This window comes from Arvicanthis niloticus, chromosome 14, assembly GCF_011762505.2.
Source record: "Arvicanthis niloticus isolate mArvNil1 chromosome 14, mArvNil1.pat.X, whole genome shotgun sequence".
NCBI lineage: Eukaryota > Metazoa > Chordata > Mammalia > Rodentia > Muridae > Arvicanthis > Arvicanthis niloticus.
In genome coordinates this window covers 20,420,970-20,493,058 of record NC_047671.1, presented here as the reverse complement: position 1 = coordinate 20,493,058, position 72,089 = coordinate 20,420,970, and the positions used below count along the sequence as shown (strand labels likewise).

The window sequence follows — 72,089 nt, the reverse complement described above, 5'->3', positions numbered from 1 at the left end:
AGGATTTGCCGCATTTTTTTCAAGTATTCTCTTAGCTTTGTCTTCTCAGTTATAATATATGGAAACAGTGTTGTGAACTTCATGGGGCTGTTGAGGATTTAATGAGTTCATACTTTTATAATTTTTGAAACTGACACATAGCAAGCTCCCTTTAATGATGGTTGTGTGTTTTGTCCCAGTTAGCATTAACTGTCAACCGGACACAGTCTAGACTCACCTGACTAAGGAATCTGAGTTAAATAATTGTCTTTATCAGGTTAGTCTGTGGGTATGTCTATGAGGGATTACCTTGATTGCTGATTGATACAGGGATGCTTAGCCCACTATGGGCAGTACCACTCTCTAGGCAGGTTTAAGGGAGTCAAATAAGCATAAGCCTGACTAGGCAAGCCATCAAGCAGTGTTCATTTCTTAATGGTTTCTGCTATGATTTCCTGCCTTAATGTGCCTCAATATGATCTGTGTAATATGACAGTGTAAGCAAAATAAATCTGTCCTTCCCCTAAGTCAATTATGGTGTGATATCTATCTATCTATCTATCTATCTATCTATCTATCTATCTATCTATCTCAATGAATAAATCAGCACTTCTTGTGAACTAGGTTTTGTTATCAGTCCTGGTCACTAGGAGTAGAATAACTTTATTATTGGGCTGAATATTATAGTCACTGGGGCTATCATACCTCAAGATTAATCCAGTGGATAGAGGAAAGACTTGGCTGGAAGAGTGGCAGATAAGCATATATATGAAAGATGAATGGTGAATGGGAAGTGGAGGGAGGAAGTCATTTTAGGAAGAAAGTATTGGTGCAAAAACCCTGATGTGGCATGGAACTCAAAGGATGAGAGAGAGAGAGAGAGAGAGAGAGAGAGAGAGAGAGAGAGAGAGAGAGAGAGAGAGAGAGCGCAAAGTGATATGGTGGACAGGGCCCTGGGTAGATAGCTATTCTGATTTTCTCAAAAAGACCAAGGGCACAGGAACTGCAAAGCAGGATGACATACCATTGTGCACACAATGTCCCCAGGTTGCACACAAACCACAGTCAGTCATCACTAAGACAGCTGGCCTAAGATTCAAAGTGGTAAAGTCAGCTGTCCTTTTCTCTAGAGAAACGACAACCTGAAAGAAAAGAATTATGACAATGATCATTAGTATGGACTCTGAGGGACAAAGGAAAGGTCTGGAAAAGCTTCACAACTAGCTTGCAGATAACCAATCATGAATTCATGAATTCATTCAGGACCAATCAACATGCCTTACCTCTATCCAGATTTGAATCACTGTGTGAAAGACATCAACTTCCACGGGTGTTTGCCCAGCCTCTCTTTAAGTATGTTCTGTGTATTCTTAAAACAGTGGGGAACAAAAGAATAATTTTCTAGCTAACTGATGCTTAACCTAGGTTTTAATTCTACCCAGGTGTCAATGTTCTAGCTTATGACCTTCTAAAGAATTCAATTTATTTTTTTCTACTTTGATAGCTACTTTTCTGTGTCAACTTGCCTGGACCATGAGGTGCTGAGATGCAGGTTCAGCTTTTACTCTAGGTGTGCCTACGTGTTTATGAATAAGATTAATATTTGAAATAATGGACTAAACAAAGCAATTATCTCTTGCTAATGGAGATAGATCTCTTATAATCAATGAAAGACCTAGCTAGCTTTTTAAAAAGACAGGTATTCCCTCTTGTAAAGGGAAATTATATTTGATACAGGCTTAAAAAATGGAATTTTCATGCATAAAGACTTAAATGAAGTAATGGTTTGTCTTCGGCAGACAGACCTACCTTGGGGCTAGAACAACACGATTGTTCTGCTGGACTCTCAGGTCTTATTTCAGTTAGGTTTCTATTGTTGGGCCAGAACAACATGGCCAAGGCAACTTATAAAAGAATGCATTTAATCTGCAACCTCATGGTTCCAGAGGATGAGAATCCGTGACCATGATGGCAGGAAGCATGGCAACAGGCGGACAGGTATGGCTCTGGAGCAGTGGCTGATAGTTTAATTCACAGGTATGGGGTGGGGGGTGGGGAGAGAGAGAGGGAGAAAGAGAGAGAGAGAGAGAGAGAGAGAGAGAGAGAGAGAGAGAGAGAGAGAGAGAGAACTGGAGTGATGAGGGCTTTAGAGAGCCCCGTAACACACCTCCTCCAACAAAGCCACACCTTTTAATCTTTCCCAAAGAGTTCTGTCAACTGCAAGTGACCATCATTCAAATAGATGAGCCTATGGAGGCTATTCTTATTCAAATCACCACACGCCTTTGTATTCAGATAGAGCCATAGCATTGGCTCTCTAGCTTGCGGAATGTACTGTGGGACACATCAGGTTCTAGAACTGTATGAGCCACCAGGTTTAGATCTATCTATCCATGCATCCTATTAGTTTTGGCTCTCTGGGGAAACACAACTTAGTTATCATATGCTTGTAGCTAAAACCTATCTATACACAACATCTAGTGTTAGTTGTCAATGTGACAAAGTCTGGGATGATCTTGGAGCTGGGCCTTTGAGGATAATCCCTCACCTATAGGGGATTATCTTGATATTGCTTGCTGTGGAAAGACCCATCTTAAGGTGGGCAGGATCTGAGCTTTAAAAATGGAGAAAGCAAACTGAGCACATTCATGCATCCATTTGTTTCCTCGCTGCTTCTTTACTGTGGATGCAATATGACTGCCTGCTTTGTGCTCCTGCTGCTGTGGCTTCCCCTGCAGTGATGGGCTGTACCCTTGAACTGTGAACTCAAATGAACCCTTTCTTCTCCAACTCTAGTTGTTTTCATCAGGATGTTTCACTACAGTCACAGAATAGAAACCATGATACCACACTTTAATATGACAACGAATACAAAAACGTGATTTAATTAAGTAAAAATAAATATTTAAATAATTCATTAGAAGACTAAGACAAACTTTGGAGACCAAAATCCATATACTTCTGAATTTCCATTGCAGACTTCAAATATGGGACATGTGATTGGTTTGGGCCAAAGTGAAGACCATTCCCAGTAGGCAAGTTTCCCCAGCTTTTCACACAACCTTCAAGTGGAAGGGAGTGGCAAGGAGAAAAGCAGAAGGAACAAAGCATGTTGGCTTTAGAGACTTGTAGTCCTGGAGATAGGGTCGCTACTCTGGTGTCAGCCCTACATTTTTAGGTTCTTTTTTAGCCATCTGCTTCAGTGAGCTGGCTGATCTTGAGGTGAGCTACACTGGCTGAAAAAGAACTGAGAGGTTCCTGGGGTATCCGACCCTCTTTACTCCCCTGTCAGAAGCCAGGCCCTCAGATGGGTGGCCGAGGGCTGGAATGGAGAGTGAGAGTCAGTGAATGTCTTAGATCCCTGGTTTTATTTTCTGAGCATTTTGTGCTATGCAAAGCTCAAGCCACACATCCCTTCTCCCTCAAATGTTTTCCTTTCAATACTATCAGATTAAGTAAAAGTGTTACATAAACACATTTTATTGTAATTTTATAGGTAAGGGATTTTATAGGTATTTAATATAATATAATAAAGTACACAAGAACCAAAAAATTAATTCAAAATAATTATTATTCAAAAAATAATTTAAAATAATTCAATGCCTTTCTCTTTTACAAGCACCAATGCCCATATTAGACACTACAACTCCATAAAAGTAGCCTTGATTACCAAAATCTGTTCATTGTTCACATATAATTTGCATGCAATAAAATTCATTTGTTTTAAGTGTACAATGAAATGAATTCTGATAAATGCGCCTGTGAGGTTGCTCTCTCTACTGTAGTATGTACTATGTAGTTTCCATCACTCTAAAGTTGCCTTTGGGCCTTTCATGTCATTTGCCACTCTGTGGTTTTAGCCTCTAGAGAATAGCATTCTTCTTTCTGTCACTAGCATTTCGTCTTCACTGAAGTTTCAAACACATAACATAATACATTATGAAGTTGATTCTTGCTTCTTTCATGTAACATAATGCATTTGGGTTCTATGTATCCCCAAAAGTTGCCCCAGTCTCATACAAATATCTTTATCTCTATATTTTGATACCTAAGTGACAGTCAGCTACAGAACTCTTATTCACATGTGTGTATTTATATAGTCATTCTTTGTATATGTGTGTATGTATGTGTGTGAGTATGTGCATATGTGTGTATGTGTGAGCATGTGCATGTGTGTACATGTGTATATGTGTATGTGCATATGTGCATGTGGGTGTACATATTTGCATGTACATGTACGTGTGTACTTGTGTACATGTGTACATGTGTGTGTGTGTATGCCTTGAATGTATGTGTCATGCTTTTCTGCAACAGTTTTACTCAAGTGCAATGTCTTTGGAATCCTACAATGTCACTTAAATGGATCTGGCTTCTTCCTTTTCAGTCCCTTGTAGTACTCTACCATAGTATGTATCCCAAATGTACCCAGCCATTGCCGTGATAAACAATGGGCCCCTGACTGCCATGCATATGTTTCCTGGTGTTCAGCTTAGGCTTTCTTTCAGCAGACATTTCGAATTGGAATGTCTGGGTCAAAGCATAAGCTAATTTTTAGTGTGAAGTGACATTGCCAAACCAAATGGCTTTGTTATAAGCTTTGTAAATATGTCATTAACTTGCTGTCAGCTAAGTAAATAAAATGTGTAATAGGTGGTTCTGTGAAATTTCCATGTTACATCTATTCACTAAATGTTTATGAAACGTTGACTCTCGGCCAGAAACTGTTCTTAGGGCTGAGATGTGTTGATCTATTTCTGGACTCTCTTTTCGCATAGAATCTTGCTTTCTGAAAACACTGGACAGGACCTGGCATAGCGCACTCAGACAGAGCAGGGAGCTGTGTCCCTCTTTCTTGCCTCTCACTGACCCATGTGGCTGTTCTCTTATAACCCAAAATGCTTCCATCCTAACTACTAATTCAACATTTGGTGCACACTCAACCACCTTTGCTTAATTGTTACTCTGGGCTTAACAACAGGATGGCTATGGCTGGGCTGGGCTGGGCTATGCTTGCCAACATTTTGCATCTTGGGACTGGTGGGCAGGGCTTTTGACATAATTTTTCTCTTTTTACTGTGACAAAAACCCCTCTCTTCCTGCCTCTGAATGTGACTTCATTAGATGCTTGGTTTGTACAATCGTGTGATGTTGGTCCTCTATGTCTGTCTTATTTCATTGACTACTGTGCTGTTTGCTTGGTAGGTAGGGAGTCATAGTCAGACAGAACTGTGAGCTCCCATAGAAAATACTTTCCTTTTGGCTAGGCCCCATGAGGCCTGATTGGAGAGCCAGGTTTGTTAAGGGCCCACTTTGTGGACAGACCTCTCTCCTTTCCCCCGCTTCAGTTGAGCCCCTTAAGATCCCAAGAACAAGAAAACTTGGGGATTAGTGTTTCAGATAAGGAAACAGACAAGAAAGGCTGAGGGCCAGTCTCTGCTGTTTCCATGGCAAGACTGATGGGAATTGAGACCCAGGTAAGGTTCTCATCACCAAAATTTGTTTTTTAAACAAAGCTGCATTCTTCCTTTACACAGAAGTCTAAATCTTCTAGTATAGAGCTATGTGTGGTCTCTGCCTCCAGCTATGCCTTTGAAAGTAGAAACATTAATTTCTAAAACTGTAGTGGTCCTGGGCACTAATCTTCACCCATTACAGTGCTCTGTCTGGAAGTCGTCACCCCCCCCCCTCTCGTGTGTGTGTGTGTGTGTGTGTGTGTGTGTGTGAGAGAGAGAGAGAGAGAGAGAGAGAGAGAGAGAGAGAGAGAGAGAGAATGTGTGTGTGTGTGTTTCTTTCTGTCTTTCAATACAGCTGAGAAATGTCCTTTACCTACTTTTGGCAGACTGTCCTGAACTGGTTGGTGTCACATGCTTCCTAAAGAAAATTCCAGCTTTGGGAGACCATGTTGGTAGGTTTGAATGGTGCTCCTCTAAACACAGGTAAGGGGAAACCTAGTAACTCTTCATAGGACCAGCTCTGTTCCTTACTAGAACCCCTACCCTCCATGTCTTGTTTTGGCCCTTTCCTGACTGTTGAGTTCTTCATCTTTCAGAAGTCTCCTACAGCCTTCCAATCACCGCCCTTGCAGACTTGTAAGGACTCCGTGTGCATGAGCAATAGCAAACTTGAGGGCTCATTTGATTTCCTCTTTATTTCTTCATGATCTCTCCCATTAAGTGTTCTATTATCCCGTCAGAAGCAAAAGTACACCCCAGCAGTCCTCGTGCAGCCAAGGATCCTATGGGCCCATTCATTTAGCATATTGTCGTTTTCAGACTTTATGTCTTGTCAAAGAAAGACACAGAAATAAAACAAAAGAACAGAAGTCTCCAAATGAATGGGCTTGCTTTGTGGAGGAGAAAGTTGAAGTATTAAAATCACTCATCAGATGTTCTGAAAAATCATTTCAGCTGCTCCAAAAAAGAGGGAAAAAAAAAAGAAAAAGAAAGAAAGAAACAAAATTTTATTTTGAAGGCTGTGTTCCAAGAACTTCCCCTTTGATTTTTTTATAAAACCATCTGTCATGTTTGTTTCATTCCAGCCTTGAAGTAAATAGATTTAGAGAGAGTACAGCGGCCATTGAAACCTTCTGCAGAAGGACAGAGACAGCCTGCTCTGTCAATGCCCTTCTGGTATACTTTAATCAAAAGGCTTTGAAATTAAGAAAAAAAAATAACCAAAGACATTTTGCTTGGGTTGGAATATGGTGTGCCTAACACAGAATGTTATTCTGACCTGTTGTTGAATGTCTCAAAACTTTTGCTCTGAGCAGTAAGGGAGGCTTGTCATTGGCACAAGGGAATGGGTTTCTCCCTTTTCATCTTTTGATTTAATCACCTGAACAGGGCTTCATTTCTTTAATAGCGGCCAGCCTCAGGGACATCATTCTTTACTTCAAATAAAGGATCAGGGCTTTCCCATTCATCTTGACTATTTAACCTCCTGGGAAAAAATTCACTCACTCTACTGCAAGAAGCTTGTCCCACTACTAGGAGCCGTCAACCTCCGCTGTAAGCATCTCCAAGGTGTTTGGGTGAGTCCTCTGATAAGATCCTTGGACTGGATGCTTTTATCCTTCAATGCCACATGGAAAGAGGACCTATGAACTGTGCCCCCATGAGACAGACAAGCTGTTCTCTGGAACAGGGACATTTTCACAGATCGATAACTGGTGCGGAGCAGGGGAGAAACCAAGAGTGTGAGAAACTCATTATAATATGAAAATATTCTAAATAAATAAATGGCAAGTACTAACATGCTCAAAATAATAGTGTGGAAGTGAGTGACAGAGTGTGAGCTTGCAAACACAGATCCATTGCTCGCAGAAGTTCCGCAGTGATTAACAGCGATGATGCTTACAACCTATTGTTTTGAGAACTAGTTTGGAACTGACGGGTGCGCCACTAAGATTATCTGTAGCTAGAACACAGACTGGCAAACTGTCTAGAATGGGCAATGGCCTGATTTACCTGAACATGTCAGAGATTGATGTAGGTATAGAGGAAAAATTAATATAGGTCTGACTAAACTGATGTTTTAAAGAAATAGTAGGCTGTTTGGGATAACTTTAGAATATTCCAGCCTAAGTGTTGGAGGAGGGGCAGGTAAGGAGTCAGATAAAACAAGATAGGCTAAGTAGTGACAATCAGCTGGTCCAAGGGACAGGTGTGTGACAACACAGAACATATTTGAGATATGTTTGTCTGTCTGTCTGTTTTTTCTCTCTTTCCCTATATATCTCTATCTCGATATAGATAGATGTTAGTATCTTTTTCTCTATGTGTGTCTCTGTCTCTTTCTCTGTCTTTCTTTCTCTCTGTGTGTCTCTTGTCTCTGTTTGTCTCTCTCCCTCTGTGTGTGTGTTTGTGTGTGTGCGTCTGTGTGTAAGCACACATGCTGGAGGTGGGCTGTGTGGGTTGAATATCCAGATACACATGTGTGCCTGCCTGTGTGCCTGCCTGTCATGGCCAGAGGGCAATCTGGTACCCTCCCTGATCACTCTCCACCATGTTTTATGAAGCAGGTTTCTCATTGAACCTTGAGCTCATACATGTGACTAGACTGCCTTCTTCTGTCTCTGGTCAGAAGCACCAGGTCCACACTGCCACACCTGGCTTTTGATGTGAGTGAGATGGGGGTTCAAACTCAGGTCCTCACGAGTGTGCAGCAAGCCCTTCACTCAGTGAGCCAGCTCCCCAGAAGAAAGCGTGTGCATATTTAGGACTTAAAGAGGGAGTGACTGTAATAATTGAGGGGATGGGGGGACACACTGAAATATTTTCACAGAGAATTTGAGATAGAAAAGCACTACTTGTTGGTAGATATCTCTCATTTTACAAATTTCCCCCAAATGTCAATATGGCAAGATAGGGACATGTGTCCCTTAAAAGCCTTCATGCTCCAACTGAGGGAGATGAGAAAAGCAAAAGAGAGCCAGTGTCTACTTTGAGCCTTAGAGGACATGGAACTTTGCATTGTTCTCTTCAATAAACGGATTTCCTTAAACTGGCAATGTTATTTCTCAAATGACTTCAGACCTATCACAGACTCTAGCGTTGAGAACTGTCCTCAGCAGCCCTTTAGTACCAGTGGGTACTGGGTGAATGAAAAACTTCAAAGAAATTGCAGATCTGGGAGAAACATTTTGGATTCACGGGAGTGCCTGGATGCCTTACTCATAAATAAATCTGCCAGAATAATGTTAAAAGCTGCCAGATGCTATTGTTTTTATTGATAAATAAGAGGTGCATAATAAGGAATATGTTTTAACCATGGTTTCGTTCCATCTCAGAGTGCCCTGTGCAATGATATGTAATTTAGAGCAGAGTGGGCAGGGTAAGCCCACATTTTCAAGTTAAATCGAAAGGCTGACTTACATCACAGATGACCCGCTAAGATTTATTTTGCTAAAACAGCCTTCTTTAAGACTTCCGATTTTTCAAAAATACTTTCGATTCAGAGATGTTGTTGGAAAAATATTTGCTTCCAAATCAGTGTGTGTTGGAAACCAGAAGGCCGTAGGCCTGGCTTTGTATTAGCAGGGAGAGGCATTACTCCATTCTAGCATTCCGACAGCCTTCCCCACTGTGGAGGGGGCTCAGAAAATCTGGTGGAAAAAACCTGTTGCTGGGTAATCTTACTATAGTTCTTGAAAATACCAAAGCTTGTGTTTTTAGTAGTGGACAGATTGATCGCTCAAACTGTGGCTTATAATACTCTAACGAGCATCTTGATAATTTTACCTTGTGCCTTAGATAATAGGTTTAAAAAATAGGACCCTAGTACTTGGTGGGAGGCACAGTTTTGGGAGCAAAGGGCTACATCTTCAACGTCTTCATCAGCTCACCTTATAATAACCTCGGGAGCTAGAACCTCGGGAACCTTTAGTGCTTGACCATAAGCTGAATGGCCCATGATCTGCTTACTTTCTCTTGTAGGGGAAGCAGATGAGGAGAATGTGTGTACTGATCACTCTCAGAACAAGATTTAGATCCAGGGATTTTCACGTGGAAATGTTGGGCTCTTTCCCTGAAAATCTCAGGAGAAAGAAAAGCAGAATGTTCTACAGTAGTCTCAACATGTGTTCGAGGGAAGACCACGCACAGAGCATGCACACTCCACTCTGTGTGCCGTTCAGCAGTCAGCAAGGCATGTAGGGCTCTCTGCAGACCCTCTTTTCAGAAGGAACATTTATACCACTTCTGAAAGGAGATGCAGGCACAAGGGGATGTGATGGAGGGAGAGGCACTTAAATTAATTTCTTGACTCAGTTTCAGCCACTTGGGGGAAATTTGTACATCTAGACTAGAACTAAAAGTCTTTGTTTTGGAAAATTGTCTGCAGAAGTAAATAAGACAGAAGGTTCAATTTTTTTTTTTTTTTTTTTTTTTTTTTTTTTTTTTTTTTTTTTTTTTTTTTTTTTTTTTTTAGGCCAGCCTCCTTGCTGCATTCTGAGAAGTGAGACTTCTCTTTCTTACCCCTTCGGACCCTGCAGCTCCTGTTCCCTATTGTTCCTTCTGACTCCTGAAAATTTCCCTCCCCCTCCTTTCCTCTGTCTTCTTCCCTTTCATTCTCCCCTTCCCCTCTCCCTTCTCCTGATTTCCTTTCTCAGTCATATTTATTCTTCTTCTAAAAACTAAATTCCTTCAAAGCATCTGAAATCATGTGTAATAACAATATTACCCTCCATGGGACATGAACAGACCTTAATTATTTGAAACAGAAAGGTAAGCAACATCTTAGAATTTCCAGTGTCAGAAATACTAGTGAGGTGCTATATTTTGGAACAGAAGAATTCGTCTCCGGGACAGGGAAACCTGTTGCATTTAATACCTTTGAGTATTAAGTGTAGTTACCTGAATCTCTTCTATGTATGTGTCAGGGGAAAGGGCAGGAGAAAGCAAACAGAAAGAAGCAGATGTGGCAAGAGGATGTCTTTAAATACCTGGAAAGTCTTAATGGTTGCTCTTATTTTGGAAATATTTTGTAATTTGGTAGCGAAGATCAGAAGTTTCATTGCAAGCATCTGAAGTTCATCAAAGTTCTTGTGTGTTTAGCTATGCCATTTGGGCTCTTCTATAGATATGCTCAGTGGAGAGAGAGAGAGAGAGAGAAGAGAGAGAGAGAGAGAGAGAGAGAGAGAGAGAGAGAGAGAGAGAGAGAGAGGAGAGAGAGAGAGAGAGAGACTGCTGCACCTCAAGGCTATGGTGAGGAAGTCTTCCCAGCCTACAGTATATCCCAAAGAGTCAAGAGGACATTTGGCTTTCTGGGGAAACACCAATGAAAGAGCCAAGAGTTCCTTCTCTGAGCTCCTGTCCTCTGCCTACCAAAATTATGCCTTTGATACAGTCAATAGATTTAAAAAGGTTCCTAAGCCAGGCTGGGACAGACCATGATATTGACTGAGAGGCACACGTGTAATCATGCATGGGATAGATTTTAAAACAGCAGAGTGGAAATGTGCCAGAAACATTAGATTCTTCTAAGCATTTGGAGTCTGAGGGCTGCAGAATCAGTGATAGCCAGGGAAAAGGTGGGACAAGAGAGAAGGAGAGAGTGAGGAAGGGAGGGACAGCAATGGGAAAAAGGATGCTGGCTTTGGAGCAGTAGCAAGCTCTGTATAACATGAAATTTCTGTATCTCCAACTGATAACCATTTCAACTGAGTCTCTCTGAGGATACAAACCAATCCATAGGACAGGCTTCATGCCCAGTAGACAACCAACAAAACCTGAACTCAGTGGAATTTGAGGAAAGTTTTTTGTCTGGTAATGTTTTGTCTGGTTTAACAACAACAACAAAAACCTTACAAGTTCTTCGCATATATATTATGGTTTCTGGTTTTGTGATTTTTTGTGGGGTTACTGTGTATATGAACATGTGTGTCTCTGCATTCAGATAGGAGTTCCTTGTGCTTTTTCTTGGCTTCTCTTTCTTCTGTTTCTTTTTGTTCTATTCCAGTTTGTTTGCTTTTGTTGTGTCTTATCTTATTTTCTAATAATTCTTTAGATGTCTCTTTTCCAATAAGGGGTGGTGAAGTAGATCCAGCGGGGAGGGGAGATGGAGAGGATTTGGGAGGAGTTGGGGGAGGGGAAACTGTAATCAGAATATAATGTATGGAAAATCCATTTTCAGTAAGCAAACAAACAAACCACGAGACATCTGAAATCAAAGGAAGTTGCATCAGACTTGTTCTGGTGCAACAGATGAGGTGAGGGGTGACCCTTATAAGTTTTATGGTTTCTGGTCTCTGAATGAGTTACCACCTATTCAGCAGGAATATTTAGTCTTAAGTGCTTATGCGTGCGTTCGTGCATACTTTTCAGTTAAAACATTTCCCTTTTCTTTCCTCTTTCATTCATTTGCACTGAGACATCTACATCCAGCTTGTGACAATTGCTGGGTGCTGAGTCTACCTTCTCAGTGTGCTTTTCTCAAAGAGAGTGCAGAGCCCCTAGTGAGCTTGTGGGGAACAAGGAGAAAGTAAATCCGCACATAGGAGGAACAGTTGAGATCTCAGAGTACTTGCTCCTTTATATGGACCAGGAAAAGAAATGTCTTACTCTCTTCCAAGAAGCTCGAGAAAGATAAGCGCCAATCTCATGCCACTGTAACAACGCTCGCTTACAATCTGGATCTGTGCTTTAATACCTGTTTCTCTTGCACTCGATGACTCTGACTGCTGCAGGTTATTAGCAGGATCCCCGCATGAGGAACAGAACCATTTCCCCTCAAACCCAAATCCCTTCTTCTTGTACATTAAACTAAGCTCCTCTGTGCTACAGGGTGATAGATAGTCCATGTGAGAAGATTGTGATTACTTCAGGAAACCGGTGAGGCCATAAAGGAGGAAGGAGTAGGAAAGCACCCACTGACATTGTGGAGCAAAAGATATTTTGAGCATCTTCAAAGTCCTTCTGGAGGGCAGAGTGCTTTGAGGTCAAACCAGTTCTTGCTGGAAGGTTTTTGTTGTTGTTGTTGGTGGTGGTGGTAGTGGTTGATTGGTTGGTTTGTTTTGTTTTTCCTGCTTGCTTCCCTTGGGAGTCTTGGGAATCCCTAGCAGATGAAAAGTCTTTGTGAGTGCTTGTTGAGTCAGGATGCTCATGGAGAGTACACAAGAAATGTGATGGGTGCTTGTTCAATATGGTGATCTTGTTGTCATGACAGCTGAAATTCTCATCCACTCTCATCTGGATCTGTAATAAATAAAAGTATCTGAAACCAAGGTAAGCTTTTGTTTCATATTTGATCTTTAGAGATTAACATTTCCACATTAAATTTTATAGGATGCAATAGGCTTTCAAAAGAACTGTCACTCTCTAAACACTAATTTTATTTGTCATTAATATTTTTGGTCGTTTAATGATCTTGTATTCATAGTTTTTTAAATTATTGCATCAAAATAGAAACATAAATATCAGCTTTTGTTCTCTATTAAAGGATTGAGATAGCTATCCTGAGACATATGAAAGACAACACAACCAGCTAGCAGATGGAATCATACAAATTTTAAATAGCATTGTAATACTTGTTAAGCATTTTATAAGAGGAAATGACAATGTGAACTGGAAAAAAAGTTAAAACATTAAGAGATAATTCCATAATTTCAGAGCTGGAGGAAGAAAGAGAATTCTGAGCAGATGAAGGCTTTACCTCCTGCTACTGCATTGAGATGAGCAGAGAGCACTTAGATTGCATATATACACATATATTGGTTTGAATGTGCTTGGCCCAGGGAATGGTACTATTAGGACATGTGGTCTTGTTGGAGGAAGTGTGTCACTGTCAGGATGGGCTTTGAGATGCTACTCCTAGACATATGGAAGCCACTCTATCTCTGTCTGCCTTTGAATCAACATATAGAACTTTTGGTTCCTCCCCAAGCCCCATAAATGTCCCACATAAGCATTGCCTTGGTTATGGTGTCTCTTCACAGCAATGGGAACCCAATCTAAGACTACATATCTCCATCTCCATCTCCATCTCCATCTCCATCTCCATCTCCATCTCCATCTCCATCTCCATCTCCATCTCCATCTCCATCTCCATCTCCATCTCATCTCCATCTCCATCTCCATCACCATCTCCATCATCTCAGTCTCCGTCTCCATCTCCGTCTCCGTCTCCGTCTCCGTCTCCATCACCATCTCCATCTCCGTCTCCGTCTACGTCTCCGTCTCCATCTCCGTGTGGCAGACATAGAGCCTATGCTTTAAAGATTGGTGATCTATATCACATCCCTTCCTCAAAAGCCTCAGGTACCATTGAGGAAGGTGGATGAGGGAGATTGTAAGAACTGGAAGCAACAGATGACTACAACAAAGCTGCTTTCTGAATAGCTTAAGGCATATCTGAACTCATAGCCATTGTAACAGCACACAAGAAAATACAAGCTCAAGCTCAAACCAGGAAAATACCAGCATGTAATGGTCAGGAGATCATGAAGTTTCAGCCATGGCTGAGGAGCTACTGGTAATTATTAGTCGCTGGGGGAGAGAGAGTTTTCTTTAAGAGTGTCTGAATATTTAAGAATATATGGACAGCATAAAGTAGACTTCCTGTGTTAAAAAAAAAAAAAAAAAAAACAAGAACACAAAATTAGGTGCCTATGAAAAGGGGTTGGTCTCAGAAGAGTTTGGAGAGAGTAAATAGAATCAAAACACAGCCTATAGAATTCTCAAGACATTAATCAAAATATTTTAAGTGCAATAAGAAGTGCAGCTATAAGGGTAGCAGGTTTTGTATACTTTTCCCTTTATATTTATTCTTGTGAAAACTTAGGCCACGGGAAATGTGAGTTTTGAGTCTGTGAGGTCTGCAGCCACGCATTCTTTTCTGGAAATGTATCTGTCTGGCATATCAAGTTGTTTAAATGTGCCTAACTCTCTCTGGAGGACGTCCGGAACAGATGTTCATGCCTCTGTTGAACTCGAAGCAGCCAGCCACTTCTGTATGTCCTGTTGACCTGATATGCATCTGTACACCAGTTGTAGTTCCATATACGACTTCACAGTTAAGGTATGGGGAACTCTCTGGCCATTGTTTCCATCTCAGTATTATTACCTTAGACGCAGCTACATGAGCAAATGACTGCTTGGAACTTGGCAGCTGACAAAACTCAAGACTGTATTTTTAAGCATTTGGAGTAAATAGAAGAAAAAGGACAGGATTAAATGAAAAGCTTTTTCTTAAGCCATAACTGAGCTCTCTGAGGATACCAAAACAATATCTGGTCCTGTTTAAAACTGAACACTGGGACTTAGGCTGGAGCCGTTTGCAAGACAAGCATTGTTCTTAGAGAGGAGGAGGAAGCCTGGATTTCTCCTGGACTTCCTCCCTCTGCTACACAGTAGTTAGCAGTTGCTCCTGGGGGAAGAGACACAACTCAGTCACTCTTTCCACAGTACTTTCTGCATTTCCTTTTTGAGCCCAAAGTAAGGCTTACGCATAGATTTTGGGGCTTCCAAGTTTGGGGTTTGTCTCACTGAGATGGAGAAGCTACTTAATCACACACTTTTAAAGCAGCAGAGTTTGGAGATGTCTTTACACTTATTAGCACACCTTAACAGAATTGATCCTAAGGAGAGCAAACATGAGAATATAATCAATAGGTAAAAATACATTCGTTATTTCTGCAGTGGTTTGAGATCTGTCACATGAGGCCAATCTATGTGAATAGTTGAGTATGATAATTATGCCTTAAAATCATTCAATGTTTCTTGTTTAACAACTTTAGTATTTGCTTAGTAAATGATGAAGCTTACAGGAATCCAGTAAAATGAGATATTACCCAGGAGCTGGAGATTTACCTAATGTAGCTGTCTTCATTTCAAAATTATGAGCACTGTTTACCTGCAAATCTGTTTATCCAAGTGTATATCTATGCTTATTTAAAATAGAAAGCAACAGGAAACATTTCCTTGATGACAACCACATTACAACTTTGCAGGGAGAAGGTTTGCCAGTTTTCACAATCCTTGACTCAAAAAATGAGTTACCCACTTCAACGACTGGCCGTTTCAATTTTGTTCTTCAATGTGCATAGCTGCTCAATTTTATAGAGGTTAACCCTAAGAGATATAATAATAATAATAATTACAATAATAATAAATTATTAATTATATTTAATAATAATAATAACTATTGTTATTATTATTATAGCAACAAAGATAATAATAACCCTCCAACTCCCTGCTTCCTGCGTGGCTAAATAGGAAAATCTTCCAGCCCCGATGAGCAACCCATCAACTAGACATGACAAGCCACAAAAAGACTATAGAAAAGATGAGAAACATCTACACTGTTAGTTACAGGGATATTATCCATAGAGCATGTAATCCAATCCAAACCTTCCCTCAACAGTTACACATTGCGCCAGAATTTTTAGGATATTTTCTATTTTCAACCTGTGATCCCATGTAATACATAGTCTTGGCATTTCTTATCACTGCCAACCATGCATTTCTCATTTTTTTTTTAAAAAAAATGTTTGTTGCAAATTTCAATACTGCACATCCTTTTTGCCTTAGACCAAATGCCTATCACACATTCTCATCATTTTAATTAACTTGGGCCAATCCAGGGCAAATGTTTGATTTTTACTCAAAAGGTGCATGCAAATCACGAATTCACTGCTATTCAGGTTGAACATTTCCCATGGCCCTCTTTCAGCGTGTGGAACGAGGCAGCCTATGGGGCTTGGGACTGCACATCATTAGAGAAGGGACCTGCTGATTCAAAAATAGAAAGAGAAGTCCATGTCCACCCAGTGAGTAAACTTCAGGCATCTGCAATTTTATAAGAGCCTTAGTCTAAAGAAACAAAAGGCGAGGCCCAGAACAGCCGGCTCTTCATTTTATTCCAGCATCAAGCGAACAAAGCAGTAACTGGCCACAGATGTCCGACCCCAAGCCCAAGGAAACCATACATGGCGTTGGCAATCAGGAGTTCCCAGCCCCTTTGCTCCTCTAGTGTTCTCCTTCTGCATGGCCTTGAGCAAGGAAACTCTTCCTCTCGCTGGCCTATAAAATGGAGGGATCGCCGAGGCCCATGTCTGCTACACATTTCTCGCAGCTTGTTTGGCCAATTAGAGATTTCAAGGAGGAAGTTCTTCAGTGGCAGAGTTTGTTCTCATGGACCAAGAGTTTTGGAAAACACTGATAACTGGAAGTCATCAAAGAGAAATCTGTAATAAACATGAAGCAAGCTCCCTCAGATCCCTTCGAGAATTTTTTGCTGTTCTTAGCGACGTACAGACATTTCTGAAACGTGTTGCTTTGTGGAGAAAGAGTCCTGCATCGATGAGTAAGGGGTCGGGATGGCTTGCTCGTCTGTTAGGATTATTCTACAATTCAAAATCCTTATAGGCAAAGTAATTGAACTTTCTTCTTTTTAATTTTGCCACCGAATCTAGGCGGAGAGGTATGGAGGTTTGGGGGCGCTCTCTGTGTAGAGCAGGATAGTTAGAAATTACAGAGCGATGAGCGGGGAGATGTGCGGGTAATACCCGTTGAAAAGAAGATCGGTGGTTGAGGATTAAAAAGAAGAAGGTCAGGTCCAAACTTCCTTGGCTTCCATTATCATCTCCATCAGTGGTACCCAGAGGGAAATGTCCACTATTAGAGCCAGAAGTGCAGCTTCACGGTATAGCACTGTATAGCTTATACAAGGTGTGGTACTCCATTTCCACTGTTGGAGAAGCTAGGCAGAAAGGGAGGGAGGGAGGGAAGGATGGAAGGAGGGACAGAAAAAAAGAAAGAAAAAAAAGTCTTTTAATTATCATAGATACTCACATTGCTGTCTAATGCTTTGACACTAGCTGGCTCGGCCTTCCTCTTAGTACCCCAGTCAGTATAATTCATCTGGTGATTTTTTTTTTGTCCAATTATTATCCATACCATTTCCATGGAATAAAAGCTATTATTATTTCTGATTTTCAAGCGAGAAATAAACAGGTTCAGTGAATTTAAGGGACTTGTCCAGCGTCATGGCCACATTCGTTCCTCTGAAATCCCAGAAAATGAGTAGGGAGGACTGACCACTCAAGTGCTGTTATGGGGCAAGACAGATGCTGCTTATGAATAACTGCTAAATATGACATACTGCGTCTGTAGAGGATACGGGAAGTTTTCCAAACAGATATGAACTCATCACCACTGAAGTTGGGGTATGGAACTTCTCTGTCACCCTGAAAGGCTTCCTTGAGCCCATTGAGGTCTTCTTTCTAGCTGTAACTCTTTGGAGACTTACCCCTGTGAAGAGTGTACCAGCAGTCTCTTTCCTCCTGTTGCCGAGTAGTGTCTATTACATAGAGCGAACATTATTTATATGGGCATCTGGGTGGCTTCCAGGCTATGTCTGTTATACCTAAAGTTCTACCAGCATTAGTGTTCAAGTCTTAGATGGACATAGGCTTTTGCATTAATTTGACTAGTGACCTAACACCAGAGTAAATAGGTCACATGGGAGGTGCACACTTTTGAAAACAAAAACCTGGCACTCTGCTTTCCAAGTAGCACTAACACTTAGCTCCTATTCTTTCCAACATTGGTATAGTCTTTTTAGTTCTAATATGTAGTGATTTCTAATTGTGGTTTACCCTACTTTCAGAGAAAATAACCTAATTACATTGTTTATTTCCTACTATACACCCTCTGTAGAAAAGAACCTGCCCAAATCTCTTCCCCACTAAAAACAAGTGGGGTTTTTTTTTTTTTTTTTTTTTTTTTGACTATTAGCTTTTGCTGTTGTTCATAATTTCTAGAAACAGGCTATGCAGATTATCAGTGTTTTTCCATTTGTCTGGGCTTTGTTTCCATGCCTTTAGCAGTAATTTTGAAAGGACATATATTTTAAATTCTGATGTTGTTCAAAATATTTTCTTTTTGAGTGTTGCATTTAAGAAATAGTCACAGGTAAAAAAAAAGTTTTCTTCCCTTTTCTGGTTAGAAGCTTTTCAATTTGAGGTCTCGGTGTGAAGCTTTTGCTTAGTGATCCATTTCTGGGACAATAAAAGTATATTATATAATGTACTGATCAAAGCTGATCTTCTCATTACACATAGTATTCATGGTGTTTACCAATAGTATCCAATAATGTTTATTTCTTGGGAAGATTATTCTTCATCCAGTGAATTGCCTTTATTACTTTTAACATCACGCATGTTTTTATTAATATGGGTCAAGTGATATAGTCCATTTTATCTTTCATTATTTTCACCTTTTTTGATGCTAAAAATAATAATCAAGTATGCACCAATAATAATCAATGTATGACCTGGGCACCCACCCTTCTGAGCTTTGAAAATAATTTAAAGGCACTTCCCCCCAAAAGAAACAGCTTCTAGGATTGATGTACAGGCCCTAAGACATCGAATATTGAGAGAGATAAATTGTGGGTGCTGAACTCTTATAGTTGTTTTATACCATACAAATGGTATGGGTCATGTGCCTGTGGGTCCTAAACTTGTTAATTCTCAATGTGATTGGCTTTTCTACATAAATTAGTATATGTCTATAAATAACTAGAATTTAACCTCTTTCCAACATTGGTTTCTCTTATTTATTTTTCTTTCTTTGCTGCATTGGTTGAGGTTTCTAATAAAAAATTAAAAGGAAAACACGAAATGAGACTTCTTCTTCCTGTTGGTTGTGTTTGCATTTTCTGTTCTGGAGGGACAGAGGCTGTCTCTTTTGCTTTGTATTCCTAATCTTTGATGCCATGTTTAGTGTAGAGCATACATTCAGACAAGGTGGGCACAAAATAAATGACGTATAAGATCTACTCAAGTCTAGTGGCTTACTGGAGGAGAAAAAGGTATCAGAGTACAAAACTGTACTGTACAAAATTAAAGATGTTTTATGGGAAAGGATGTGCAGAACCAATGAATGCAGAGGACTGAGCTTGCAACAGGGATAGAGGAAAGGAGAGAGGACTCACCAAAGGTTGTCTGGGTAAGTGATGCTGAGTTGGATCTGGAGAAATAGAGTTTTACTTAGAAGGACCTATCCAGACAGGGAACTCATAGAGTACATAAGAAACACATAAGACATACAATGTAAAGAAATGGTTGCCTTTCCTATTTCTTTTTCATCTCCCCCTTTTTCCAGCCTAGTAATCCCAGTGAAACCATTGATCCTGCTTCCTGGGAAAATAATCTCGGATTCACTCACCATGGTAGTTTCTGACTTTGGAGAACAACTAGCTAATCTTACAAGGGAGGTCTCAAACTGAACCCAGTTCTAGGTGTGACTTCTAGTCAGGCATATAGGCTCACATTGCTGTTTCTTTCTCTGTAATTGCTGGAGCCAAACCGACGTGACCCACTTAGCTGCACCTGCCTCTACTGATAGAGTTTTGATGTTTTAAGGAAACTCAACCTGGCGGTAAACTTTATAGCACTTTCGCTATATTTAATTTGGAACCCCAGGAAGAATACCTTGCTTTCTGACACCACTTGTTGGCTAATACAGCCCTCATCTATTTATTTATTTTGCTCATTCACTTGTTCTGATTTCCTGAGATAAAAGAGACATTTTACTTCAGTGGTAATGCCAGAAGATGCTTGGATGAAGCAGCAGCTCTGGGGCCCATTGGGATTTTTCTGCCGTTCTTTTTAGCATTTCTTAGGGAACTTTAGATGAGCATATAGTAGTTTTGCTCTAAATAATAGAAAACTGGTGTTGGATTGTTGGCAAAAAAAATAATTGCAAGAGATTAGCATCTAGGATTTGTCTCAATAATATTTGGTGTCTCAGGGGCAACATGTCAACCCTACAAACTGTTTTTGGAAAAACATGCATTTAAATTCTTTTCAAAGCTCAGCAGGGTGCGTGCCCAGGTCCTACATAAACATGTTTGATTATTATTTTTTTATTTCTAGTTGACTTTTATCTCTCCGTGTAGCTTACAACCCAGCAGGTAGTTCTTTAAATAGACACAAAACTTTCCCACATATTCAGGCATGTGTGTGTGTGCTTGCACACAGGCGCTCAACAAACAGCAGAAAGCTCTCTTTATCCACCACCATAAGCTAATGTTTCTTAGAAGATCATGTGCCTCTCTGTCCTCTCTCTCTTCAGCAGATAACCTGGTAGGTTCTGGGGAGAAGGAGCTTTTTGCAAGAGCCTCTGGTGTGATGTCTTCTCAGGAGAGGTTTTGTTTGTTTGTTTGAAATGAGGTTAATTCCCTAAACATCAGCTATAACTTTCTCATGGAAACATGGTTCACACTGTATTGAGGGGAAGAGAAAGGCCACTGTCTGACTGTGTGTGACCTTTGCAACGCTTGGCTTACAGGAGACATTTAAGCCATCAGCTGTGCTCCCTGGCCTGCTGGGACTTAGGAAGGAATCAGAAAGATAAAGTCCATCCTGATACCCCAAAGTCAAGATCAGAGAGGGCTTTTAGATCCCTTAGCAGGGATGCATTTGGACTTACTGCTTGTACCCCCCTTTCCTTCCCGTGTTATGGTCTTCCTCTAAGCATAGTTCACACAAATCCATTTTCTGTCTTTAGTCTTTATCAGCGGTACCCGATAACCCTCTCAGTAGCCATATTGCTCTGTAGAGGTATGTTTCAAACCTCGGACACGCAAACTGTCCTTCTCGCTCTACCAGGTGAATCACACACACACACACACACAGAGGCACACAAGCACACACATGTAACAACAGTATACTGTGTGTATATACACATAGCAACAGTACACACACACACACACACACACACACACACACACACACACACACACGTATATGTGGGTGTATGCATTGCTGCTGCTGCAAGTTTACTGACACACAGACCTGAACTGAAACTGTGTGTGAGTGTGTTGGGGGAGTGGGGAAGGGTCTACTTAGCCTATTGCTTAGAACTTATGTTTTTTGGGGTGGATAGTGGCTTTTCTGTTTTGTTGTTGATCTTTTGTTTTTAGCAGATAAAAAAGATGAAGATGATATGAGGTACTAAAAAGTAGAACAATTATTAAGGTGAAAAAGAAAAAAAACCAGGCTTTCACATGAGTTTTGGGCATTCTTTATGCCATGTCATGGCAGAGACCAGCAGAGGGACTACTGAGAAGATCCACTTACCATATCCACATTAGCATCGTTTATCTAGTTGTAGACCAAGGTACCAAATCTGAGAAAAATATGCTGGGATTTTAGTCAGTTTCAAACTCATTGCATTTGGTAAACTGTGTATTCATCTGGGCCTTGTTCCTGTTCTTCCTACCATCATAAATGCTTGTGCTTCACTACTGCATGCCTTTCATACTGTAGACTCCTGTGTGCCCTCCAGACACATATTCTCTTCAGTCAGCCTTGTCTGAGAAGACAATGTCCCAAAGTGCTACACTATAGATTGTTCCCTGACTCTAATGAACCCAGAGTGCATTAACTCAAGGAGAAAACACTTAAATCTGCTTCCTCCTGGGCACTCTACTATGTTACTACATTCTCTGTTGAGCAGCCCCAGATGCTGTGCTCCATACAACTTCCATTCTCATGCCAATTAAAGTGATGTGGACATGTGTGTGTATGTGTGTGTGTGTTACTAATATGGCTCTAAGTATGAAGTTTCTGACTATAGCACCCACAGCACCAATAATTAATTAATTCAGTAGGCTACACTAAAAACACATGACAAATAGTGACTTTCACAAACCCCAACCACCACAGCTGCGTTAAACTGATGATGACCCTAGGAATCTGGTATTTTGTTATCATATAGGATACAGCCCAATATCAACACTCCGAAGGAAAAACATGTGTGAGAGAGGCGTTGGAGTCTCTGCCAAGCATGGGGATAAAGGCTAAATCAGCAGCTGGTGATTTAAGGCGGAGATACAGAAAACATGGGGTCAGTGACTCCCGACTCTTCTTCTTGCAATCTTCTTGAGATAGGCAGAGAAAAGTGACAGAAGAGTTTTCATGACACTGAAAGCTACTCCTTCTGCACAGTGAATCACGGAACTATGCATTTTATGATCCTGTGAATATAAAGCTCTAACTGGGGACACTGTGTGTAGTTTCTGAATTGTTTCATAATCTGGTTAAGCTCAACTCCATTTAAATCAAGTCCTCAGTGTAGATCAGACTATGTCATAAGAAAGATATGGGGGCTGAAAATACTCCCTCCCAGAACCAAAGACTGTCTAACAAAAAAACTCCAACACAAAGCATGAGAAGCACCCTTTTGAGTCTTTGGTGAGTGTTGTCTAAAAGACTTCTAAAGCATTAAAGATCATTGTTGTTGCCCTTGGTTGACTCGAGATGTGTAAGATAAATCTTTATTGCTGAAGACACCATGCACTTCAGATACAGGCCCCAGAGGCCTCTGAGCTGGAACTGACCTGAAAGCCTTCTTCAGGAGAGATAGATTTCATGGGACCATAAGATAACATACACACTTCCTAAGGAGGGAAGCAAGAAACAGTTCTATCCAGCTCCTTTGCCTATGAACTACAAAACATACATACAAGTAGCATTATACAGACCAAGCAGATTGCATTAATGCACATTAATGTATGTAACAACAATTAATTTTTAAAAGTCTGTAAATTTTAAAGAGAGTAAGGAAGGGTGTATGCAAGGGCTTGGTGAAAGGGAAGGGAAGGGAGAGATGATATAGTAATATTATAACTTCAAAAATTAAAAGACAAGAGTTTAACAGCAATGATAAAAACCCCTTTCAATTGTGAATATTTCCCATATTTTCTGCATTCTCCATCCATTTGTTGATAGACATCTAGCCTGGTTCAATTTCTGGGTGATTGTGAATAGTGTCATAATAAATGTGGATATACAATTAAAGACAAACAAACCAACAAAGAAACAACAATAAAACAAAAACAAAGAGATGATTTAACTATTCTTTTCTGAAACAACCAGCAAATCTTCAGAAGCAAAAGGTGGACAGGCCTACCTATAAAACGACTACATTAGGGAAACTGCATTAGGGAATTAGACTGTTCCGGAGCCACAGCAAAGGGGATGTTTGAGATGAGCCCTGAGCATCAAGTAGAATTTAACCAAGTAGAGCTGCGGATAAGGGTGTTGGGCAAGGTTAAGAAAGAATGCTTGAGGATGATGTCATGATCCGAAGAAGGCAGTGGTCATAAAATTTCATTATGTGCTTGAGAGATACTAACTAGTCTGGTACAGCTTGTAAAGCACATTGGGAAATAGGCTACAATCAGTTCTAGGTTCTCTTGGGCTTGTGAGGATCCCAGAATGGCATGCCAGTGAGCTTCACTTACTTCTTGATTGAGAAATGTATACACTAACTGGGTATTTATGGAAGGCATGCTGTATAAACCATGGCGTAGTGGTCATAGTGGTTAATGTGAGAAATGAACCATCATCTCCCATGGAGTGTCTATTCTAGGAAGATAAATAAATTGAAAGATAATTTTAAAGATACATAGTTTCTTGGAAGCAAATGAGCAGTCATGATGGGGTGGTTAAGAGTGACCGTCATCGGGAAGTGACACTTTTTCTGAGATGTGACACCTAGATATTAGTTATGCAAGAAAACAAGGGAAGTTAGTACCATGTAAACAAGAAAAAAACCAGACAAACGTGACTTTAGAAAGAGGAATGAGTATGGTAAGTCCAAGGAGCAAAGATCTGCACGGTCCATGTTACAGAACACGAAACAGCATTGGAATGAGTTATGTGCACTGCTGGGTATGGGCAGAAGGCAGTGCTCTTGGCTTATATTTGAAGTTAATGTTTATGGAATGAAGCTTGAATTCTGTGTTGAGAAGAGGGATAAGAAAAGCAAAGAAGACCCCAAGGGTTTTAAACTGAGCAAATGGTTGTGTCACTTGTGCAACTGGAAAGAAGAGACAGTGAGTTATAGGGTACATTTAGGGTATCTTTTTCAGATAGATTACTAAATTGGAGTTGCTTGTTGATCATCTGCATGGCGATCTCAGAAGAGTGGCTTTCAGGAGAGCTGTTACTCTGACAACAGACAAATTTAAAAGTTAGAAATGTAGTTAGCTCAGAGGAAGAAGAAATAGAAAATAAGGTTTCCTTTGTAAAAAAAAAAAAAATACTGTTTTTCTCTGTTTTTGACTAGAGGATTGTTTACTGACATCTTTATAGGAAGGACTGCTTAACACCCAGACAAATGTCCCAAGCTTCACCATTATTTTGTTAAGAAAAATACTAATGAATGAGTTGGAGAGATGATCAGGAGCTAAGACTGGCTGCTCTTCCAGAAGACCTGAATTCGATTCCCAGCACCCACATGGTAGCTCACAATCTCCTGTAATTTCAGTTCCCCAGGATCAAGTGCCACCTTGTGGCCTCTATGGGTACTAGGCAAGCACATAGTGGGCAGACATATATGCAGGGACTCAAGCATGCAGGTAAAACAATAATAAAAAAAATCTTTAAAACTCTAAAAATAATGGAAACATTGACTGTTTTGTACATATCCAAGATGGTGTGCATTCCAATGCATTACTTCTGCGGATTTTCTTACTTTAGTGAGAGGAAGGATTATCTGTTAGGCCAGTGAGGTCTCGTTATAGACTTGGGACATTTAAAAAATTTAAAAGCCAAATGGTGCTACCTACACACTTGCTTAACATTAGAACATTGTGTCAATACAGGTAGAACAATCCATGGTCCATCAATGGCTCGAAGGAAAGGACTTGCTCTTTGAACTGGAAGCAGAATCAGCTCAAAACTACTTCTAAGATGACGGCCACAATGATGAATTCTAATCGAAAGAAAATTATGCTCTGCACTAAATTGTGCATTTTTTTTGTGGGTTGTGCTGCATCAAGTATTGAGGAAAATCCTATTGATAATTTATGATATGTTTCAAGCTTACTAGAATAAAGACTATGAATATGCTAGGCCAACCCTTGTAACATTTGTAAAATCCAAAATTAAAATTTTCCTTTTTGTGGCCTCTGGTTGTCTAATTATTGGTCCCGTGAACTCATGTGGAGAAAACAATGGATGAGCATTGCCAAGATGCTCTCGGGGACAGATAATGCCATGTAAAGGCTCTGTAAAGCTGAGACTATCATAGGAACTCTCTGGCCATTCTCAATAATAATTATACCAGCAATAATAAGCTTTCTCATCAAGCATTTATTGGTTCTTCAATCTCCAAGTGAAATCTTTCAAAGGATTCTTTATGCAGCTGAGATGCTGTCTTGCAAGATGTGCAAATGAGGATGAAATAAGGCCTGGGAACGCGGTCAGGGAGACTGAGATGGAATAAGCAGACCAAAAAATATTGAAGCAGAATGTAATGCATGAGCTGAGCTACATCTGGTGGGTGTGCATGCCGTTGCTCTGCACTAGAAACCATTATAAACCATTTGAGGTGATCAAAAAATTGCTGCCCAGGTGCAGCAGTTTATATTTTGAAAATGAAATAAATCTAGTGGATACTGGGGACGAAGAACTTGCAAAATCTTATTAGAAAAATAAATCTGTTTTGAGTTAGAGGAGTGAAAAAAAAATCCTAACAAATTACGGTAGTAGAAGCATTGCAAAACTCAATACATTCATGTTTATTCAATAATCACACACATGTTCCATTAAGAAATGCAAGAAAAGAGTGCAATAAATATTGACTTTCACAGCAAAATGTAGAAGTATATGTGCAAAGAATAATGAATCTTTTTCCTGGCAGTTTGAGAAAAACAGAAACTTTGAGCCATTTGCACAGGTTGAAAAATAAGGAAGCTGTCCTCTTGATTATAGCAAAGGGAATATTTCAACTTAGTTTGTAGACATTTTTCATCGGAGTTTTAGAAAACCTAGTTTGTGTTTGGTTCTTTCTTCAGCATAGGAAATCATGGGTTAAGAACAGGGCTCAGATCTCTTTCTGTTTTTAAGGTGTGTGTGTATGTGGGGGAGATACTTCTGTAAATACTTCGCATGGTTAGACTGTAAGTAGGAACTCGGATATTTTCTAAATATTTCATCCTATCTGGCAATATTTCTAACCAGGAGAAATCATATTAAAGGCAACCTTAGAGGCTTACTTGGATGAGAGTAAAGCCATGAAGAATCATTTGGGAAGTTCTAATAGTCTGCTGAACAGAGTAACAATCTTAGAGGGCATGAGTCAAGAGTCTTTAAAGCAATTGTTCTAAACCTTCCTGATGCTGCAACAATTTAATACAGCTTTTCATGTTGTGGTGAGCCCTCAACCATAAAATCATTTTGTTGGTACTTCAGGGTTGTAATTTACTACTGTTATTAATCATAGTGTTAGTATCTATTTTTTTTTTCTGGTGGTTTTTGAAGACCGCCAGGGTTATTTGACACCCACCCCAGAAGGATCCTGAGCCACAGGTTGAAAACCCAGTGCTTTAAGATGTTTATGGCCATAATTTCATTAGTTACCAGGGATTCTAAGAAATAAACAGAGACAGGTAGCAGCTTTTATGGAATGGTATTTTTACTATATTATTTATAACTGTCAAAACTTGAGATTGATCCAAGTTTGCCCTCAATATTATATGATCATCCAGTGATACTTGGTAGACTGTTTTTGAGAACCACAGGCAAGTTTAGCATCTCCTTGTCCGGCTCTACAGGCTGCATACCTTTACTCAATCATGGAATGACTGTATTGCTAAATATAAGAGGCTTAAAATGTTCTCCATAGTGTTGTGGTCAGTTTGTTTGTATGCAATTGTATAGAAAAAAAAGAGTGGAAAAATATGTAAATAATGTAAACTGCTTCATGATACACTTGTGCATGGATTAAATGTTTCTATAATGATTTTCTGTGTTTTCAAACAGGATATGTCAGTAATTACTTTTGCACTTAGAAAGAAAATGCCAAATGATTGTTAGTAAGGTGGGGAAAGACGATCTAAAGGGAAGGTTCTACCACATTGACTGGGAAAATTAGATTTTTTTTTCTTTTTACATCAGCGAAGGAAGTGCATGACGCTTCACTGACGTCTCCACCTGGACAGCAGAAGAGTCTTTGAATGAAGGATCTGGGTCAGTAGCTCTAAAATGATGTGTGCCAGTTGGATCTAAAAGGGCACCCATTAGTTCAACAGGAAGGAGCTAATCTCTGGAAGGAACCAGTCTGCTGTGGGATTCCTGGTGGGACAACTGAATGGCTGCCTTAACCTCTAACCCCCTGCCGTGCAAAGCTTCCATGAGCCTCCCCTACTGATTTCTGAAGAGTTCCCAGAGTTACCATCAGCTTGGTGGGGCATAGCACAGTAAGAGAAATGGGCCCTGAGTTTCTCAGGGCCTCTAACAAATATGGACACAATCACTTGTCCTCAACATTATAAGATCATATAATGATGCTTGGGAAATTGCTTTGAGATCCACAAGGCAAGCGGGACATTCCATTACCAGTCTTTAATCAGTATTTCTATTCACTCACGTAAGAACCATTGAAAGCCATTGATCCTGAACTTTATGTAGTCGTCAGTAAGTAAGGCTGGAAAAGTTTAGGTGCCAAAATCTCAGCAAACTACTGGAATAAACAACTTTAATAGCATTGGGCTGGAAACCTAATGCAAACTGATGTTAATATGAACAGAAAGAAAAGTTACAGAGAACATGAACATGTGGAAGAAATGAGTCGGGAGAAGTACTGCTGATTTCATTATCATTTCCTAAGCCCTTCAGTGGAGCAGATGTATGAGAGGTGATGTCTGCCACTGTGGTCCAGGTCCGGGACTCTGGAGGCTCCTGCTTCAGCTTCCTCATTTGAGGAATTTGGGTGAGGTATTTGGGTTACAGGTGTGCACTACCACACACGGTTTGAGAGAGTGAATTCTGCCAAGGTTATCATAACTTTTTCTTGGAATGAGCTCAGTCTGAGTTAACCTTTAAAGAATGTCTGGGATTAAAAGTGAAAAAAAAACATGGTGATACCATGTGGGTGTGTTGGTGTGCTGGGAACCCAGCTCACTAAGAAAATAATGCTATTGAGAAAATGGAGAGAGCTTAAGGATAGAAGGATAAAACAAGGGAAGGAAAAATGGGGTAAAAATCTCCAGGTGATATTATGCCATGCCAGGAGCATCTACCAGTGTCACCTGTATGTCAACCTCATCACTCCATGACACACCAAACTTTAATGTAGTGTTTTGTTTTTTTTTTTTTTTTTTTTTAGTTGGGGAGGGAAAACCACATCTTGGAGGGATATGAAATGCAAACACATGGTTAGATGGTAGGCATCAGCTTTTTCAATAAAGCTGTCCTTCACATTTCACAAGATTCTGTCTGTCTGTCTGTCTCTTTGTCTCTCTGTGTGTGTGTGTCTGTCTCTGTCTCTCTTCTTCCTCTTCCCTCTCTCTCTTCTCAAATACTCCAGCATGCTTCTATGTAAGAAACATATATGTGAGGGTTTTAGAAAGATGTGCTTTTCTAGGTAGCCTTTTGTGGGTTGGATCCCGGGGGTGAACTGTGTGGTCCTGGATAATAATGACTTGGCTTTCTAAAGTCTCTTAGCACACAGTCTCTCTCTCTCTCACTCCCCCTCTCTCTCCCTCTCTTTTTTTCTCTCTCTCTCCCTCTCCCTCTCCTTCCCTTCCCCTTCTGTCCCCTCTCCCACCCCATACCAGGCAGTCTCCTTACTGAGAGTACCTTGAGAATTGAAGCAGAGTTTTATTTCTTAAGGCTTCATGAATTTCATAGCTTTAGAACATCATTAGGAGGATGCTGAAGAAATTAATACAAGTGCATTTGAGAACAAGTAAGAGGCAGGCATGGAGGAAAGTGGAGAATATCTGAAGAGGGAACACTCATTTTCACTGAATAGCCTTTCCTCTATTCTGAATGACGGATGCCCACTATCTGTTCAATACTACGTGATGGATAACTATGGAATAGATTTACTTTAGTAAGAGGAGGTAACATGTCATTATACATTGTCATCTAGAAGGGTTACCAACCTGGGTCCCCTGGGTCAGATGTAGCCTGTTGTTTACTTCTTAAATGAAGTTTCCTGGGACTTCTGTCACACTTACTACAAGTTGTCCCTGGCTCTCTCAGATCTAGTTGCAAAGTCGGAGTCTCAGAGCTGAATAACAGCAGCAGATTTTCTTTCCAAGTCAGCTATTTACTATCTGGCCCTATGAGGAAGCAGTTAGTACCCTCTGGGTGTCATACAATGCTCTGTAGTATCAGGTTATTATATTTGGAAAAATTAGCTTTTTATTTGGGTTTTATTTAAATTCTCTCCTAAAATGAGGGACCTCTTTCTCCTAAATGTCCTGCACTCAGCTAATTCTTGTATGTTTTCATTCTAATGAACGTGGGGATGTTCATATAATTAGATTTGCTATGTTGAATGAATAGAATTAAAATTTTCGATTGTAATTCTGTGTGGCTGTTGTTGTTTATAAACATATTTTAGTCTTTCTGCTTATGGATCAGAAGTCCGGGATCATGGCCAGACAGCATTGTGAGTTGTTTTAACGACTCCTTACTCCCTGTGCACTGTTGATACAGCCACATTTTCCATATCTGTAAAGCAGATTAACAGTGACCAGGAGATCATTTGTGCTTGCTCCCTAGAAGTGTTGCATCGATTCCCAGAGTAGAAGCACTCAGTCATTTGATAACTTTCTCATATGACTTGCAAGAAAAGTTTTCTCATATTATAAAGATGAAAACATGTGGCTGTAAGAATGTCCTCCAGTCAATTCTTAATAAAATGCTTGATAAGAAGAAATATAATTGTTCATGCATATTGAACCCTATATGTAGGGAAAATTTACAAGATACCGCTTTTGTGGCAGACTGGCATCAGCAGCGATGTAGATGTCAACAGCACTGTCCTTTCTGATGCTTGTCACCTGAGCTCTGTCCCCCATACATGTACCTTACTTAGACAGCAGCTCTTCTTTAGAGTGGGGATCCCATGAGCAGAGCTGGGCTTCTCAGATCTCACCAGGAGGCACCACTGAGAAAAATAGGACTAAACATCCTGAAAATCGCTCTATGGAAAGTTCTGGCATTATATGTAGATCAGCTTTGTTACCTTTGAAAGTGCCTACAATTTTACGTGAGTATTGCAGTCAGAGTGGAAGATGCAGCTACAGTATGTCCACTGAGAGGCAGATGCCAAACTATGATGTCAATGTGCAGCACTTAACCATAACGTGTAGTGAGCCAATAGCAGGAAGAGGATTGAAGAACAGAAGGGATTATTGACTTGACTAAGCTAATACCTAGATCTTAAAGTGAGTAACATAGGTGATTTCCCATGGTTCACCACTGTTACTTACGTCTCCCTTCAAACTGTAAATACTACCAAGCAAAAGTAGTTTTCTGTGAAGATTGTGAATTATCACCTTTTTCTTGTGGCTATATGTTGGATAATATTTCCTTCATAAGAAGAAGGTTATATCTTGCTGTTATAATCAACATCAAGAAAATCAGAGTCAATTTCAGTTCTTCAATTGGCTACTGGGTACCTATGATTAAAGCTACGAGTACTTGGTGCATAAACGTGGACATAAGGATTCCACCAAACAGGGGCTCTGTCCATTTGGGTCTCCTTTGCTCTTTTGTCTTCTTTAAAATCACTAGGTGACCAGTCCATTCTGAGGGTTTTTGATGGTACTCCTTTTACATGAGACACAACATTGTTTTAAAAACATTATATTGCATGTGCCCCATCACAGTGCTTAAAATATAGTACCTATTGCATCTTTAGCATCAAGGCTACAGAATGCCAGGCTGTATCTGCACTTAGATAATGAGTCCATACTCTGTTTAGACTGTGCCTGGCACAGTAGGGAGACTGTAGATAATGATAATGTACTCTACATTTCAAAAAGCTCAAAGAATTATTCATAATGCTTTCACCATAAAGAAATGATAAATGCTTGAGGAGGGGGATGTGTTTATCATGATTTAAATATTATACAATATATATACGTGTGTCAAAACATCACATGATATGCCATAAGTATGTATGATTTTGTTTGTATGTATCATTTAAAAGAAATTAAACAACCACAAAAGGAATCTTGAAGTTGTCATTATAGTCACTTAACACAATTTGTTTAAAAGAAAAACACAGCTAAGTTACATTTCCAGTGTCACTTTATATAAAAAAGATTCAAAGTATCAAATATAATGTTTATTGTTTTCTTATACAAAAGGGAAAACCGCAATTTTTAAAAATTACATCTTTAATAATAAAAGGCACATGATCATTACTAGAAGGAGATGAATTACTTTCATGGGGTTTTGAATACTAGCATTTTGTCCTGTTACTTCTCTGTTAGATTCTTTCATTAATTTGGGGGGCCTAATTAAGCCAAATTATAGTTTATTCCCTAATGAAATCTATAGATTCTTAACGCTCACCCCCCATCTTTTCACATCCTTCTGAAGTTAACATTAGTGATGAAATTCAGCTCAGCTTTTTTCCATTCAGCCTGTCTTTTACATGTTTCACTTCTCTCCTGAATCCCACATTTCTCTGTCTTTGTTGCTCCTACCCTCCTACCCTTCTCCTCCTCTTCCTCTGCCTCCTCCTCTTCCTTCTCCTCTTCCTCCTCTTCCTCCTTTTCCTCCTCCTGTGAAGAATATATCTACTTCTTCCTTCTCCTGCCATTATGCCTTTAGACCACCCTGTGTTTGTCAGTTTCTTCTGTGCGTTGTACATGGGCAGGCCTGAGGTTGGTGTGTATCTCTCCAAACCTGAACCTGCACAAAAGCTGTAGTTTTACAGTAGAGTTTGAAAGCTGGATAACTGAGGTGGTATGGTCTTGTTCTCTGGAGACCACAACATTTTATCCTTAAAGATAAAGTTCTGTCAGCTCTAATGCAAGCATTTGTCCTGTCCCTTTCCTGGGTTCTTCTTGTCAGTATGTTTGACCCAGAATGGAGCCCTCCCTCGTGAATATGGCCATGGATATGCCTATGTTCCTTCTGATCACAGTGATAGACTCGACTCGGCTCCGGACTTCCACTAGGGTGTTCAGCTCGCCCACCCCATGGATGCGGGATCAGGTTCTGGAACTTCTTCATTGTGACACCAGCTCTTCCTTGTCTTTTGATTCATCCCCCTTTCAACGCAGCTCAATATGCAGCCTGCACTCCTTACTGCTCCAAGCTGAGTTACTGCTATGAACTGCTGAAGTCCCTGACCTCATCTCCTCTTTGCCATACCTTCTGCAGTGTGTACCATTTCTTTGTAGAACCATGACTTTTGTTTTGAGGCAGGGTCTCAGTACACAATATTCAGCCCTGGCTGGCTTTGTACATGGTACTTACTACAGACTTGCCTTAAGTTTCCAGAACTCCACATGTATCTGTTTCCCAAATGCTGGCATTAGAGGCATGCACCATCATGCCTGGACCTTAGGAGCGTGATTCTTAATACTCAATATCCCTTCTCCATTAGAGTATAAAATCAGAACTATACCTCCTCTTCTTAGTTATGCTAGACAAATTCAAGGCTGTCAACACATATTCCTTACATAAACTAATTTGTGAGCCACTTATCTAGCTATCAATCAGATATATTTTGCTTAAATATTTATTCATTGCTGGCTCTGCAGCCCACATTGGTCATGACAACAAATTTCAGAAAGTCTCCCATTCGTCACATTTTTTTTTCTAGTTCCAAATTTCTAGTGATTACATTATACTATCCAAATAACTAAACGATTTAAAAATGGCTTCTGGTACATGAGGCTAAACTAGCCTTGCACAGGACCTTGAAGGGTTAGGTTCCTTGGCTGTCTGGGCAGGTTTCTTTGTTTTTTTAAGAAAAGCTTCATATTTTGTTCATCAGGGTTATCTACAAAAACACATACATCTACGTATATATCCTGAAGTATAAGTCATGGCTCACATGATTCCAGAGGCCGAGAAGTTCCACGGTCTGTCACCTGCAAGCTGGAGGTCCAGAAAAGCTGGGAAGCACTTCAGCTGGAGTCTGGTGGTGTGAGATCTAGAGAGAACACTAAACCCAGGGGGAGGGAAGGAAAGAAGGAGATGCATTGTCTCAGCTCAAGCAGGAAAGCGGTTAAAAAGGAAAGATGGACTCTCCCTTCTTCAGCCTTGGTTTCTACTTAGCCTTTCAGTATTGAACCAGAGAAGTGCCAAATGACTAAGTAGTTGTTTGAATTATAATTTTAAAGTTGAAATAAAAATTAAACATACTTATGGGGTGCCATGTGGTTTTTAAAAGCGCACACATAATATATAATATACACTATACACAGTATATTATACAGTATAGATAATATTACTTTGATTTGTTCCAATCAAAGTAAGTTTATCTTTGCTTTCAAATGTTTTTCATTTCTTTGTGGACAAAGCCTTCAGAATCCCTTCTTGCATTACAGCCTTCTGGAATTCAGAATACACTCTCATTATCTATAGTCACCTCACTGTGCGATGGAACATGACAAAGTTCCCTTATGAAAGGACATTAACTATGCAATTTGTTTCTCCGTACATACTCTGTAATCAAGACCAAAAGAGAACAAATGCCAGCATTAGGCGTCATGGCTGCCTTGCAGTCTGAGTGTCCCATAATGTGATATCTCAGCAATGGCTGTTCTGGGCTGGGGAGATGCTCACAGGGTAAGAGTGCCTACCACACAAGCATGAGGATCTGAGTTCGGATCTCAGCACAGGCATACAGAACACATTCAGGGAGTCCCCAGGCTGTAGAGAAGGAGAGAAACAGAATAATCACTGGCACTTGGCCACTAACCTAGCTCTAAGTTCAGTGACAGAGCTAGTCTCAAGGAAAAGAGGTACAGAGGTAAGGATACCAAACATACTCTTCTAGACTCCACACACATGCACATCTGCATACCACATAGTGTACACACACACATACACACACACACACACACACACACCTCTTTTAACCAAAACTGCAGTCATCGTGTACAACAGTGGGAAAGCCATGTTCCGTGAGGCAACAGTCAAAAAAAAAAAAAAAAAAAAAAACGAAATGAAGATTCAGAGTTGCATGGCCCATGGCCCATCTTGGTGCACTAGGAAAATTCTTTCCTAAATGGGTGTTAAAGTGACACATGGAATTTCCTAGGCAAAGTGAGATTTCGTTTACTCTCTCCCGTCATGCCACTTGTACATTTATATCTTAATGTCAAACTAAGCTTTTTGTGGAAATAAGCAAAAGCATTGTTTTCAATAATACATCGTTCCTTCTGTGCATCCTTTCTTGTCTGCTGAGAATGGCAGCTGTGCGCATGCATCCCAGCACATGCGCACTATCCAAGGCTGTTACGACTTGAATATGAAATGACCCCACCCCCTCAGGCTCCTGTTTCGAATGTTTGGTTTCACAATAGCAGATGAAACTGTTCTGAGCCATTATGGAAGCTGTAGGAAGTGGAGTATAAGAGGAGGAAGTAGGTATCTGGGGGTAATTTTCGGAGTACGTTATCCTTGTCCATTTCCTGTTTTGTTCTGTTTCCCAGCTTGGTTTAGCACGTTGCACTTGACTCGCCCATAGTAGAATGAACCCTTGACAGTCAAGAGAGAAAAAAGTCTCTTTCAGTGCTAAGTTGTCCATGCCAGTACCTGGTTTTAAGTGAAACCACAGGCTGTGTGTTTAAACAATCAGTTTGCCCAGTGTGGGGATGTTGTGGAACATTTGAGACTTTGGTTTCTCCAGTTTGGGGATGTTGTGGAACATTTGAGAGTCTGGTTTTTTCGTGGAAAAGTGGGTCCTAAAAATGGGCCATGATGTTTGCCTCTGGTTCAGGCTGGCTCGAGTCATGCTGCAAACGCCTGTGATACGGGCAGACCTACTCCAAGTCCCACAGCTTCTCTTCTATGATGAACTGACTTCTCCGATACTGTGAGCCAAAATAAACTCCTCCTTACATTAGACGTTACTAAGTGTTACTAAAAGTAGCCAACAAGATGGACAAGATGGTGCCCACAGTTGGTAGCTGCTTTAATTGGTAGATATAGATTTAATTATCAGTTCTCTTGAAAAAGCTAGTTCAATACTGGAATTTTTATGAAGGACAATGAGTGAATTGGTTCTAAGTGAGGAGGAGGAGGAGAAGGAGGAGGAAGAGGGCAGAAAGAAAAGGAAGAAGAGAAGGAAGAGAAAGAGAAGGAAGATTTCCTGGAGTTGTGGACAAAAGTGGTATTATTTTCCAGGTACTAGAAGGTCATCACTCATATTAGAAATATTCTTCCAAATTGGTTTTTAAATTAAATATTCTGACTTTCTGAGTTATTATTGCCCGTTTTGGCTTGGCTTGCAGTAGTCATAAATAATCACCTATATTGGCTTCATCTTATCTTTTCTGGAAGCCTGTGCAAGCTCCGGCATCTAGAGGTTTAATTATACCGTTTCTCTCCTCACTGTTCTTTTCCTAGACAGGCCCCTGCAATCAAGCGGATCCTTGGCACCTCTTCAGTGGAAGCTCCTCTGACACCCATCAAGTTGTTCTTCATTAATGCCTTGGTAAGTCTTCAGAATCAAAGAATAACTTAAAAATAGACATGCTTTTCAGAGACCAGAGCCAAAGGGAGCCCTACATTAAAGGGTATTTAATATGCCAGAGATAGGAACCAGAGAAAACCGAGTACGAAATATGTAGGAGACACAAACTCCCTGGAGGAGTGGGTGGGTTGGACAGAAATTTATATAAATTAGTTTATCCACTATATTTCTTGTAATATTTTCACTACTTTCAGAGTTGTGAACTTTTTTGACAAAACGATTTTTTAATTAAAAAAATTGTGTGAGTGAATGCATAAATGAGTAGGGCTAGGGTAGGGGGTGTGTGCAACTGAGTGCAGGTGCCTGAAGAGGCCAGTATCTTAGGATCCTCGGGATCCAGAGTTACGGACACTTATAAGCCCATCCATTTGGGGGCTGGGAGCTGCTCTTGGTCACTCTGCAGGAGCAGGGTGTTCTCTTAACTGCTGAGCCATCTCTCCAGCCCTCAAAACAGCAAAGCTTGAGAATATTTCCTTGGACTAGTTAGATCCCAAGTTAATGCTAAAATAAAAGCAATGTTCATGTAAGATCTTAATTATTGTACACCACAGTTAAAGATCCAGGAAGCCAAGACATAGATTGGGTCCCCAGGAGGAAATTACTGATAACATTTGACACAAATAATGCTGGAAAAAGTGATGTTGGATGTGATTTTAGTTTGAGCTCACACAGAGGAAATAAATCATTTTAGCTAATAAGAAAACAATCACCACCCAGATCCAAGCCAGGCTGAGTAAGCCAGAAAGTCATTGAAAACTTATTGGGATTCAGTAAATGGATGGACCTTCTTTATCTTGTTAAGAGCATGAGAGCACAAGATATAGTTATTATTTTGTAGAAGAATTCTCTCACACAAGGATTTACTTCTGTTACTGTTTTAGTTCTCTGGATTTTTTTTTTTAATGAATACGTTTCTATTTTAAAAATAAAGAAAAGCCACTTCATGGAATTGTATGCATTATTTCTAACAAACTTTCAGACCTGTAACCATCTCTACCCATTCTTCTTAAATTCCTGGACTAGGGGGTAGTGTGGATTATTTCTTCTCTCTACAGCCATCTGTATCGCTCACATCTTGTTCCTGCCATGTTCTTGCTATGCCATCAATGTTATCTCTGTTCTCTGTCTTCAAGATGTGCTTCCTGCTATGGCTTAACTAAGAAATGATGCCATAGACTCATTACTGAATACTTGGTAGTCGCTCAGCTGTTGGCCCTAATTTGGGAGAAACTGGCTATCTTACGAGGTATGCCCTCACTGGAAGAGGTGGGTCATTGGGAGTCTTACTCATCTGTTTGTACCTGATCCCAGGCTCTTGGCATCTCTGTTTCTTGTCAGCCAGAACTCCAACAGTCCAATCATCCACAAGCTGTTTCCTGTGTGTCATTCCAACTCACCACAGGCTCAATCAATGGGTCCATTGACTATGAAGGAAAATCTCTAAAACCTGGAGCCAAAATATGTCTTTCCTTCCTTTAAGCTGTTATACTGCATGTTCTGTCATAGTAATGTGAAGAGTAAGTAGTACTCTCCCATTGATTTTCTCCATCAGCTGTTGGTTATCACTGTAAACCTTATCCACTTGAAATCACTTTCCTGGCCCAGTGAGATAACTTCGACAATGCTGCGTAAGGTATGAAGGACCACCCTTCCTCACTTACCCATTGGACACTATAACACTCAGTTCTTCTCTTCTACTTGTTCATCTTAGATGGTATCTATCTTAACTGAGTCTTCAGCTATCATCTGTGATCACAGATTGATAAATGTCCACATATGTATTGTCATGTCACCTCCAAAGGCAGTTTGCAAAGGTATTTCAGCCATCGGTGTGAGTTAGGCTACACTCATCATCCTATTCTTTGGTTTTCATAACATTATAATGCAGTGTGTGTGTGTGGGGGGGGGGTGTAACCCACATGCCATGGGTGTTTATGTGAAGGTCACTGGCCAAATTGCTGGATTGTGTTCTCTCCTTTTACCATGTTGGAGTCTTAGGGGCCAAACTTAGATGTCATGCTTGGTGGCAGATGTCTTTACAAACTAAATCATCTTTCTGGGCCTATAATCCAATTTTTGAATTATAGAAGGTTTACAAAAGTTTCACTACTTCCAGGATTCTCTAGCTTAGTGAAAATTCCTGCTGTGCATTCTCTTGTCTAACTTGGACACCTGACAAGTGCTACTTCATAATGGTTTCTGAGCCTATTTCTTTACCAGCTTCCAAGTGTTTTCATGTGTGTGATCTGTGCATGTGAGTATTTGGAACCAGGGGTGAGTGAATTCAGGAGCCAGAGGTCTATGCTAGCTAGGTGTCTTATTCTCATCTTGTTTGACTTATTTTTTGAGGCAAGGTCTCTTACCAAGTCTGGAGCTTGCCAGTTTGGCTATACTATCTAACCAGTGACCCACTGGTATTCCTGTTTCCAAACCCCAGTGCTACGGTTGGAGACATACACTACCATGCCTGGATTTTACCTGGGTGCTGGTGATCTGGGCTGCACTACTCCTCTTTACCCAGGGAGTCATCTCCCCAATCCCCTATGATAGAAGCTTGCCAACCAAGACTTTTAAATGTCCCTGGAATCTGCAGCTTCTTGCATTTCTATTTGCTTCACCTTCAAGCACACTACTATGATCTCTTGTCTACATCGTTGTTTTCCTAACTAGGATCTTGATGCCTTCAAACTCTAGTCAAAATGATCTTCTAAGAATCCAAATTAGATATTATTCTTTTTCTTGAGACTCTTAAGAGGTACAGAGACCCACACCCAAAAGTTAGCTTGGGAAGCCCCTCGGAAGAGGAGGAGGAAGGATCATAGAAGCAAGAGGGGACACCAGAAGAATATGGCTCACAGAATCAACTAAGCAGGGCTCACAGGCAGTAACCATGGAGCCTGCATGGGTCTATGCTTGGTTCTCTGCATACATGCTGTGATTGTTTAGATTGGGGTGTTTGTTGGACTCCTAGCAGCAGGAGTGGGGGTGTCTCTGACTTTTATTTGCTCGTGGGACCCTTTTCCTCCTACTGGGTTGTCTTGTCCAATCTTTATGTAAGGGTTTATATCTAGTCTTGTGGCATCTGTTGACATCACTGAGAGACCTCATCTTTTCTGAGAGGAAACCGAGGAGGAGCAGTGAATCTGGGGGATGGGGGCCGGGACAGACTGGGTAGAGTGAAGAGAGGGGAGGCTGTGGTCCAGAGATGTATTGTATGAGAAAAGAATAATAACATAAGCATTCTTTATATTGAAGCTCGGGTTCCTCTGTAACGCCTCTCTCAAGTATGCTCAGTGTCCTCAGTCTGTGCTTCTGTGCCCCTTTGTCTTTCACTTCAGAAGAACACAGCTGTGATGGTGTATACGTCCACACACTTGATGATAAACGTCTCTCACGAAGAGAACAAGTGTAATCAATACCTATTCAAAAATGTGGACTAAACCATGCTTGTTAAAACATGTGTGGCTAGGAAAGGCTAAGAGCGAGCTGATCCTGGTCCACGCTGAACACTGGGGATTCCACAGAAGGGACTAGGAGTCTCTACCTGCCCTGCACAGTCTGGAAAGAAGCCGAGACCCTTGGTTAGGAGGTCTCTGAGGATGAAGAAGTTAAGCTTACATGTATGATGGCGTACTAAAAGACCAGTCACTGTCGCAGCTGGATCCTACCCCCTACTCTGCAGTCAGTTTATTGCCGCTGCAGGCTCCGCAGACCCACTTTGTAGTCAGTTTAGATCTCATTCTTGAGACTGTTCTCTTGACACTCATCCTGAAGTGACTGATTGCAAATTACAAGCCCCCTAAGCCCTTTCAAATTTAGGCTAAAACAATTGGGCAGAATTCAAGATGATTGAATGGTAAGGAAAGTATGTATTCATGGAGTGTTAGAGCCGAAAGTCCTCAGCTCCGTGCCATCAAGTTTTAGAGGACGACTTGGAGGCCTCAAACTTTGAAGGACTCTTTCTCTCACACTGAGCTTTTTGGAACAGGTACATCTGAAACACATTCAAAATGACTTTATCACCAACCTGCTGCTTCTCAGACCCATTTTTTTCACAAGTCCAGAGAGGAAAACCTTAGTTCCTACCTACTCATGAACCAGGCCTAAATCAGACCCCATAACAAAGACAAAAAAAAAAAAAAAATCTAAGTTCTTAAAAATTATCAAAATAAAATCTTTTTTATTTCAGTTTCTACATATGCATATTCACCATTGTGAAAGATAACCTATTGTTTCTAGATTCTTCATGAGTGGTAATGTTTGTTGCAGCGATGATGTTTCCACACTCATGATGGTACCTGAGAGTGTACCTTCCATTTTGCTGATATGTTCTTTGTCATGCTGTTTCTGAAGAAACAAACCTAACATATTTTGTCATGCTTTTCAGGGAAAGATAGCAGCAAGAAAATGGTAATCCCTGGCCAATAGCCAGAAAGGAATTGTGATCTGCAGTTGAACAGTCCTTTAGGAACTAATGAGATTCTGGAGCTAGTTGGTATCTTGACTACAGGCTGTGAGAGAGTCCTTTCATGAGTGTGCCTGAGTCTGTGTGTGTGTGTGTGTGTGTGTGTGTGTGTGTGTGTTTTATACATTTGTGTATGCATACATTTATTCCTGTGTGGTGGCAAGTGAGTGATATCATGTGTCTTTCAATATCACTCTTCACCTGAACTTTCTGGGACAAGGTCTCTCATTGAACCTGGAATTCGTGGTTTTGGCTAGACTAGGTAAGCAGCAAGCCCAAGAGATCATCTCTCTGCTTCCTCACTATGAGGGTTATAGATGTGGTCTGTCTGCTTGGGCATTTCACATAGTTGCTGGGATCTAAACTTAGGTCCTCATATTTACACAGTAAGGATTTTACCCATGAGCCACCTCCCTAACTCTCATATCACAGGATTGTTTTTTTGGGGGGGAGGGGTAAGCATAATAATTTAAAAGTAGAGGTACTTGTGTCACTCAACACTCTTCTAACTGCCCAGTTCCTAAAGTGTAATCTCAGTTTCATAGTTTAGCATGGAAAGTCTTTTATCATTCGTTATTGACTAAGTGTTTCAGCTTTCTCTCTTGCTGTGCTGGAATGTTTCCCCCAGCTTTCTCTATATAGCTCATTCTTCCATAGTCCCCAGCATTCCCCACAACTTCCAATATTCGCCTTTCTTGGAGATTCTTGTTGTAGTATATATTAAACAAAGGCCGCTGGACGGGCTGACTATCTAAGCGAGGCAGCTCTGCTTAGCTCAGGCTGCCATGCGCTGTAGCCTGAAACCAAGTGCTCCGCAGCTGGAATCGGCCAGAGGCCACACACCTGCCACATCTAGAAACGGCCAGCCAGAAACACCGGCCCTGCCACCCACAAGATGCCAGACCATCCCGCCATCTACACAGGCCAGGTAGGAAATGAGACTCTAATGCTTAAATATTAATCAAAGGCTTTATATATTTGGTAATGTTCAATAACAATATGCCCACACAATTATAGATGTTTCCCAATTAACTAACCTAGATATAAGTTGTTACCCAGGACTGCTCCTGGTACATGTGTGGCTATCCATGGCACCTCCTACATCTCTCTCTCTCTCTCTCTCTCTCTCTCTCTCTCTCTCTCTCTTTGTCTCTCTCCCTCACCTCACTCCTCTTCTTTCTTTTCCTCTTTCTTTCCTTACTCCTCCCACCTTAGCTCCTCCTACAGATTCCTTTCTTTTGTCTGGGCTCTTCTTTTTCAATCCAGCTCACCCCTGCTCCTTTATAAATTATTTCTAATTTCACTAATATATACATTGTATCATTTCTCACCATACATTATTAATTACATAGGTGATAAAGGAATCTTGCATGCCATACTTTTAATCTCTAAACCTTCTCCTTTGCTTCCTTTTCAAGTAAACAGGTACATTGCTTAACATGTATTTCTTTGCTTTGGTTATTTGTGCCTGTTCATGCGATTCTCTGACTTCCTTATTTGGTTTTCTTTCCAAAGGCAAATGTATTGAGTAAATGGTGCTGGATATCCAGAAGAAAGGAGAGAAGACAGACAGTCCAGGGGATGACAGTTCCATGGAGTAGAGAAAGGTGGGACCACAACACATTGCTCCAGGGGAAAAGAATGTAGAAAGCACTAGATCTAGTCATAAAGCTCTATGCTCTGTCACAGGGTTCTGACTGCCTGAAGATTCTCAAGTCTCAAACACAGATTAGAGATAACACTGGCAAGGAGCAAGTACATTTAGTGTCCCTATGGCGACTATGTAGTCAGTGGCTCAGAACTAAAAGAATTCTGTGTCTGTGTAAAGCCCAATGAGCTTTTCTGCTCTGGAGAGGGAAGGGAAAGACAAAGACTATAATTAAACTTCCTACATCTGTTGGAATGGCTTGGTGCTGAGTGAGCTTTAGCTTTAGTTAAAATAACAAAAAGAATTTCATATTCAATGCACTGTGTCTGTAGACTAAGACTTATTCTAGTGGGATGGTTTGAATAGGAATAACCCTCATAGACTCATATGTTTGAATGCTTAGCCCTGGCACTATTAGGAATAGTGACCTTATTGCAGTAGGTATGGCCCTGGCGGAGGACTCGTGTCACTGAGGAGATGCCTTTGAGGTCCCATATATGTTCAAGATAGGCCTAGTAGGGCAGGCTCCTTCTGCTGCCCGTGGATTAAGATGTAAAACTCTCGGCTTCTTCTCCAGTACTACGTCTGCTTGAATGCCACCATGCTTCTTGACATGATGAGAATGGACTGAACCTCTGACACTGTAAACCAGCCCCAATTAAATATGGTCCTTTATGAGAGCCATGTTCATGGTTTCTCTTCACAGCAATGGAAACTTAAACTAAGATGTCTAGTATAGATGGGCCCTATGCACAAGAAATATGAATAAAATGGCATTGAAGTTCGTCATAGTTAGTACCCTCAGCACCAGTGAGAGAGGGTATCTTTAAAGAAGCCACAGCAAGGTGGGTGGGAAACCATGTCCTATGCACAGAAGACTAAAGATAAGAATGACAGTGGATTTCTTGTTGGAAGCAAGCTAAATGAGGAGGCAATTAAGCCATAATTTTAAAATGCTAAAAGAGGAAAACTATCACAGCCTATGATTTTCATCCAGTAAAAATATTTTTCAAAACACACAGAAAATAGCAATATCTTAAGAAATACAATGGTGGGGAGCATTTGTCAGCAACATCTACCATACAGGAAATATTAAAAGGTCTTTAAAGAAGGTACTGATGTCATCTTGTAACAAGGTTGTTCACTAATGGTTCCAAGCTGCAGGCGATCATGTCCATGTCCCTGAACATTTGGCAAAAACCATCTAGAGATATTTTGTGTGTGTATATGTACAGTGGTATAGCACCTAGGTATGTCCTACTGGGCACAGGACTCCTTTCCACAGAAAGAAATGTCATAACAAGGACACTGAAAATTCAAGGTCTCAGCAAGGAGTATAAATATCTTTACACTTCTTAAATATCCTTAAAATATTAGAGACTATTTAAACTAATATATATTTTAGTATACTATTTAAACATATAATATATATATATATATATATATATATATATATATATATATATATATTAAAAGCTATGGTATAATATTGAGACAAGGATAAAGACAGAAATGCCTAGCTGTGTGATTTCCTGTATTGCATGGGGGGTTATATTTACTACCTGAAGGTTGATGGGCATAAGTCAAGTATCTGTGCTATCAACCCTCATGTAAAACTAAACTCACAATAAAAAAATAGCTAGTAAGTAAGCTAACAAAGGGGTAAAAAGAGTCCTTGGAAGAATCAATTCAAAAGAAGGCAGGGAGAAAAGGAGAGGGCATGAACCAGAAGGGAAAATGGGGAAAAAATAACAAAGCAAGACAAGATGGTAGATTTAGGTCTAACAGTATTGACAATTATACTGAATTTAATAGGTTCTACAACTCAGTTAAAAGCTAAACATTATCTGACTATACACTTCTAAAAGAGACCCATGTATGCTCACCTATAAAATAAGTCTTGGAGTAAAGACACAAATATTTTTAAAATTAATGGACACAGATACACAAATGCTAACACCAGTCAAAATGAAGTTGGGTTAGCTATATTATATCAAAGAATATTTGTAGGTAGAAAGATTATTTTGTCAGGATGCCACAGCCAGTTCAGCGAGAGAACATAATAGTTCTAAACACTTTCTCCTAATGACAGAATTTCAAAATGCATGAAACATTTTGAAAGCTAGAAGTATTTCAAGTAGATAAACTCCATGGTTGCCAGAGATTTTGATACTAGTAACTCAATGACAGAGTAGGTAGCCCACACATCAGTGAGATCTGAAGGCTTAAGCAATGTAGGAGGACTGTGTGGTCTGATTGACACAGCATACCTCTAAACTTCAAGATATACACGAGTTTCCAGTGCACACAGGAAGCTGATCATATCTGGGGGACATAAAAGAAGTGTCAAAGCATGTAAGAAGTGCTGGCAATCATTCAGACTGTACTTATGGGACATGGAGCATTTAAATTAGAAATTGCTAATAGAAAAATCCCTGGAAATTTCTCAAATATTCCCTCCCTCCCCCTTCCCCTCCCTTCTTTCTTTACCGTCTTCCCTCTTAATAGTTCCTCTACCCTTGCTCTTGTGTAGGTCATGGTTGTGTCCAGGTTTTATGTGGATACTACAGGTTCAAACTCAGGTCCTCTTACTTGCACAGAGAACACTTTTATTCACTGAGCCACTGTTTTAGTTAAAAATTTCCAAATATTTTTAAACTAAATAATATGTCTTGTCTGTTTTAGGTCCAGTAGAAAGTATCAGCTCATGGGGATTTTGTTGTTGTTCATTTTTGTTTGTTTGTTTGTTTTTTTCATGGGGTTTAAGTAGGTCTGGCTAAATTGTTACTGAATACCATGAGTGAAAATTTTTGCATGTAGATATTAAAGAAGACCATAATATTCTACATGTTAGTATGTGGCTAGACCAAAAGTCTTAGGGACAATGTCAGACATATTGTGCATTGTTACCAGCAGGGTCCTAGAGCTAGGTGTGACTCAATTCAGATTTCTAGCTCTGCTGTGTAGAGCCTGTGTGTAAATCATTTCAGTCCACGACATCTCAGAGCCTCATTTTCCTCCTCTGTCCTTTGGACATAACAGTACCATCCTATCAGGCTGTTGCAATGATGAAGTTATATTGCTTTGGTGGGCACTTAATAAAGTGTTGGCTTGTTGGGGTTATATTACGTAATTTGCCATTTAAAGATATGCCTTATTATGGTAGTTTAGCTTCTAAATGTAGGAGGCTTCCTGCATTGGTTCCCGTTGAATGGGGTTTGTAAACCTGACTTTGCAGGAGTTCAGTGTGGCTGTTGGTTGGCGTGATTTTTTAGGATGTTCTGACACTATTGCTATCCTTTCTGCAACATTTCTAAAGAGTGATCTGGTCTCAGAGGCTCTAGGCTCCCTGGGTGAGTTGATTTCATACCAAGAACCTTTGGTTTGGAGGCTTACTTCTCCTGGCTGATCTCTCTAAGAGATCCAGCAGGGCAATTTTGCAGGACTCTCAGTTCCCACCGACTTTCTCAGAAGCTTCACTATTTGTTTTGGAAAGCAGTTTAAAAAAAAAAAAAAACCAAAGATTTGCTTTTTCTCCTCTGACAGTTTGGCTGGATTGCCTCAGTGGCACCCTGTTTGGGGACATGCCCCCGTCTCTCTCCCTCAGCCCTTCCAGGGATAACAGTCTTGTGTGATTTTAATGTGATCATGTCTTTGCCATGTGGTCTATCAGCTGTCACAGACAGTGTGTTTGAGAGTGTCTAGAAGGGGTTTTAATTGGCAAGATCCTTAGTAAAATTTGCAAATTAGTGATCCACCGGCTGATGTTATGACAATGTCTAAACACTATCAGACCATTTTAAAATAATCTTTCGACGATACAACATTCATTTTAATTAGCCAGAGAATGTTGGTCCCAAAGGAAGCTGCCTACAGTTTTATGGACTCAGCATGGCACTACGGGATGGGTTCTGAGCTTCACTGGGAAAACAACAGATTTATTGGAGTTATTTATATTCTACTCAACTTATGAATGTGCCGGTCAGTGGTCTAAAAGATGACATAGATGGAGAGATATGAGGGGAAAATATGTTCTTCTTTCTAATGGAGTAGCATGAGAATCTGGACACCTGGGCTTTTTAGTTCAGGCTCATACAGGATTTGTATGATTCTCGGCAAGTACAGCAGCAACTAAATGTGACTGGGCATCTACTGAATGCCAGTCATACTGCATTTGGTATCTTATAACTTGAGCAATAACATAAGGTGAGTGCTGTTAGCGTCTCTATTTTTGAGATGTGAAAACAAACTGAGGTTCAGGGAGAGAAATAAACTAGACACACAGTGTGCCTTGGGAAAGGAGAGGAAGAGACTCACAGCCCTGCTGAGGGACACTGGGCTTTGTGTAATCCTATCAGGACTTTGTCTGTGGGAGCTTAACCTTACTGAGCTGAAACCTTTTCTTATCTGCATAATGAAGCAATGAGATTACATGTTTTATTTTTCACTTAGAAAGGGGATGTATATATAATGTACATCACTAGATTTCTGGTTGTCTGGGATGAGGTTCTACGTTGCCTATATTCTCATGAAATCTGGCAGATCTTTATCATACCCATGAGAGGGTACCAATTTAGTAACATGGTCCTGATTATTTTCAGTAGATTATTAACCATGCAAGGACCATTGTTTCTAGGTTAGTGCTGCACTTCCTAATTCTCGCTAGCTTATAGACGTGGACTGTGCCAGCTAAAAGTCATCATTGTTTATCTAGGGATATCAGCAAATTCCTGGTTGTGCTCAGGTCCCTTCAGATATCCTACCAGTATTTTGGTGGGGCACCCTTTTCAATATATTTTATAGTGTATCAGATTATGTGTTTATTCGAAATGAGAAAAAAATTTCTTGGTTCTAACCAACAGTACAGAAATATACCACAGGACATTTTTTTCTGGTATGAATTTCTTCCTTGAAGAATGAATTAAGAACCAACTCAGTCCAGACTGCAGGATGGAGATGCCAGGCATCTGTTAAAATGGTCCTTTGCTTACTTAGCCTTTTCTTTGATTAAAAATACCCTGTGGCCCATTTCTCTGAACTTCCTCTCTAACTACCTCTAGCTGCCTATGTGAGAACATGGTCTGGCAGAAGCCGTAAAATGTCAAGAGAGGAGACTTTGGCAATTGTTTGACATTTTGACATCTTACATTGTCAGAACTTTGTACTTTGGGTTTCTTAAGGGTTCAAAGCATGAGTAAAACTGGCAAGATAACTTTCGGATGTTCCCCTTCCATCCAAGGATTTTAAAATATTTCTCCAAAATTTTAAGATTCCAGGAGATGTAATTACTTCCTGAAAGCCCTCATGTGTGCAAGACTCTGATGAAACTCTGGGAGCTTTGATGTTCAATTCAAACAAGTCCACTGTCTTTTTGTTTCAATTCAAATAAGTCCACAGAGTGCTTCAACTCTCCTCTTCCTTTGTCTTCACTAACCACTACATCATGCTTTTGGATTTCGTTTGTTGGAAGTTTGGACACCCAGAAATGCTACAGCTCCTGCATCTCTATATCTGACTCTCTGACTCTATATCTGACGATCTAGGTTGAGGAGAGAGAGAGAGAGAGAGAGAGAGAGAGAGAGAGAGAGAGAGAGAGAGAGAAAGAGAGAGAGAGACCTCCAATAGAGGTCTCCTGTAGAAGCATCTCATTGGGAAGTATGATTTTCCTTCTTGTGTCCTGGTTACATAGCATCTAGGGCAATGGTTTCTCTTCAGCAGCATTCGTTTCCCAAAAGTACGGTAACAAATGGCTACAGGTTGCCATCAGGGGCATGCCTTTTCAGAAGGCTCTAGGGAAGACTCTTTCTCCATTTGTTTTCAGCTTCAGGCAAATGACAATGATACTTGGTAGCCTTTGAGATCCAATATTGGCCTCCATTGTCAACTTGTTTGTCTCCTTATATCTGTGTTTGTCTTCTCCTTTCTCTTCTCAAAATTCCAGTAACCACATTAAGTGTTCACTCTAAATCTAAGACAACTTTGTCTTGAGACCCTGTCATACCTTCAAAGAACCTGTTTCCAATTAAGAACACATTCTGAGGTTCTGGGTGGCGAATATTGGAAGAATGCTATTCAATCTGTCACACTGCCATCTGCCTTAGAATGTCTGAAAATTCAAACAAGAAAAAATAATGTTAAAATATTTGGGATTTCCAAAACCAGACATTAATGGCCAATACTCCCGAGTGTTATGAAGAAAAGCAGAAGAAGACAAGAACTAGAGATGGCTCAGTCGGTAAAGCAGAACTGAGCAAGCATGGAGTTTGGGTCTCCAACATCCATATAAAAAAGCCAGGTGTGGGGTCTGGAGAGTGGTCCACGGGGTAGGAAAACTGGCGCTCTTCCAAAGCTTTAAGTGACAGCACCCAAATGGTGGCTGACAATGATCCGAAACTGGGGATCTGATGCCTTCTTCTGGTCTCCTCTGCCACCAGGTACTCACCTGATGTACAGCATCACATGCAGGCAAAATACCCATACACATAAAATGAAATTTAAAATTTAAAAAGAAAGCAGGCATGGCAGAATACATCTGTGATCCCAGTGCTAAAGACAGAAGCAGGTGGATCCTGGGAGGTTGCTGGTCTGAGAGGGGTTTTAGACTTAAAGTCAGGGTGCATGATATGAAAGTGTGGGGCTGATCCAGGTCACTCAGAGAAAGGACAGATAAGGAGAAAGGGCAGGACCAAGGCCAAAGGCTGTCCAGCAAGCTGAAGTCAACAAGCTGTTCTGAGTCGTTGCATCTGTTGGCAAGCTCTGGAGCTCTCTCGACTTTAGCTACTTCTTCTTGTTCATCTGTCTCCCTTCTCACAGATCTGGCATTTGATATCTTGGTTATAATATTAGCTATATGACTCAGAATACACTGACCACATTTTACCCTTGTTTTTGAATGAGTTGGAGTAAGAAACAAGTTTCCTTGTGGACAACCCCAGCTACTGTGGATCTGGCTATGTACCCGAAGGCACGTGAGGCATGGATAACTGGATGGGCTAGTCTTTTCTAATTTGTTGTCTTGTTCATCCCGGGTCTGGTCACACAGCTGGAAGACCCATCACACTACACAAGCACTTGATTTCACAGATGCCTGGGGCTCACCTGGTCACACTTACCTTAAAAAACTGATTATTTGGCTTTGTTTTTATTTTTTTTTATTTTTAAAAGAGTTACATCTAAAAGGGGTTTTTTTTTTTTTTCTTTCTAAATCCAAATGGCTTCAGTCACCTTGTACTCCAGATGTTTGGGGAGGATTTGAATTTGGTGTTGATGAGGTACTTTTATGAACAGGGGAGGGAGATTTGGCATGTGGGGCAAAGCAAAAGTGAGTTAAGTTAAAATGTGACCCATGAAATATTTACTGTTGTGAACATTTTCTCCTGTTTCCAGTATTCACTTATAAAAGAAGCAATATATTTCCCAACACAGTAGATGTGGTTTTCTCATAGATAGACCACACATATACCACACTACATACACATAGACACAGGCAGACTCATACACACCACCCATGTACACATACAAATACATACTATGCACACACACAGACACTCATGTAGACCACCATTTACATAAATTCACCACACACACACACACAGACTCACACACACCACCCATATACACAAATACACACAACACTTACACAAACACACCTGTATCAACCCCCCTACACACACACACACTCCCCACACAGCCTTTGCCAAACACTGACTTCTTATTAAGTGCCTTGGATTTAGGATGAAAGAATATGTAAGAATAGAAACCTTTTCCACCCCTAAGCATGAAAGACCTCAGCCCGTAGAATGTGTCCTGGCATGCTTTCAAACACAAATATGTACCACAACAGAGTTCCCTCTAGCTCCAAACCAGGTTGCAGGAGAAGCCTTAGAAGTGTGTGCACATGGCCTGAACTTTTATCCCATTACCTGGTGACACCTTGCCAAACTTAGCCATACTCTCTGGGTAAACCACCTTAGACGGCTACTTGAGCTGGACGTTGAAGCAGTAGATTTTGGCAGATGTCTGCTTGGGTCCATCGGTTCTGCTCTGAAAGCCGCTTTTCAGCACCTTGTACTTCATCTTCAACAGTTCAGTTCTCTCTATAAAGGGCCATTTCCCCCTTCTGAACCTGCCTGGTCCTTCCTCTATTTAAAATGTCAGTCACCTGAGATGCTGGCTGCACTATCCCAGTATCCTCCCCTTGTTCTCCCATTCGTCTTCTTTCCTTCTGTGCACATGCTACCTCCATGGATCTCCACACTTTCTCAACTTATGTGCTAGCTACCATCAGCTATGGACAATGGACTTGAACTCTGTTGGGGTAGAAAGTCCAGGCCCGGCTTCAGTCAAGAGTCCAGGAGAGTTGGGTTGTGACTCAATGATATTCATAGCCATTGTCCCCAGGGAGATGATTTAAGGGGTCAGTGGAGGTATTCCTTTAGCAGGAGTGCCCAGTCCTGTGACTCAGTGTACAAGCCCTTGTTGGTAAATAGCATCTCTCTTTGCCCCACATCTCTGTTGAGCTGCCGTCATGAGGGTCCTCACCCAGCCTTTTTCACACATTCCTGTGACTCTTCCTGACACCCTCCCCCCCGCCCCACACACACACTGGCATTATCACCGCCTGGGTGTGTGGATCATGAGTTTGTATCTTGGATCCTCAGTCGGGGTATTTTCTGCCACATTTAAAGTCTAGTGTGAGGATTTGCTCAGTCTCTAAGCAGGCTTCCAAAATCCTATGTTCATTTGGTCATTTGCTAGCAAATATTTATTGCTTGCTCTATGCCAGACAGTGTTTTAGGTGTTGACTAAATGAACAAAGGGGCACAAGTGGGTAGAAGTGTTGCCATTCCCTCAGGCTGCTGTTCTTTTACATCCGCCTTTGAAGTTTACTTTAAAGCATTTCACTTATTAATAAACCGATTGACTGGAGCAGGGTATTGCTGTGGTAAACTTCGGCTATGCTAGGCATGGAGGCTCCTGGGAACCCTCCGAGCACCCTCTCCATGTCTGTTGGTATTCTTATCCCTTGCTCCTATGAAGAAACAACTGGAATCAGACCCATGATTAGAGGACAGACACATATTGGGATGTCTGTGGATTTGACATGGTAAGGAGAGGGAGAGACAAAAGCCAGTGGTGGAAAGACACCCTGGAGTCCATGAAAGACAATAAAGCGTTGCTAGACCCTGGGTACCCAAAGCTTAGCTAAGGGGCTGCTATCCCACAATAAAGGGCTTGAGGACTGTGCATTCAACTTTTGGGGGATGTTATAGAACCACAAAGATGAAGCATCCATCCATGGGAAATGATGAGATGCTATACACCCAGAACAAGAAATAACCTGATGTCCAGAGTTTCAGTCCAGGATGCCCATGAGAGTAGACACATCTCACTGTAGGGTCATCAGCACTGATGTCATACGGTAGAAATTAGATTGCAAGAGTCACTATGAACACGACTGTGACCTCTTACACACCCGCTGGTGTCTCTATTCTGTTTGTACAAATACTGGCCTCTACATTCAGGCTCGGAGTAGAACCACAAGGTTTCATGTCCTGGCCCTGTTCATTTCATCTCTGGTTAATTTTGGTATTTTTCTTTCTAGTTCCCATCTTCACTGGCTCCATGGCTTCACCCTCTGGCTTTAAACTCTCCTAAAGATGGCTGTGCCTTTATGAAGGCTACCTGCTAAGTGTTTAAAGTCTGCCCACATCTTCTATTATGGGAATTCTGTCTTGTCTGCTATCTGACATCAACCAGCATGAGCCATGTAAATAGTTCCCACTGCCTCTTGACCACATAACCCCCTCACACTTTTATCTGTATATTGTCCTAGAGAATGCAAAGCATGAATCTTCTCTCTCTCTCCCTCTCTCTCTCTCTCTCTCTCTCTCTCTCTCTCTCTCTCTCTCTCTCTCTCTCCTCCATGAATAGTTTCCTGATAGAGAGAAACAGATACCTCGTTGTGTACAGTTCTGTGCATGTAGCTGAATTGTTGATTTGGATGAAACTTGAACTTTAAAGGTGGGGGGGAGCTGAGCAAGGGTAAACACCCATCCTGTGAGGTTCCATAGAACAGGGGGAATTGGTCACCAGAAGACTTATCTTCTGATGAAGAACAAACTTGTATGGGATGCTCTGATCAACATTGACATGGTCTTCAATCTCTGGGGTGCCTGTTAAAAGTAGAAGATCAGATTTAGTAGATGAGGAAGGTGGGCTGGGATCCCACAAGTCTAACAACCCCCACAGTGATGATGCTGGGCCTTGGACCACAGTTTGAATACTAAGGATTCCAATGACAGCACCACCCTTTTTTCCCCCAACCCACGTCAGCATCTGTGATTTTTCTTTGTGATCTGGGTGATAAAATCTATACCCCAAATGTGGGGTGGATGAGGTTTACTTTAAGATATAGGGAAGTCTCTTATAACTTAACAGGCAACCATTCCAGACTGGAATTCAGTCGCATAAACAAAGTTTTGTGAGCGACGTTCTTGCTTTCCCACAACTGGTATTAATACTCTCTCAGAAATGCTCCAAAGATGGCAAGAGAAGCTGGCGGGCGTGCATGTGTGGGGAATGGATATTATTAAGACCAACAATACCCTGTACAGACGTCATCCTTTTAATCAGGGAAGCTTTGAAACAGGCCATGGTGCTAAGGTGAATCGGGGTTGGGACAATCTACCACAATGGGAGAATGAGTCATTTACAAAACCACAGTGGGACCAACTGCTCCCTTGACTCCTTTCGTTCCTCCCTCAAGTTGATTCCTTGGAGTGGTGCTTCTCACTCACCCGTGAGCCCAACTGGCTGTCTAACCTCCACCAGGGTGCGCTATTTCCTTTTAATGTCTATTCCCCAGGGCTTCCTCTGGGTGATGCTAGAACAACGTCTTAGCATCACTTTGCCCTGCCATTGTCCCTAGCATGGTAGCCCAGCCACTGGTGCAGAGCCCTGAGTTTGGTCCAGTGGGGGTTGCAAAAAGGAGAGGATGGGGAGGAGTGTTGCTTCTTGCCATTTTAGGATCTCATAAGATAGCTGAAAAGAGATGTACTCTTAAGACCACTAACCGTATCCAGCAGGAAGTAAGTGCCAACTGAGCACTACATGGGATACGGGCTGACGAGGACACGGGGAAGCGTAAATGAGCTGATCAGAAAGGCTTCATCGAGAAGGTAGTAATTGATTCATTCCTTGAAGGGAAGAAAGAATTAAATGGTGCCCTGGAGGTCTGCAACACCACCGTATCCAGGAACATTCTCTCCCTCAAATCTCGTTCTGGGAACAGCTCTGTGAGGAGAGGAGAATTGCCGATGGATTCATTTTTGATGAGAAAAGATGCCAGGAGCCCTTACTGTGGTCCCGGTCATGTTGCCGAAGGCCTCCTGCTGAGGGCTGTGGAGACTCTGGTGCAGGTCATGATACAGTTAAATCTTCCTCTATTTTCTTAAAAAACATGCTTTACAGGGAGATATTTTAATCAGCCCGAGTTTCTCTCTGGACTTCAGAAAAACCCTTGCACCTGATTCCCAGCTTTTTTAAAAAAAAAAAAAAATCGTTTATATTTCAGACCTCAAGCATTCAATTACTTAAACATTGTCAGAAACAGATTAATAATGGTAAAACTGGGTAAAACTCCAAAATGATCTACACACACACACACACACACACACACACACACACACACACACACCATTATTTTAGGTTTCATATTTCAAAGTTTTATCAAACTACCCCCACTCCTTAATCTAAACCATTGTTTTCCAAGGGAAATTTAATAATAAGATCCGCCATGTGTTTCTGCTTAATTTTGGAAGCCTGTGTTATGCAGTCAAAGATTCTCATTTGAAAATAATTCCTGTCCTTATTCTAAAACTGCCAGGGGGATTAAGATTTAAAAAACATGTCGCAGCTCTCATGTTTCAGTTTTGCCTAAAGCCAAGCAGTGCTGGAAGATCAAAGTTTGGAGTGTACTTCTAAAGTTAGACCCTGTGCCTTGCTACCCCAGCTCATGGCTCACAAGTGGGGAGCAAAGGCCCCGCAGCTGCCTGTTCGGGTCCTGGGATGATTAACTCAGGACAAGAGGAGACCCCTCCTGCCCACGGGCAGTCCACTGAGCCCTGAAGGCACAGTAGCTCACAGGCTTCCTGACTTACAAAAACTAAACTTGAGAGGGGCTAGAACCGAACCGGAGACTCTGTTGGTGGGTGCGTGCTGCCTGCAGTGCCTACCCTTAGTGAAGGTTGTTTGTCAGCATGGCGTTTCCATTAACAGCACTTAGACATGGGCAAACTGGGGCAGGTTTTCTGTTGGCTATTTTTAAACCATGTCTTGTGCTTTTAAAGTGAGCAAGTGTTCTCTCTCTCTCTCTCTCTCTCTCTCTCTCTCTCTCTCTCTCTCTCTGTGTGTGTGTGTGTGCCTGCCTGCCTGCCTGTTTGTCTGTCTGCCTTTCTGTATTTGTGTTTCTTTAAGCCCCCAAGCCCTATTTGCCTCCTCTTATTCAGTCCCTAATCTGCCTCTTTCTAACTTGAACAGAACTAACCATAATTACTTAGACCATGAGACGTTCTGATGCTGTCAAAGAACACAAAGGCTGCTTGTGTCTCTCCACCCGCCCTTCTGCAACAGTCGACTTGTCTGCGGGCAGCAAGGCTGCAGAAGTTTAATTCCGAGTTCAAATCCTCGGGTTCGGAGAGCTTGGACATCCAACATCAATGTGGTTCTACACAGTAAAGAGCCCCAGTTTTTCAGAACTGATAATGAACTTGACGTGTAACTGCACCTTAACCTAACCAGGCACAAATGCTCAACTTTGGGAAGTCGGCCATAGTGACAGGAAGATGTAGCCTTTCCCCATGGCATGTGATCTGCCCTTCTCTTGTCGATGGGAGCCTTCTACAGTGCAGTGCTTCACATGCGAATAGCGCCATCGAGGTTTCCTGTTGGGTGCTGGTCCCCTAACAGCTGTTCATGAAGAAACCCACTATTGCATCTGTCTGTTTTCAATCAGAGCCTGCTCCTCACCAAAAAAAAAAAAAAAAAAAAAAAAAAAAAAAAAGTTCTTTAGACCACTTTTACACAGAGCCTTGATGTTACACTGGCTTCTTACTTTGGAGGCCAGATCTACTGTTGTGCAGTTGATCGTGGGAGAACAGGTGAACTGCAAGGTTTTGCTCACGATGTCCATTTCACTATTTTTACCCTGAGAGGGCTGAATCAGCTCTCCGTTCTCCTTCTCTAGAACACAGTAGGTCAGCTCCTTCTGTAAAAGAACCATCGGATGGGTTCTCTATGGATGCTTACTTAATCTGTCTTTAAGGTTTTACATGAAGAAAGAGACTCCCTAGCTAAGTGGCTGGTAGGCAAAGTCTCTCTCTAGTACCCAAAGCCAATTTTGGGTGAGAATAGCAATTCAGTTTAAGGGAGTGCTAGGGTGAGTGAATGGATTCTTCATGGGAGCGCATACATGTAAGGTGGAACATAGGCCTTGACGTTATGAATTGAGTTGTCTTCCACTTAAAATGTCTATGTTAAGACTTTCCCTCCCAGCATCTCACAATATGACTACAGTTGGAGACAGTTTCCCAACTGTTCTCATAGGAAGGCATTAGGAAACAGTCAGACATTAGGACATTGTCAGACATTGCTTACAAGTCAGAAAAAGAAGCCTTGGAAGAGACTAACCTTGCTGGACCCTTGATTTTAGGTTGAGAGCCTCCAAGCTTGAGGGAAGGAACTGATGTTGACTCTCTCAGTGTCAACACCTAGTGATAGACACCGTAGCAGATGGACAATTGACAAATGCAGAGGTGATACGGTGACGTGCAGCACAAGACCACAAGACAGAGTGTCTGGCTATAGCTGCTCTCTAAAAGCCACCTGGAAGGATATTGCTAGAAAACGGGGAATAAAGAGTGACCTGTTCATTTGTTATAGCCTATGGTTTGACTTATTTGGGGGATTCAGTTTTTAACAAGGGGGACAGTTGGACCCTAAGGACATGAACCCCTGTGCAGTTTTTATTGTGTGTATGTGTGTAGTGGGGGATGGGGGAAGGGGTTGACGCTACCAAACTGGCAATCTCTCACAATACCAGGTGCATTACAGATTGGTGTGTGGGCTTTTGTGAATTGGTTGCATATAAATGAGGAACATTTAAATAAAAAGGAGATCTAGAAACTTTCACTAGTTTGGGTTTTTTTATTATTATTATTTATAGCTACTTATGCACAATGCTGGCTTCCTTTCCCCTGCCGAGTTTGTGTTGGGCCCATCTAACAAGCATGGGCAGAGAGTGCTGTGGTCTTCAGTGTTTAGACTACCCAAGACCTTGCTGTATATGGAAAAGAGCCTGTGGAACAGAGAGCCTGTGGGTTTAGGAAAAGGGGTGGTGAGAACAGAGGGTTGGCTTAGTAGAGGGTATGATTTGGTGGGAAGAGACTGGACTGAAAACGGAAAGCCTATACCCAGTCTGGGACCAAGGAAGAAACATTGGCTCCAGGGCACATTGATTTGGACCTATTCTAGAACTGTCCTGGATGAACTCTTCCTAAGATTCAAAATGGAGGGCTGTACTCGAGAAACCTATGGCTGTTTTTCTTATTCTAAGAAGTCAATACACCAAGAGAAGAGGCAGCCATGACATCTGGAGTGGGAGCACAGGCTCGTTCTGCCAAGTGACTCAGGTCCTTTCTCAGTCAAGACAGCAGTAGTGGAAGCCCAGCTCCTCTGCCACCCACAGCCTGGAATCACTGCTCAGAGTTCGTGTACCATCGTTCTCCTGGGCCATGTCCCTTTCTCATCTTCCCCAGCCTTTGCTCAGTGTTCTCTGAGTGCTGTCTTCATTTATGGTTACCTAGGAAGTCTCTTTCCATTCTTTTCCTGACCCACTCTGGAGCAGCAGATGCTGCCTTCCTGCATCGATTTACTTCTCGAATTTCTGAGTGGCTGAGGGCTGGAAAACAGAGCCAAGCTGATGAAAGACATAAGGAAACAATGCTTTCAGCGTGCACATAGTAGGCACTTGTCTCTCAGTGTTCGTCCCTACTGCAGTCAGTCTACCCTGAGTATGCTTCCTGCATCCATACTAAGTCAGCAAGGCCTTGTGTTGCTAATGTATGCCACTACTTGACAGCAAGATGTCACTTTCTAGAGGCCTGTATTCTGACCCCATTCCCACTTATTAGTGTATATATAGCACATGGTAGGAACACAACACTGATTGCTGTTTGATTACTTATTAGCTCATAACTAAAAGTCCATGCTGATGACTACCTGGTCACAGGGACTCTGCGGGAATTAGAAGAGCACTGTTATATGTGTTCTGTATGTTCTATGTATGTTACATATGTTCCTTCAAACCAGCCTCAGAAGCTTCTGGTTACCTTCCTTTGCCATGTGGAACTTTCAGACACTCTAATATGTTCACACATGCAGAGTTTACTTATTTTACTTATATTAAAACAGACGTGGCAATAATGTTTAGCAAGTATCTGAAATCAGATGCCGGGTGGTAATTATAGACCAAGATGGCCCATATCAAAACAGCTTTATTGTTCATGGCGCTGGAAAAAAAAAAAAAACAAAAACCAAACTCCATGGAATGAGAGGCTGATTGTGCTCTGGTTGTCACTGGGGGCAAGGGTTTTCTAAAAAGAATAGGGCTGAAATGAACAGGCTCTTAGGAGCACAGATTGTACAACAGGGTTACACCATGGAAGTGCTAGTCAGTAGAAGCAGGTAAGGCTCCTGGGAGGGAGGAAAATGGGGGTATCAACACTCATCCATATTGTTCATGCTCCACACACACCGTGTTCTGAGAAGGGGGACCGGACTCTCTACTTTATAGCTGAGGGAACTGGAGGTTCAATATGAGGAAGAGAAAATTCTGGGTTATACTGTGGTGGTCTTAAAATGTCGACAGATTTGGCTTGTGAAAGAGGAAATGTAGTTTTTCGGGGAGGCACCAGTGGGCAGAACTACAGCCTGTGGGTTGTGGGCAGGAAGACAGACTTCATTCCGATGTTCAGCAGCAGAGACTTCTAGCAATGAGGTCCTGATGCAACAGAGATGGAATGACTGGAGAGGGCAGATAGAGAGTTGATGCTGAGAATCAGGAGACTCCCAAGCCCACCCCCAACCTGGGACTGCTGGTGCTTTAAATCTAAATGTGTATTTCCAAAAAAAATGGACTTAATTTAAACAGCTTCAAATCACAGGGTTTTGAGGCAATTTGAAATAAAATAAAGCCAAGACTTCCATGTAGGTTAATTTTTTTTTTTTTTTTACATGTTAGCTTCTGGCATTATAGTGTCTAAGAATTAACCCACCCTCCAGGAAAAGGTGGGTCTGTATGAGAGTCTTTTTATATGCATACGAGTATGCTGCATATTCAGACACACTAGAAGAGGGCATCAGATCCCATTACAGATGGTTGTCAGCCACCATGTGGCTGCTGGGAATTGAACTCAGGACCTCTGGAAGAACAGTCAGTGTTCTTAACCGCTGAGCCATTTCTCCAGCCCATGAGAGTCTTTTTTACATTTATGGGATTTACACCAAAATCCTGTAGACAGAGCTATAACCTACCTACAGGGCTGCATGGTCTCAATAGACCCAGGTTTGAACATAATTATTTGAACAAGGCCATAAAGGGACAGCTTTGGACCTGGAGAGATGGCTCAATCGTTAACTGCTAGGTTCACAAGCAACAGAGGCAGCTTTAGCTTGAAGGGGCAATATCAATTTATGTTCTTTATGTGACATTGGCCTCAGGGAGTGGTATTTTGTATTTCGGGCAGTCACTGTGCTCATCCTTCTGAGAAATGGGTACTGTAGGAACAAAGACCACCAGGTAGGTGCAGTGAGGACTAACCATCTTCTAAACCCGTGACCTTTAATGTGCAAGGGGCAGCCTCAGTAGTGTAAGGCAAAAAAGAAAATCATGCCACCATAGTATTCAGTCAGTAGTGCTAGTCAGATTTCAGCATTTGTCCTAGCAGTAAACAAACAAATGATAATGACCAAGCCCAGGGTGGCTAGATCACTGGCGTGGAGTTCCTCTTGTTTATAAAAGCATATTTTAGTATTTTTATAGGATTTTTTTTCTTGGGAAACTATTAGTGACTTATTCTCTTGGGAATTTAATGAAATATAAATACAAGGAAAGTAGGAGGTGAGTGTTGTCTTTACTATGTATTCATGCAGGCATGCATGTATGTATGTATGAATGTATGCATGTATGTATGTATGCATGCATGTATGTATGTATGTATGTATGAATGTATGCATGCATGCATATATGCATGCATGTATGTATGTATGTCTCTACTCAGATACTCTGAGCCCATTCATGGAAAGCTTCACCTTTGCCTGAGTGCTGCAACCTTTGTCTCCTCAGTTCAGAGAAGAGTCTTCTGGAGAAATCCAAGCATCAAATAGGCAAGGACACTGAAGGCAGTGAATTCACGGTGTCTAACATGTGCTTAGCTGTAGGTAACAAGAACTTGGAGTCAAACTATCATAAATATTGAGGGACCTTGCTGTTTTACATACCAAGAAGCACTGAGGTAGGATAGCAATTCTATGATTCTGATGTCATGGGAAAGTCTCTTCACCCTTTGGTTTGTCATGCTAAACGAGGTAGCCATGTGCTTGTGACAGACCACCACATGCCTGCTAGACGGCTGCAGTAGGTCCAGATGTCACTTTTAGTCCTCCACTGGAGCAAATAAACCTTTCCCACTGGTCTTCATAGGCATTTGTCTTTTATATGCCTGGGCAAGCTGAGGCTGTGTATAGATAATTATTGACAAAGTGACTAGGTGGAGAGACAGAAACAATTGGTTTTGAAGAAACCATTAAACTTTCTTAATGGGGCAAATAATAATAATTATGTAGGCTGATTACGAAGCAAAATTGATGACATCATGTAGGTACTTAATTATACATAATTTTAAGATGTAAAAATGATTTTGTAACCACGTCTGCATGTGTGCGCGCATGCGTGTACTTACAATACATACACACATACTAAGAGAAATTCCAAGGTTGGATTTTAAAACTAGATGTGTGGGACTGAGAAGGGATGGAAAGTCAGAGTCATCAGGCTGAAGGTCCAGGAAGAGCTGTAGTATCTGCTGAAGCCCAAAGGTCGTCTGCCGAAAAATTCTCTCTTGCTCGGGGCAAGTACATCTTGTTTGCTCTTCAAGTCTTCAACTGATTGTACACGGCCCACCCATGCTATGAAGTGGGTGCTCTCTAATGGCAAGACAGTTGGAGACACAAAACCCTCTGAGTTTCAGCTAAAGTGAGCTTACATGGGATCTTCTGCAGCCAGCTGAAGAGGGAAAATCTTGATTGGCTGTGTCAGTTGGCCTTCGGTGGCTGTGACAAAATGCCTGAGGTCAATGTATAGAGTAAAAGTTTTCTTTGGCCCAGGGTTTGAGGGCTTTCAGTTCAGTTGGCAGGCACCTCCACTTCTAGGGGGTGTTGAAAAGCCTCTCAACATCATGGTAGGATGTGGAAGAGAAAAACTGATTGCCTACAGACAGCAAGGAAACAGGGAGTTGAAGTCCTAAGGAGAAAATGAGGTCCTCCAAGGTACACTAGTCATTACTGCTCTACCTCCTAGTCTCTACTGCCTCTCAACACCACCGTAAAATTAGGAATCAATCAATGAATTAATAATAATTAATTACAAAGAGTCCATTCATAGGTCAGAACTCTCATGATCTAATAACAATCACTACCCTAAAGCCCCACTTCTGAATATTGTATTAGGGGAGAAGCCTTGAATGTGTGAGTAGGGGGGGGGGGGTCATTTCATTCCCAAGCCATAGCAACCACCCTATAAGCCAAGTACAGATGCTCATTTCCTGGTTCATCTGGCCTGCTTTGTCTCAAGTGATGTGACAAATAATTCTGCATTCAACACTTGTGCTAGGTACTGTGAAACGTATTTCTGTGGGACAGATGTTTGTCTTCCTAAAAACATCTCTAGAGATGAAGGTAGATAAAAACAAACAAACAAACAAACAAACAAACAGTATCATCTCTTGGTCTTCAGCTATGAGTCTTGTGGAGGAGGTTTTCTGTCATCTTAATGTACTTTTGGAACTATGGAAAGGGATAGTTTTGATTTCCACAGTAACCAGAGACTGCCGCTGACATTTGGTGCCTGGTTACTAGGATGTCAAATCTCTTATAGTAAGGGTTGGTCCAATACATTCTACAGTGTCCCACTCAAGGTAGCGATAGTTTAAGGTGAATTGACATGAAGCAATGCCTAGTCTGATGTGGGCTCATGTCTCTAATGATAGCCAGTAAGGGCTATGACTGGCCTTGGTGGGAACAGGGACACTCCTGCTTTGGTGTAGCATGGTAGACTGTACAACTTCCAGGGAAGCTGCTCATGTTTCCATCACCAGATTTAAAATAGTTATTACTGCCTTTTTCTGATAGATGGCAATAAAACATCTTGGGAGAGGGCATTCCATTACTTCATACTAAGCTAATAGGATAGGACTGGAGGTGGCAAAAGAGAACAATGTGCTGCAGAGAGTTTCCAGTGTGGAGAGAATTTGAGGGGTGAGATGTGGCAGCTGGTGACAGAAGCGATTGTGGTCAGGTCTGACCAGTGAAATGCAGTAGAGGCAGCGGTGCAGCATGGTTCGGCAGGCTCCCACCTTATGAGGTAGGTGCGAAGGTTTCTAACAGCTGTGATAGAGACCCAAGGATTGTGACTCTCTTTTGCTGACGTCTTTTGGCTAAGGATTATGGTCTGGGGTGGGAAGGAAAACACACTGTTCTATACACTTTCAAAAAAAAAAGAGGAACCCCATCTAGAATGTGATATGGCTGTTAGGGTGTAACACTCTTGCACACAAGAGGGAGTAAGGAAAGTGACCACATTATCAAGGTCTTTGGGGACAGCAACACTGACTCCGGTAGGTCTGAAGTGATTCATTAAATCAATGAGCTAAGGAAGGAGGCCAGTCTGAAAGTTTCTTATGATTAGTAAAAAGGGCTCCATATGAGAGCCTAGCAAACCCAATTAACATATTCACATCTTTTATTGGTACAGAGGAGGGAGCCCCTGGACTTTCCTATCAACTTGCCCAGAGGATGGGCACCACTAGAAGAGGAAAGGAGGTAGTTCAAAAAGCTGTCATCAATCAAACAACAAAAATAGAGGACTAGGATTCCTCACAAAACACATCCTTGGATACAACCCTGATTAACTCCACATATTTGCATTGATGGCTGAGCAAGAAGAAAGCACAGTAGGTTCCCAGGCACTTCCTTCTATGTGGGGCCTCATCCAAGAGACAGCTACAGAAGCTGGCTTCATTTAGGATAGTTAGCTTGGAGTTTAGGAGCTGTCGTACAGAGAGTTATCAAAGAATGCACAGGCCTGAGTGCCAGTGCCATTCAAACTGGAGATGCTAAGGTCTGTTTTAGCCCGTGGGTCTTATAACTTTTTTGGAGTTCAGTTAAATTCTCATGACACTTCTACTGTTTAGGACAGGAGTATTTCCTGCAGTCAGAATCAGGGTGGCACTCATAACTGGGAGGGCTGTTTAAGGAAGGTGTGCTGACGCTTCGTTTCCACACCTCTGGAAATGAAAAATGTCGATGCTCTTGCCATCTCTCGGGAGGCTGAGAAAAATGATGAGCAGGGTCCTTAATGTAGCTCCAGCTAAGCACACTTAGGGAATGGAGGAGCACAAGAAAAGAAAGAAGGCAGAGTTATTGAGGCAACAATTCAGATTTAATTGCATTTGATATAGACCACCCTTTAAAAATAGTTTGGTTGTTTAAAGGCTGCAGTAATTTATGGAACACTCTGCTTGCTTCCAGGGAAGTTGACAAGTCTGGACTGAATCAAGAGAATCAGCATAAATCTCAGCCGATGCCTAATTTTAGAGATGTCTGGTCCTCGAACGAGTCTTGCCACAGCCAGATGGGGTGGGAGACAACATTTGAGGGTGGAAATGAGAGAGGTGCCAAACTGAAGCTCAAAAGGTTAAACTCATTTTTGTGGTTGATAAATCCTAAGCAAAAAATGAACTGGATTGTGGGAAGCATCACACTCTGTGATCTGGAGCTCCCGGGGGAGGGAGCTGCTGTCCCAAGGGATCCAGGTATTACGTAATTCGTGCTGTGCGATGCTGAGCTCCTTACATACAACCTGCCCCCCAAAGGATAACAGTGTAGCTGGGAACAGGTCACTTGCCCACATCAGTACTGTGCTGCCTTGTGTGGTCAATGCAGATGTTCCCTTCTTCTCTGATTGACCGGCCTCAAAGCTTTCCTTAGGTTTTGAGCACTGAGAAACTTCTGGATGGCGTTTGCTATAGAAGGCTTCCTGTCCTGTTCACCTCTGCAGTACCTGTTGGTTCTCTAATACTGTGCGTTTGGTTACTTTGGAGTTAGGCTTAAATGAAGGGACAGACTTCTGATTTTAGAGTGGGTTACAAGCCAGAACATCTACTATTTTGAATTCAGTGCAGTGTGAAGAAGGCCTTGTAAGTACTCTCAACGGCCTTTGTGCCCCTCAGATACTGCTTCTCCTGTGTATTTCACTCTAGTGATGGTGGTGAGTGTATTATTTTGTCCAAAGCAATGACAGGAGTAGAGACTTTCTGAAGTGGGTGAGTAACTGCTTATTCATTTATGGGGGCGTAGTGCCAGGAACCAGAGTCTAGGATCATAACGCATTTGAAGTTTAAGACCGTGATGGGTTTGGGAAATGTTTCTTCAAGCTTTGTTCTTTAACCATCTGCATGAGAATCTTTGGCTAACAACATATTCCCAGGCTCTCCCAGCCTAGCCACAGAATCTCTCTCTCTCTCTCTCTCTCTCTCTCTCTCTCTCTCTCTCTCTCTCCTCTTTCACCCTCCCTCCCTCCCTCCCTTCCCCCCTCTCTCTTTCTCTCTCTCTGTGTGTATATATTTGTGTGTGTGTGTGTGTGTGTGTGTGTGTGTGTATGAAGGCCACAGATAAACTTTGGGTATCTTCCTCTATGGATCACTTTGTTTTTGAGGCAGTCCCTTGCTAAATTTAGAGCTTGCTAATTTGCATAGACTGGCCAGCAAGCAAGGCCCAGGAATGCTTTTGTTTCTTCTCTAGAGCTGGAATTAAGTGTTTGTCCTGCTTCACTCAATTTTTTTGTTTTGTTTTGTTTTGGTTTTTGGTTTTTTTGTTTGTTTTTTTTACATGAGTTCTGGGGATTCAATTCAAACTCAGGTTCTCCTGCTTGTCCCTCCAGCACCGTACACATTGAGGAGCCATCTCTCCAGCCCCAAAATCTACTTTTCTTTTCCTTCAAGTTGCCCAGCTGTCTCTGATGCCGACCTAAGTTCGATCATCACTAATGTAGACAGCCATCCGTTCATTTTGGTGGCCCTGAGGACAGAGAACGTTGCCCAAGTCCCATTGTCAAGTGTGAATTTGTTGCTGCACTAAGGACCAACCAGCCTTGGAAACTTGAAAGACTCATACAAAAACAAAACAAAACAAAAACAAACAAACAAACAAAAAACCTCAAGAAAAAAAACAAAACAAAACTAGCTATGTGAGTATGGGACTGATCCCAGTAGCTTCAGCCTTTCTCCACACACCGGAGGAATGAGCATCTCAAGGTCTTCATTGTGAAGATTATAAAGATCTACAGAGATGGCCTGGTGTGTAGAAACGGTGCGATGGACATCTGTCCATATAATCATATGCTCCTAGCATCCTTCTGAGTGAGCTGGTCCCAAGAGCATTGGGCATTGACCTCAGGGGAGAAGGAAGAGTCTTTGTAGGACCAGGATAGGAAGGCAGAGTCTTTGTTAAGCAGGGCAGAAGCTGGCTTCCCTGAAAGTCTTTCTAAGGCTCCTCCCCGTGAATCCTTGTGAATCCGTAGTGCATTATGTCCCCCAATTTCACTCATCTCCCCATCCCCTTGTATCTGCCCTCTGTGAAGTGCTTTTTAAAAAGATAAAGAGATAAAGAGAGTATGTTCTGTGGGTGTGTGGAGAGGTATGGGAAGGGGATATCTCAGCGGGCCTATGTAGAGGCATCTCTTCCCGTGAGGGACCACCTCACACACCGGTATAGTATAGAATAGAGTTTATTGAGGGCATGGGGAGGGGAGCCAGGAGGGTAGTAGAGGCAGAGAGAGAGAGAGAGAGAGAGAGAGAGAGAGAGAGAGAGAGAGACAGAGAGACAGAGAGACAGAGAGACAGAGAGAGAGAGAAGCAGAGGAGTAGAGAAGTAGAGGCCGGCCATGACCACGTGGAGAGAGAGGAGGGGGGGAGGGGACAGAGAGGCTAGAGATTAAGAGGGTAAGAGAGAGAAAGTAAGAGATTAAGAGAGAGAGGAGGGGGCAAGCAGCCCCTTTTATAGTGGACCAGGACTACCTGGCTGTTGCCAGGTAACTGTGGGGAGGAGCATACCTGGCTGTTGCCAGGTAACTGTGGGGGTGGAGTTTAGACAGAATACTAACACTCTGCCCTTGCAATCTCCTCCCAAAAATAAAATAAGAAAGAAAGAAAGAAAGAAAGAAAGAAAGAAAGAAAGAAAGAAAGAAAGAAAGACAAAAAGAAAGAAGCCAGGCAGTAGTGGTACACGTCTTTAATCCCTGCACTTGGGAGGCAGAGGCAGGCAGATTTCTGAGTTCGAGGCCAGCCTGGTCTACAGAGTGAGTTCCAGGACAGCCAAGGCTACACCAAGAAACCCTGTCTCGAAAAAAACAAAAATAAACAAACAAAAACCAAGCAAACAAAAAAGAGTAAAGAAAAAAACCCAACTCTTTGTGGCAGGACCAGCTCTTCCCTGCTCACACCCTCAGGGCTGGCTCATCTGTGCTGCCTAGGTGAGGTACAGAGCCAGCTCTTCAGAGTGCTGCAGCCGGTGAGGGGCAGAACCAGCTCTGCTCAGCCCTTGGATACCAACAGCAGCCCAGATCAGGGACGACTGCAAGGTCTTTAGTGATAATATGAGCCATAGGCATTGTCACTCACATCTGTATGACCACTGGGTCTGGCTTGGATTTCTGAAACACCAGACTGACTGTTTTCAAGAGAACTGGGTTCAACTGAGAGACTTTGGCTTAATGACTAAGGCAGGGAGATACTGAGAAAAATTCCTGTGGTCAACTTTGAGCCTCCACCTGTACTTACATACTTGGGAATGTGCACAGGCATATAGGCAAGCAAAACACCCATAAGCATGGTGGTGGTGGTGGGGGTGTCCATTCACCAGCGTCCTACAATTCTAGTCACCAAATCTGAGGATCAAGGACTTATTCCACGTTACTAAGTGGGACTCAAATTCAGGAAATTGGAATTCCCAATCATTGCTATTAAGTAGCAACTAAAACCATTTGTTTTCTCTGAAGATCAGCAGGCTGAAGAACTGCTCCAGGATGTGAGGTGGGACAGGAGCTCCCTTGGTGCTGAAGGAATCCTTTGAAGGAGGATTCTAAGCCAGCCTGAGAAGTCCCCAGCTGGGCAGGAGGAAATGCTGCCTCTGCTTACTCCAGGAGCCCAACAGGATGACTGGCCAATTCTTCCAAGGGCTCCCAGAAGCTTTGCAACCTGCTCTCACTGAAGGATGAGAGAAGGAAGCTCACTTTCATTATTGTGACACAGCTTTCATACAGACTGATTCAGTGTATTTATATAAAGCCCAATATTAAAACCAATTTATTTTTCTTCTTGCCCATCAGCTGTCCCTCCTCCACGCCTGACCCCCCACCCCCCACCCCATAGCAGGTTGCGCTGTTAAAGAGAAAGGCTGAAGTTTAGAACTTTCTCCATTTCCGTGTGAATATTGAAATTTGAGAAAGCACCAAAGTAGTAAGTGTACCCCATTCCGATGTGGTCTTTAGGGGAAAGATCTGGGGGGATCTTTTTTAAGAGGGTAGGGTCAGTTAAAAATAGCATTTATTGACGAGCATGAACATTCCTAATTTTAAAGAGAAATCCTTTGTAAGAATGAAATAGGTAGTGTGCTGACTCTGAAGCTGAAGATATTTTCCCATATTAATTCATTATTTTTCTGTCTAATTAAATCCACCTCATTCTTACAAGATTACATGTATTTTTTAACATCTGTTTTTAGAATGATCTCTTGTCTGGGGACCAATGATAACACACACATTGAAGTGCAAAGTCTGAAGTCTGACTGCGTGGAGGGAAGGAGGGTGATTTCTTCTGCCCAGTTAAAACACCTCACTGAATAGATGATTTGTTCTTTGTTGATTTTTATCTGCTCTTTGTTCCTCGGCTCAGAAGAACATATCTGCTTTCTACTGTTTCTTGCTTGTCTTTAATCATACAGCCAGCACCTAGCCTTTCCTCCACCCCCTCCGCCATCTCCCACCCTCCTTCATTAGAAGGTTCCCTCTGTTCCCGTTTCCTCTTTTACTTCATCGAGAGCAGCTGGGCTATGTGCTCACAGCAAATTAGCTGTAAAATAAAGCACACTCCCCCCTTCCTTTTCTTTCTTTCTTTCTTTTTTTTTTTCCAGGGTGTTGTGAAAGAGAAAAGATGGTTAGAGAAATTATCCTATGCTAAGCAAGTGTGGACAAGGATCAAATAATCAGGAGGCGTAAGAGTGCCAGAGGCTTCACGTATAACCATAAGCCATAGGAAGAGCATCTCTCTCTTGGGGTCCTGACTACACCACTTTGGATACTCATTCTCAAGTTCCTGACCAATGGCATTTTCCTTTCGGGTCTTGATTTTCACAGACTCCCTCCACCCCTTGAAGTCCCAGTTGGAATATGAGTTCTTTAAAATATTATAATCGAGCTGTAGTCCCAGTGCCTTTTGGCTCTGCTTTTCCGTACGTGTTTAAAAATGCAACAGCAATTGTCATAGTTATTCATCAGTTTAAAAGGCATAAAGGCATAGAAATTGGGTATGGTCTCCAGAGGGAAAAAAATGGTTCTTTAAAACAAAACAAGACGAAACAAAAATGTGTGTATACATTGTGTGCACTCCTATCCATTGGCGTATGTGTGATTGTAGACACACACGGAGAGGTCAGAGGACAACCCCAGGTGTCTGTCCTTTCTTGTTTGAGTCAGGGCTTCTTTGTTTCTCTGATGCTTATACTAACCTAGCAGGTTGGAAGCTTCTGGAGATTTCTCTGCCACCCTCTTCCATCTTCCCGTAATCACTCGGAAATTACAGACTAGTACTAAGTATCTGGCTTTTGTGTGTTGTCTAGGGATTTGAATTCAGGTCTTGACACCTGTGCAGAAAGCACTTTTTACCCTCAGAGTCTTCTCCCCCCAGTCTGGGAATTAGTTCAAAGGCAAGGAAATGGAATCAAGCTGGCCAAAAGCAAGATGCATAATTAAATAAATCTTTAGTACCTTCCAGTAGGCTTCTTGGCTCTCTGTGCTCATGGTGGGTGGTGTTACTTTTCAATAATAGTCTGTGGAGTTTGAAGAATTGAGCCCCCCACCAATCCTTCCCCCCCCACCCCCCGCCCCAGCAGAGGATTGAACCCAAGGCCTTGTGTTTGCTAGGCAAGGGCTCTACCATTGAGCTAAATCCCCAACCACTGCCACTGTTACTTCATCATGAGCAGCTGGCCTACATGCTCAGTGATGATGACAATTATCCAATGTGAGTGTAGCACACCAGTGTACTTTTATTCTGTGACACACAAAACAGACATACTCCAGGTGGGTGAACGGAAAGGATTCACCAGGTGCAGCACCAAGAAGTCACGGCCACACTATTGCCCACTCTGTTTGCCCGCTCAGAAATGATCTAACTATTTTTTAATCAAGCAATGCTATATTCCCCTTCCCAAACAAACCGTGCCTGGTACCTAAGTATGTCGGGCAGCAAAAGGTATCTATAGGTAGCTCAGATTCATTTTGTACCTTTCAAGTGTATGAAATTATAACTTTAAAACTAGTTTATTTAAAAGGCACTCAAAGGGAATTCTGGAACGTCTTAGTGGAACACACACACACACACACACACACACACACACACCAGCTGAAAGTGGTAGTCTGGAGAGATTGCTCAGAAGTCAAGTACACTTGTTGCTACTGTAGGGGTCCCCAGTACCCCAATGGCAGCTCACAACTCTAGTTGTGCATGCATGTGGTACACATACACACAGGCAGGCAAAAGCAACCATGCACATATAAGTGTACGGCTGGAGAGATGGCTCAGAAGTTAAGGGCACTAACTGCTCTTCCAGAGGACCGAGGTTCAAATCCCAATGCCCACATGGCAGCTCACAACTGTCTGTAACTCCCAGATCTGACACCCTCACACATACATGCAGATAAAACACCAATGCACATAAAATAAAAATAAATAAATAGTTTTAAAAATTGAAAGTGTGAGTTAGGAATGACTGACTGTTGCCACATTACATAACAACCTTTATATATAATTCTTCCCTGTTTATACATTTTAGTTTGTTTATTGAGGGTGGTGGAAATTCCCATTACACATTTAAATAGAAGTAAGTACTAAGACATTTTCTTCTTTCTTTTACCTATCTCTCTTTTTAAATTAAATGTGCTTCATGCTCTCAGAGCATTTGTAAGAATATGGTTAGGGAGAGCATTTTTGTGTTGTCATAAGAAGGTTAGCAGGATGAGGATAGAGGTCTGAGTTTTGCTTAACACGATACAATTAATTATGGCTTCACTGGCATAGACAGCATTATGTTAAGGGATCTTCAGGGGGATGTTGAAAGTCCCAACAGCACCTTGTAAGAAAAGCCACCAAGATCCGTGAAAGTAGGGTATACATGGTCTCAGTGTTCTAGAGTTGCAGGGTACCCTGTAACGGATGACCAACAGCCACTTGTGGCTATTTAAATATCAATTTCTGCCAAATAAATCTTAAAATTAGGAATGAATGCCTTTGGTTCATCCAGGTTTTTCAAGTGCTTTCAGTAGCCACACACAGCCATTGGCTCTCACAGGATAATACAGGCTGGAGGACTTTCGGGGACCACAGAGAATTCTACTTGATACCTTCTGCTGAGCCACTTACCAGTCTACCTGGCATTTTGAGGTAGATCTTGAAAAGGGCATAACCTCATTTCTTTGGTCAATATAACTTTCCTACTACTGGAATCATGCAAACCAGGGTGGATGAGAGAAACAGCCTTGTGGTTGTGTTTGGCCCTGAACAAAGTCACCATTCTCAGTATTAGAATGGTGAGAGAGTAAAATGAGATTTGCTTAGAGTTGGGGGGGAGGCATCCCTTAAGGAATGCTAAATGGACACAAAGTGATTGAGAAAGAAGTAAGAAGTCTGGACCAGGCTATGGTGTCTAGATCCACTCAGCACTTTGGAGCTGTGTCATCACAGGGAACTGAATTCTCAACGACTGCTTTTTTTTTTTTATGGTAACACTATAACTTCATTCTCAAGTTACTATGAAAATTAAGTAAGATACGGCATGGAAGGCCCTCATCACAATTCCTGACTCTTCTGACCGTTTAGTACATGGCAACCATTGCTATTACATGGAACATGAGACAACTGCTGAGAGACCAGGAAGCCTCAGACTCTCAAAAAATTTTCTGTCTTGAATCATCTCTCTAAAGGGTAGAGGGATATTATGAAGGGGGGTTTCGAAACTCTTGTTTAGTTAGGAATTCCTTTCTGTTATTGTCACCAATGAATGATGGCTTGTCTGAACATTAAATTCATGGGCCCCAAATCATTTTTTAAATCTGAAGAAAGTGGGTCATTTGTCATTTGTTTTTTTGTTTTGTTTTGTTTTGTTTTGTTTAACCCTTTTACTTAACCAGACTGAAAACAATCTCTTCTTGTTATTGTTGGTTTTGGTTTTTGGTTCTTTCATCAGGGGGTGTCTTCATTTGAATTTCTAACTAAGCACTTTGAGAGGCAAGAATTCAAAAGCAAATAGCTTATTTCAAAGAGAGTGGGTTGAAGTTCATCTTTGCCTAGGTTCCTGAGTTAACCCTTTGTCTATCAAAGTCTTACTTGGCCTAAAAGAAATCTTTTATTAGTTTCAATACTTAATTATCTTGTAACATGAAGCCATAATGTAGAGAAAATGTAGATTTTCAAATAAGTTATGAAATCAAAACTTTTGTAATCTCCGACTTGTCCCTTGAAGAGATTATGCCTTCCAGAATATCTATCTATCTATCTATCTATCTATCTATCTATCTATCTATCTTCATCTATCATGTATGTATCTATCATCTATCATCTATCTATCTATCTATCTATCTATCTATCTATCTATCTATCTATCTATCTATCATCTATTATCTGACTATCTTCATCATCACCATCTACCCAATGTATGTATATATCTATATTTACCTTTGTTTCTTCATGGAAGTGGACCCATAAACAGAGATGGGACTGTCTAGGTCACATAGTATTTACAAATACAAGATGTCTAGTTCTTTCTCCTCAATTTTATAATGGAAGTTACAATGAATTTTCTATCCCACTGGGTTGTGATGAGTATAAAAATATGTTAATATGCATATTAATTGCTTGGCAGAGTGCTGGCAACACCATCATTACTCATTAAGTGTTAACTCCGATTATTATCCCACAAAGTATCAACTGTGTAATTAGAAAAATGACCACCATGTTTTTTTTTTTATATGAACAGGCAGATTGAGAGGAAGGTATGGAGTGGTGGTGAAGAATGTTATGATCTGCTTCTGGGTGATTGTGGCTACTCTTATTCATGAGACAAAGAATGAGAGGCCACTAACTCCTTCCTTGTCTTTAATTCCCAAAGAAACCCTGAGGCAAGAGTTCAAATACAATTTAAAAGGTTTATTTTCTTTTCTATACATATTTTTTTGAGACAAAGTCTCTTGTATCCCAGGCTAGCCCAAATCTCACTATGTAGTCATCATGATCTTGAACTTCCAATCCTCTTACTTCTTTCTCCAGATGCAGGAGTTACAGGTCTGTATCACCACACTGGGCTAATGTGATGCTGGGTATTGAATCCATGATCTTGTACCTGTTAGGCAAGCATT

The 72,089-nt window shown here is 41.4% G+C and overlaps 1 long non-coding RNA gene across 2 annotated transcripts; it reads left to right on the top strand.

Moving 5' to 3' along the window:
• The first annotated feature begins 12,566 nt into the window (after positions 1 to 12,566).
• On the top strand, positions 12,567 to 66,808 carry LOC143434279 (uncharacterized). 2 transcript variants are annotated; one of them, XR_013103632.1, is made up of 5 exons: positions 12,567 to 12,701; positions 35,828 to 35,915; positions 41,238 to 41,347; positions 41,935 to 42,026; positions 66,459 to 66,808. It is a non-coding gene; the product is annotated as an uncharacterized LOC143434279 (long non-coding RNA). The 2 variants fall into 2 exon arrangements; XR_013103633.1 differs by lacking the exon at positions 66,459 to 66,808 and adding an exon at positions 54,608 to 56,156.
• Positions 66,809 to 72,089: the final 5,281 nt, after the last annotated feature.